Genomic DNA, 72,089 nt, shown 5'->3' with positions numbered 1-72,089 from the left:
TACTTCCAACCCTGCTTGTACCATAGGCCACTATAATTTTGAATTGATTGTAAAAACTTCGTATTGTTTCGCCAAAAATGAACTAAAGCGTTTGAACGCTCCCAGTCGCGCGGAACCAGCGAAGATGGCTCGAACAGTTCGCAAGCTTACGAGTGGTGGTTAACGCAAGACTGCGAATATTTGAATTTAGGTCACCACTTGATTGTGGTTACAGTTTGTACTTATAATAAGAGATGTACGTAGCCTATACGCCGCATATCTACGCCGTGGACTTGCGGCGTAGACTTTTTTTTTACGCTAACGCTTACGGCCACATTTTTTTTGAATAGGCTAGTTGTCGCTTGAGGCTACGCCGTAAAGATTTCGCGGTTTTTTAGCATGTAACGTCGTATAAGCAGGGTTGGAAGTAACGACTAGTTGTCACTATTCGATAGCGTTATTTGTTGCTTTCTGAATATCGAATGCTTATACCCATTCCTTTTAAAAATAAATATCGATTGCGCGTTATTCACTGCTTTTTTATGCAAGCAACGAAATCGTTATTCGTTTTTCGCTAATCGATATTTAGGAGAACTGCTGAATCATTTTTTGTTGTTCTCTTACTTCGTCGTCAAAACGAATTTACGAGATTTAGTTTTCGGATTAGCCTACTATCCGACCTAGTCCCCTTCCGATTTTCGTGCTTTAAAGGATTAAGGAAATTTTTGCGGCAACACAGTTCAGAAAAACCATGCCAGTGAGAGTCGTAAACAGTGTTGCCAACCTTGTTATCCCGCAAGTTTTGGCTTGTTTTTTCGAGTTTGCGTACCTTTTTTTCAGTTTGCGGGTTGCTTGTTTTTTGGCCAGTCAAACTTTTTTTAACTTGTTGTTGACACTGAAATTGCGAGGTTTTTATTGTAGTCAACATTGTATCCCTTCTTTTCAAGATAATTATTTCTTGGAATGGCGTAAACAAATGTCATTCTTGAAATAAACATGATTTATGGACTGCAAAGATTGTATTGAAAATTTTGAACTGCTAAACTGCGTGCTGTATGCTAATTGGTATTGGTTGTAAATTATTGGAATTGATTTACCTATTTTGGGCTTGTTTTTTAGATTCAATTGCTTGTTTTCAAAAAAACAACCTGGCATCACTGGTCTTTAAATATGCAAATGCAATATTTTTAGTAATTCAATCAATCAATCATTTTATTTTTCGTCATTAACGCGTCCGGGACGTTATAAGCACTTAATGATGTTGTCCACATTTTGGGGCCACAGAGCATGACACTCCTAACACAGCTTGAGTAAAATTGACCTCTAATTGCAGCAGGAAGTTGCTTAGGCTACTTGTAATGATAGGGAGGAGTTCTCGGAAATTTTTCCAGACTGACTTGCACCGCGTTATGGCTGCAAGTTTACACTCGCTCCAGTAGACATGGTATCTCCAAGGTAAAATACATCAGCTACCTCGTCAAGTCTGCCACCTTTAACCTTAACCTCGCTTACTGGCCTATTGTCTGTGGTCTTGCTGTGCCTTACATCGTGGGCATAGGTAATGTAGGTACGGTCTGAGAGGGCCTTTTTATTTTACAACTATTCTTGTGGACCCAGTGAGAGCAATGAGTGCAGAAGATAGAGTTTCTAGAGGCCCTTTGCTTCCATTCCCTTCTTCCAAGATGTGCTTCTGTCAACAAGTGTCTGTGTCTCTGATGGGTGGTCAATGATAGCAAGGTGGCCAGCGCACAACAGCTCCCAAGGGCAGCCAGTGTGCAGCTCAAGACATGGCTTCCTGGGCGATGATAAAGAACAGCAGGTTTAATACAGAACCGAACCTTGTAATAATACAGAACCCATTGATAAATCATTCATTTGTAGGCTACTGGAATATAAAATTTAGGCCTATAGCCTAGGCCTTCCAACAACGCATTAAAATAAAAACTTGACAGTTTTATCGTGATGTAGAAACAATCGATAAAGAATGTTTTGGCTTAAAGTATGCTGATGAATTGTCAAATTAATTGATATTGATTAAGCTGACAATTATAGGCCTACAGCAATAGAAGTAGGCTATGTGACAAAAGAACACTTGCAAATAAAAGATAAAATCACATAATTGTTTTCATTGATGACAAATTGGTCTACTCTTCAGAAAAGTGATAAGCTGACTATCCCATGGTTTTGGCAAGGCATGGGCATTTCATGGTATAGTCTACACACATAGTAGCGTTGACAAGAGTGTTCAAATGCTACTTTTGGGCCCGGGATCATTCAAGGGGGCTAAGAAAAATAAAAACACCGCGTATTTCGTGGAGTTTTATGTTTTTTTAAATTAGAGGCCTCTTGTTTGAAGGGGCCCGGTATTTTCATCTGTATCAGGCTCAATTTGTACTCCCAAAGACCCTGATGGGTGTGCAACACATGGTCGCTAGAGATCCAACATGTTTGTTTTCTCAGTGAAAAGAAACAGATGGACAACTTGGATGCATGAAACGTATCAGCACATTACCATTTTCTTGTTCTACTGTACTTTCAAACATGTTCCAGCACAGGGGCGGCTCGCTAGTAGGATATGTGCTGCGGTGCTGCAGCACTCCCGTGAAAGTTTTCACAAAAAAGTTTCTCAAATCTCTTAGCGTTTTTTCTGCCCAAAATGCAGTTTATGTTCTCTGTCCACAGAATTGCTGACAGTTATAAGTGTAAATTATACTTGAAAACTCTGCGTGTTGTGAAATATTTTGCGCATGGTAAGGTTACAACTAAAGGGACACTCGATTGTGACGTCGTAGAGCCGCGGGTTTTCTTGAATTGCCAATAAGTTACAAACGAATAGCAAAACGATGTGCTGTTTTAAAACAGCACACGAGCAAAAAGGCGAGTGGAAGAAAAATAGCAGTGTGAAAAGTCGATGAGTGTCGGGTGACGTTATAACGTCAAAAGCAGCTAACGGCTCAAGCCAGTGTGAATCCGCCTTTACGTTGTGAAATCACGCATTCTTAAATGTTACGCAATAAACCAATTCGTAGTTTACATTTTCGCTGATTAGTATTACGGTAGTCTTAGTTATGGAAGAACGCAAATAGGGAGGCACTAGAAAAACTGATACTTTTTAGGATAGGTCTAGGCCTACTTCCAATCCTTGGAAAAAAATGCTTGAATTTACAGTAATATGTTACGCAATAAGCAACGTATCTACATCCAAAATGTAAAATGACATAGCCCACGGGAGATTGTGGAGTAGGCAATGAAAAAAACTAGCGTTTTTTTCTTTTGTCATTTAGAACGTGTTATTCACATTATGTTTGTTGATCGTCCCCTTCAAAATATTACACATTTGCGAAACTCTTAAATAGCCTAAGGCAAGTTTTACTTAACGTTTTGTCACAATTTAGAGCTAAAATATGCTCAAAATGCACCAAATCAAATGTAATTTTTCTGAGGGAGACCCCTTCTATTGTAGCCTATTAGCCTTCGGCGGACACGAGGCCGGGCTTCGCCCGCCAGCAGCTCCATTTCTAGGACTCACCACCCACCACTGTTCCAACATACCTACCACTGCATAGCTGCACTGCTGATAATTTTTTTTGTTTGATTATCTGTTTCAAAAGCGTGAAAAACCTCTATGGTAAACTATTTTTGATGGTAATTAGCCTACTAATTGAACATTTCCCGACTAAGTAGGAATTCCATGCATTAGAAGTGCTGGTTAAACTCTTTTTTCAGAAAAGTTAGAATATATTTTTTGAGTGAATTGTTCTTCAGTCATATTTTCAAATTTAGAGATTTGTAAGCACCCTGAAAATATTGAAGTGGAAGAGCAGTCCATCATAAAAAGGTCTAGCTCAGGGATGTCCAACCTTTTATTATAGTGGACCGCATTGTCACAAGAAATAAATCAATAGGCCGAAAGACCTATTAAATTTCAAGAAAAATAGGTACAGTACATAAAGAAACAATTAAAAACCATTAATTTCATCTTTGAAAATAGGAACAAAAAACACACACATGAAAAGAAACAAAAATTTATTTCTACAATACAAAGGCAATGAGATTTTTGACATTGTTTTCCAGCTAAGAGGTTATCAACATTTGCATTAAAGGGCGTTGTCTTGATTCTTAGGATGTTTGCTAAGTGTTTGTCGGTCAGTCTGTTTCTTTCTGCAGTTTTGATGTTTTTCATGGATAAAAATAACTGCTCGCAACAATATGTGCTGCCCCACATAAACAATAATTTTTTGGACAAATTAACTAATTTAATAAATTCATTACATGAATGTAATTCTTTATAAAATAAAGGAAGAGTGTGTTCTCTGTGGAAAGTTTTCAAACTTTCTCGACTTCGCAGTTAAATCAGTTCAAGTTGAAATTTGGGTGGCACTTTATCACACTGAAATGAAATGGGTCACTGAATAATTTTAATTCAATTTCAATCTTTTTGAAGTCAGAATATCTGAATGTAAATTCTTCAAGCAAATCTTCACATAAATTAGCATACTTTTCATAGTTTACAAACCTGTCATGAGCTCTTTCATATAGACTACGAAAATGTAGCCTACAATTTCGCCAGCTTTTAATTGTGCAATGAAAAGTTTTAATTTCCTGGTAAAGCTACTTATTCACTCGAACATAGAAATACACAACTAACCTTTCTGTTGTAAATGCAAATTGAGCTCAGCTAGCACTTCTGTGAGGTCAACTAAGAAAGAAAAAAAATCATTCAACCATTCTTCATTTTCTATAAAGTTCACATTTTGTTTCTTTTTCTCCATGAAATTCAAAATACTACTTGGAGTGAAAATGACTAGCGGGCCGCACAAAAATCTCAGGTGGGCCGCAGGTTGGACATCCCTGGCTAGCTGATTTAAGCTATTACCGGTAGTGCATATGCATATCTCCTTTTCCAAAGTTAAAACCAAATTTTTGCGATCATATATTGCTTTGCAAATTGAAGAACTAACCTGTCGAAGGCATTTTTATGCTCTTTCCATGATATTCAAATTGGTCACAGCAATGGTTTTGCCTGAGCTCAAGTTTATCTATAAATAGTGTTGTTTGTGTTGGATACAGATTGAGGTCAAGTGTTTTTCGGAAGCCACTTTAACATGAAGAAATTCTGCCAGACCCCAATCCCAATGACACCGCCAACCAATCAGAACATGTTATAAGAGGCTACCGTCTAATTGTGACCCTTCAAGCACTCAGGTAGAGAGTTAATCTTTGTTTTAAGCTTTATTTGGTAGTTACAGAAGAAAAAAAGTAGCCTAATGGTACGGGTGGTAATCCAGTGTTGTACGTTGACGCCGCCAATTTGACGGCGTCATTTGACGCCGTCAACTTTTTGTTGACGCTGAGGCTAGCGCCGTGACTTTATTTTTTAGTTGACAGAAGTGATAGCGCCGTCAACTAGTTTGCCGATTTTAAGCGTCAAGCGCTATGCGTCATTTTTTGTTTTCATGGAAAATCTCGTTTCACAATGAGAATTTTACAATGTATTCTGGCCAGCGCAACTCATCCGAATTACCTGCTTTCGCGTTGGTTGGAATGGCTACCTGGAATACAAGCGGAAGAAGGTCGCCAAATGGTGATCACTCATATCGTGAGCAGTATCGAGAACGAGGGATCAGAAAGAGAAAAATTAATGAATGTCATCGCGGAGGTTGAAGATACTTTATTTCAAGAGCTCTATGCCCCTGAAAAGAGCGATGTTGGTGCAGTAGATTTCGTTAAAAAATTTATATATGCTAAGCCATCACAGCACACTTGGAACAGTGATCCCTTTCCGAGTAAACGTTTTTAAGGCTAGTTTTTGAAATACAACACACCAGTACCATTCAGCACTGCTGTGGAACGCATGTTTTCATTTGGAAAGGACATTATGCGTCCCAAAAGCAGCAGATTTTCATACAAACGTTTTCAAATGCATGTGTTTCTACAAGGAAATAACTAAGAAGCTAAGCAGCTAATTACAATACAGTCTCAAAACATAAAACCGGCTCTTTATTTATAGCCATTGTTAGCCTAAACTTGGTTGCAATACTTCTGTTTTGTGAGACCCTGGCTGAAATAGCGCTAGAAATTAGCGCTGACGCTGACGCCGTCAATTTCCATAGGAGCTGACGCAGTACTTTACGCCGTAAAGTTTTTAGGCAATTCGCGCTGACGCTGACGCCGTCACTTTATTTCATTGACGCGTACAACACTGTTACTTTCTAACCCTAATCCCCTAAACCAATCAGCTGACAGAGAATTCATTACTTGATTTTTGCTTTGTATCATCTTCTTTTCGCCCTTTTTCGCGTTACGGAAAACGTAGCTTATTATTGGTTGATTGGTTCGATGTTACAATGGCTGTGGCATGTGGGAAGTCAAATAGTCTTAGTTCCGTTATTTATCCTATAACGTATCAATAGATGTAAAATATTATGATTATATTAAAATAAGGACCTCCTGATGATCCCCATTTTAGGGTGAAACAGGCTGTAGAGGATTTTGGTGAATAATAACTAATACTTGATGTAATTTGCTATGCTTGGATTTTTGCTTGGCATTGAGCACTTTTTGTAGTACGATGTTAGTAGTATTTATTGTTTAGATGTAAAACATATCTTCACATTAGATAGATGGGCAGGCTTCATGCTTATTTTAGCTCAGTTGGAAACGTTCTCGTTATTTAGTTTCATCGCGAATGTTTTGTTTGTCTTAATTGGTTCGGTTTTATGTTTAATTATTTGAAAGTTTTATGTTATCGTATGTAGAAAGTACAGTGGTTCCGAAGTTAGTTGAGGATTGGGGGGGTGGGGGATAAATCAACATTTTATCAAATTTTAGACGATTTTGAACATTGGGGGATGCATATTTTTATACATAATTTTAGTGGTACCGGTATTAAGTTTATTAAACAATAACCGGACCTCGCAGTTTATTAAACAATCACCGATAAACGTAGGAGATTAATCCATTGCATACTAGAGACACAAGGTCTGCACAGGAGATTAATACAATGAGTTCCCTCATAAGCATTACTGCAGTGCCGTGGCCAGTGGCCTGGTCCAACTCGTCCTTAATACCTTCAATGATGAAGGTCCTTTGTGACGTTTGGGTTCGATCACCGCAAACCCACGCGAGAAACTAAATTAGTCTTGCGCTTGCCTTCAGATGATCTTGCATTTTTCGTAAGTTACACGTTTCATTTTTTGACTACGTTGAGCAAAATTCATTAGTTTTTAGTTTGGTTGAGGTAAAGAATGGTCGTTTGTTTGCTTGTCACTAAAGTTTAAAAAAGGAAGAAATAAAACAGAAGTTGCACAATTGTTTCTATTTATTGTCATAACGTCAAAACTTACAACAAAGAAAACAGAGAAAAACAAGCCGTTCGCGCACATTGGTGACCCTGACAGTTCAGTTTATAACAAGATTGCGATCAATTGCGATATACTGGCAGGAGTAAACAGCAACCCTGGCGGCGTCATACACATATTTCACTAGATCACGAGCAAAAATTTTAAAGTTACCGGGCAGTAAGCCTCTCAATATAACCGACCCCACGAGTATTCTCCCAGGTAGCCCCACAATGGGAAGCGAGATGGACAAGGAGCTGGCCGATGATATGCACTCATTTCACGCAGCAAGGACTACGCCGCACGTGCCTAGTAGGTTCAAGGACTTCAAGCAGGAGGATCAGATGTCCATCCACCCTTCCAACCACCGCCACCAGTTCGGTAACTTCAACTCATCAAAATCGACAACACCAGGTAACCTACCACTCGTACCAGATTACAATTCTTCGCATCCCCCTTTGAGTCAAAAGATTCCTTCAAATCAAACAATCCCGCTACTGATCCATTCACATTTGACCCATTTCAACCTGTAGCATATCAGCAACAAACTCCCTCTTTGAATTACCAACCAGGAAGAAAGATTTTCATAGATTTTAATAAACAACATCCTTCCATCTGGTTTGCCGCATTGGAACTCAGGCTAAAATTTTGGAACATTACAAACGAAAATATCCGCACAGATATATTAGCAACACATCTAACTGAGGAACCTTTATTAGTTATCCAGGATTTACTGTTTGAAGAGCCTACCTACGATTTCATTAAATCTCGTTTGTTAAACAGGTTTGAACCCTCAATGAGCAGCAGGGTGGCGGAATTATTCAATCCAACACACTTGAGTGACAGACGGCCTTCAGACTTATTAATACACTTAAAGGCAACTCTAGCGCAAAAAGATATCTCCCCTATAGCATGCTAAAAGAAATGTTCATTCTACGCATGCCCGAAAGCATTCGCCTTTTGTTGTGCACCATGACTGAATCTTCCATGGAACAGCTAGCGGAAGCCGCGGATAAAATGGTTGCAATCCCTCCATCACCCGGAATTCATAACATTTCCTCCGCTTCTACAGGAAATACGGCTTTGAGCGAATCCATAGCTAAAAATGAACGAAGAACCCTTCAAGCTAGTCTTAGTAACTTGGAGGAGAAAATGGAAACTCTTCTAAACCAACATTGACCTTCTAATAAGCCTACAATATCTGAATACCAATCACCTCATCATAGATATTCTGACTCGAAAATTTTCCCCCACCTAGATTTAACCAGCACAACCATCCTCAGTCACGAGGAAGGCAAAATCTTAATCAATTATGTTTTTATCATCAGAGATTCGGCAATAGAGCATTCCGATGCACAGCACCATGCGAATGGCGTCCAAGAGCATTTAACCAGGGAAACGGATGGAATCCACGTCAATAGTGGCGGATGTGGAGAACCAAGACAAAAGCCCACTTCCTCATGTTCGAGATCAACGTACCGGAACTCTACTTCTTATCGACACTGGTGCTGAAATTTCAGTGATGAAACCGGGTAAAACTGAGCGGAAGTATAAAATCACTGATCGTACTCTGGCGGCTGCCAATGGTTCTCCCATCGCAACCTACGGGTACCGTTCTATGACAATAGAGATCGGTACTACTAAACCATTTAAATGGATTTTTATGATTGCAGATGTGTCCCATAATATTATTGGTGTGGATTTTTTGGCTCACTTTTCCTTATCGCTAGATTTCGATCAAAAATGCTTGAGAGATCAAGAACAACAATGTTTCGGATATCTGGTGGAAAAGATGATATGCAACATTTAAGCTCTACGACCATTTGTTCCACAAAACGACTTTATGAAGATTTTGGCTAAGTACCCTGATTTAACCAGACCTCCAAACCGCAAACACCCACCAAAGCATAGAATTAAGGATAAAATAGTAATTAGTGGGTACTCCTGTTCTGCTCGACCACGCCCTCTAACTCCCGAGAAGTTTTGTCATGCTCAAAAGAAAATTGATGATCTGATGAAAGCAGGCATCATACGAAGGTCCGATTCACCTTTTGCTAGTCCTCTACATATGGTTTCTAAATCAAGCAAAAATGGATCTACCTACAGGATGTGTGGTGATTACAGACAGCTAAACAAAATGACAGTAGAAGACAAATATTCGGTCCCAAAAATCCAAACTTTGTTTCACAGGTTACAAGGCTCAACAATATTTTCAACGATCGACCTGGTTAAGGCATACCACCAGATTCCGCTGGATGAGGAATCTATTCCGATGACTGCAGTTACAACCCCGTTCGGCCTTTTCGAATACTTGTTCATGCCCTTTGGTCTTAAAAACTCGGGTGCTACATTTCAACGATTCATCGATCATGTTTTGCAAGGCTTAACCAATGTAATGGCTTACATAGACGATTTAATAATATTTTCCTCTTCTGCAGAAGATCACAAACGTCATCTCGAAGAACTTTTCCAACGCTTAGACCGATTTGGAGTAGCCATTAATCCATCAAAGTCGGAATTCGGTTTGCAACGTCTCAACTTTCTTGGACATATCGTAACACCGGATCGAATTCTTCCCTTAGAAGAGCGTGTAAAGGTCGTCAAAGATTATCCCCGTCCTCAAAAATGTAAGCAATTGCGTTAATATCTTGGATTTATCAACTACTATCACAGATTTGTGGAGAATTTGTCAAAATATTTAGCCCCGTTATACGACCTGCTGTAGAAGCCCAAAGACAGAAACCAGGACCTTGTTTTTTGGTCTGACGAAACTAAAGAATGTTTTGAAAACAGTAAGGAGTTGTTAGCAAATGCAGCACTACTAGTGTATCCTGACAATAATTTGCCAACAAGTATTCAGGTGGATGCAAGTGACGTTGCCATAGGTGGAGTTCTACAACAAAAACATGATGAAACCTGGAAACTAGATGACCAGGAAACTAGATGACTAGGATGACTTTTTTCTCCAGGAAACTAGATGACACACAAAAAAGTACTCTACTTTTGATAGGGAGCTTCTGGCTTCTTATTTATCCGTGCAGCACTTCTATCACTTGGTGGAAGGTAAGACGTTTACCTTATTCACTGACCACAAGCCACTGGTCGCTGCATTTTACTCCAGATCTGACCCATAATTGCAAGACGCGCACGACAAATGAGTTTCATTGTGGAGTTCACGAATGATGTCCAGCATATAAAAGGAGAAGCTAATTTTACTGCAGATGCTCTGTCACGAATTGAAATTAACGATGTTATATGTAGACAGGAAGGAATTGACTATGCTGCGATTGCAAAAGCTCAAACAAAAGACGCCTATATTCGTGAAGAGCTAAACAACCCACAAAAGTCCAACCTGAAGCTGAAGGAATTTCCACTTGAGAACTGCGATGTGGCCTTGATCTGCGATACATCTATGCCAAAAGTTAAACCGATTATTCCTCTCGATTTTCAAAGACTTGTTTTCGACAAGATTTATAACTTATCACATCCTGGTGTGAACGCAACTCGATCGTTAATTCAACAACGATTTGTTTCGAACCTCATGAAGAAAGAGATTGTTTTTTGGGTTAAAACATGCCCCACATGTCAAAAAGGAAAAATCATTAGACATAATAAAGCAAAGCTTCAACAATTTCCCTTACCGTCTCGTAGATTTTCTAATATCCATATCGATATCGATATTGTTGGTCCACTTTCACCCAGCAACGGTTACCGATACTTGCTTACGGTCATTGATCAATTCATTCGTTGGTACACAGCTACACCGATGAAAGACATTACAGCGGAATCAACCGTTGAAGCATTTCTACATGGCTAGATCCAATATTATGGGGTGCCGTCATCCATAAACTCTGATCGTGGTGGCCAGTTTATCAGTCAACTGTGGCATGGCACTATGAAATTCCTGGAAATAAAGCATATTACGTCAACAAGCTTCCTTCCACAAAGCAACGGAATTGTCGAAATTATCCATAGAAGGCTTAAAGATGTCCTTTGTATGCAAAAGAATCCAGACACTTGGCATCAAAATCTACCTCTCGTTCTACTGACAATACGTACCACTCTGAAGGAAGAATTAGAATGCTCACCTGCAGAACTTGTTTATGGTGAAACACTGAAGTTGCCTCAAGAATTTAGGGAATCTCCGAATCAGATTGTGGATACTCACCAATTCGTTCGCAAACTAAAAGAATACTTCGCCAGCATCCACCCTACACCTCCACGCGTTCACAGTGAAGTAACTTCATATGTAGACAAAAACCTCTGGACTTGCAAGTATGTTGTAGTTAGAAACGACCACCAACAGGTCCCACTACGTCCCCGATTCAGCGGACCATACGAAGTAATCAAACGAAATGAAAAATATTTTATATTTTCGATAAACAGCAAAGAAAATCCATTTTTGTTGACAGACTGAAAGTTTTTTTTGTAAACCAACCGACGAACCAGAACGAAGTGTCAGCAACGGCAGGATGGCAACAAGGCTCAGTGGCTCACCCAATCCCATGCTTTCGGGAAGAGGATACCTGGCAAGCTGTTGTGCAGACACGTGCTGATCGCGTGGTTGTGCCGCCGTCAAGGTACAAACCATAATTCATTTGTATATTATCCTGATTAATATTTTCTCTTCAGGAAAGTTGCATGGCCGTTCGTAGTTGGTGGATCGATTGGTCTGGCTAACTCCGATAACGAACGACACTCTGACCTGATAAATACCCGGCCGCTCGCTGACCGGCGACGCCATTACGGCGGCGCCGCCACGAAGGAACGATTGCCGGCGCTCTCGGAGGGACAGGCGCCGTTCAGCTGCACGAGAATGAGCAATAACAGGTCTGTGATGCCCTTAGATGTTCGGGAGCACACGCGTTCTACACTGGTCGGATCAGCCGGAGCCTCTTTCCTCGACATCCCTGCTCGATAGGACCGGGAAATCCAGCATCTCCGCACCGCCTAGGCACAAGTCGTGCACCCCTGGTTGAAAACCCTTGATCTAGACGTAGCACATCACTGCGTTTTGTCGAAATCGCCTCCTCTCCTGAAACTACTTGCGGGATCCACCCCTTCACGCTTTCTCATGGTAACGAAAAGGGTTATTAGGACTTTTGCTTTCAAAGTGACAAAGTGTAAATTTTTGTACTGATTTGAATAACCTTATTGAATCTTTGTCAACTCGTTCATTAAAACAAGGGTTGTCTTCGACAGTCTCTTCGATTTCGTTTTCTCTTTTGCAAGCGTGTATGTTGGATTTGATTTCGACTTCCGATGGCTGGCACCAGTTCTTGCGAATTCTCTTTAAGCTTTTTGATCAAACTTGTAATATTTTATCGTGATTTTTTTCTGTATATTATTTCGTTGTCTGGTTTTGCATACTCTGTTGATTTTTGCTTAATAGAAAAAAGAGTTGATTTTTTTCTTCAGCCATGGAGAATAAGAAGCTGTTTCTTCTCAATACAAGATCCAAGTTTAAACATCGTTTAGGTGATCCTCAATTATGTTTTTGTCGTTTATGTATTGCATTATTTTGTACATCATTCATTTTTTTGTCGATTCACCATTTTTGTTTGAATAATCACATGGTTCATCTTGGGGAGGGCTGGTGTGACGTTTGGCTTCGATCACCGCAAACTCACGCGAGAAACTATAAATTAGTCTCGCGCTTGCCTTCAGATGATCTTACATTTTTTGTAAGTTACACGTTTCATTTTTTGACTACTTTGAGCAAAATTCATTAGTTTTTAGTTTGGTTGAGTAAAGAATGGTCGTTTGTTTGCTTGTCACTAAAGTTTAAAAAAAGGAAGAAATAAAACAGAAATTGCACAATTGTTTCTATTTATTGTCATAGCGTCAAAACTTACAACAAGGAAAACAGAGAAGAACAAGTCGTTCGCGCACACTTTATCATTGTCTAACGTCAAATCCAAGACAATTTAGAGCTGTGATCAAACATCAATAAAAGAAAAACAACAGCAATTCGAGGTGTTTACAAACAACTAAATTGAAGTACAACTTCATAGCAAATAACTTTTTCTAAATTATTGAGGGGGATGCTGCCAAAATATTAGGGGATATAGGCTATCCCTCCATCCCCCTACTTCGGCACCACTGAGAAAGTAGGCTAACCTCTCACACATCGTGGTCTCCTGTCAACTCGAGACCCCTTGTCAACTTTTTCTATTTCTTTGGATCTCAATATTTGTATTGGTCATTTCGCTTAGAATTTTGTTGTTGTTGAAGTTTTGGTGCCTCCAATCTTATTTTTAGATTCGCTATATTGGATTAATATTAAAGTAAATCTTGCATACGTCTGCTGACCAATATCCTCTTTTAAGCAGCATACCGTACTAGGTAGCCTCATGCAGTGTTGACATTATATTTTCATTGGCAAATAATAGTGATGTAACTCTGATATGACTCACTCTCACATGATTAGACTATCCCACTCATTCTATCAGTTTTATTCTGATGCAACTCTGATACGGCTCACTCTCACATGATTGGACTATCCCACACATTCTATCTGTTTTATCCTACTGAAGTTTTTTAACTTTATCAGCAAACCTACGTAGTTCCTACATATTACTCAAGATATCAACCATTCAACGACATGTTATATTTGGTAGATTGCATTGGATGTTTAGAAACGAGCGTGTTTACCGCATTATCTTGTGCTAATAATTAAACCACATTTTTAGAACTAAGTTGAGTTAAAAGAGAAAATATGCTTAATAATGAGGGTATTAACAATTCGTTGGAGGCGCAATAGTTGGAGGCGCAAAGGTTACAATCAACAATCTTCGTTTTTAATTACAGAGAATATTGGTTTAGTTTAGGATCGGACCTAGATTACAGACTACTTTAAAATCTACAAAATGATGTTATATTTTCAGGGTACTGTATCATATAACTTACACTGTAGAAGAAAAAGTAGGCTAGGCCTATCATGATAAAAGCTTATAGGCTACAATATATTTTAATGAATCTCCTGCAGCAGGTGTGTCCGAACGTTTTTACAGAAGAGCCAGATTTGACAATGCTTAGCCTAAATCCCAGAGGGCCAACAATTTCTGATAATCTTATTTTGCTCAAAGAAATATACCTATATAGCTTTTTAAATCAAATATAGTTATTACTATCTGAATCTTTAACAGCCTGTTTCACCTATACGGATAATCAGAATGCTTTAAACAAAAATAAATTTTAAATATTTTTTTTTAGAATAAGATGCTTTGCTTTTTTGCTTAGCATTGAGCACTTTTTGTAGTATTAATAGTTTTCATTGTTATATAGCTTTTTATATGTCATCTTTATACAAAAAAGCAATATGCAGGTTTAAGTATTTTGTTGTACAGGTCCATATGATTATGATGCCAGGGGATATGACGACGAAACTGACTTCTTGATTTCAATATACAAGTCAACTCTGCTGGTTTGAGGTAGGCTAAGTGGTAGACCCCGATGGTAGACAAGCGTAAGTTACGCAGCTGCTGGTAAAAATGAAAGAGGGAAATATGTAGGCTAGTAAGGTTGGCTTAGGCATTCTGCGTCGCAGTGAAGCTTAATTATCTCCAGCTGCTAGAGACTGGAGTCTCATCAGGGTTCAAGCTTAAAGGAGAAATAATAACAATTAGTTTTTATCAATTGCGACAAATTTCCAAAAATAATAGCAGGATTGCTGAAACCTTTGTCTTAACCCACCCACAGTCAACAGTGACATTCCGCAAAGCTGGAAAATATATGGTGCAAGGCTCCGTTTGTGACAAAAGTCTCTACTGTCCTAATTTGTTTGTTTAACAATGTCAGTTGAATTGGTAGCCTACGATTTGTGTGTCTTCGGGCCAAAATATCACATTATGCAACAACAGGCGCTGCCATACAAAAATGTAAAGCCGGCCGAATTTGGTCCGTAAGCGGACTTTGCATACTTTTGACCTATAGCCAGTGATGTACGCGCATACAAAAAATATTGACGCCGTCAGCGCAAACGCAAACGTTCGAAAAACTATACGCCGCATGCGTCAACGCAACTTGTAAAAAAAGTTGGCGGCGTCAGCGTTAGCGCATACTCTAGCGCAAACTCATTTTGTTTGCTAGGTGCCAAACATTCACACGGTATAAACCACTCGCAACAACACACTTTTCAAGTCACTTCGCGATTTCTCGTTACAAGAAATTATCTTTTTGGCCGGAAGGCACATCTGGCATTGAAAATATAAGTTTTTGTCTTTCGAAGAAGAGAGCTTAAAATACTTTTCCATGTAGGGCCATGGATTTGTATTATCATGCTCCATTTCACTTGGAGATTAGTATTACCGTAATTTATTCCCTGAATACAATAGTGTAGTGTAAGAAACTGTACCATATGCCTATCAAGAAAATTCTAGTATTATACTAACTGTCGCTCCGAGTAACCTACTAACTGTCGCTCCCTAAAAATCCATTATAAAAAACACTATTTTTAAAATGATTCCGTTTGAATAAGACTAATGTTGCTTTTAATGCCATAATTCTCTCAGTAAGCTCTATGCTTTTTTTTGATAAGAGTTATCATCTTATCATCTTTAACATCATCGTTATCATCTTTAATTCAACCAAGATGATAACTTTTTATTTCTCAATCATTGTAAATGTTACTCTCGATGCTTCTCATCAAGAACAAATCATTTTCGTGTTAAGGTAGGCGATGTTAAACAGCTTCAAGACGTAAAATCTGAAGCTGAAATGATTTCTGTATCACTGAACGGTTTCGATTGTATTGATAGTGTCAACATGTACCTATGTTCCTGTTACTGACAAATAAAACATTGATTGATTGATTGAACTTGAAAACTGGTGCTGTTTTAGCTAAGCGGGAACTATTTTTGCTTGACAACTGAACCTTAACTTCAAAATCGTCGGCTGCATAGCCGAGTGGCCAGAGCCCTGGAACGGCAATCGAAAGTGCTGTGCCGGTTTGACACCGCTCAAGAGTATACAGCTGTGTCTTTGGCAGGACACTTAAAGACATGCCTGAAGGTGGAAACGAAGATTGGCTTCCTTGCCTTCCCGTCCACTTAATCTAAATCTTCAACCTTCAACCTGGTGTAAGCCTGGATACGACAAAAAAAAAAACTTCAAAATCTGCGTTGGCCAGACATAGGATGTTGTATCCAGCATAAGTTATCTGGGAAAGTTAAAGGTATTAGTCCAAGCACGATTAAAGAAAGTAAATCCTGTATATTTTTTGTTTATGGATCATTATCATCATCATCAGTCATCATCTCCGCCTGCAGCAGATTGCTCATCAACATGAGTTATTTGCTTCCAAGAGTGGCGATTTTGAGCCAGCTCGCCCAGTGTCGCCAAGTTGAGTCCGGTCCATGATTGGATGTTGTCTTGCCATCGTTTTGGTTGTCTGCCACGTTTTCTTTTCCTTCTACTTTTCCTTCTGTGCAAGCTTTGCTGATTCCGAATTGTGATCTTTTAGTGTGGCCGAACAGTTTTAAAACTTTTGAATTTAGCCTATTACTGCTGCAATTGGATGTAATTTTGTCATAGTTAAAAGATCTTCTGTTTTTGTGTGGTCAAGTAGCCTTTTGTTAGTCATGCTTCTCATGATGTGATTTTGGAAGGTAGTGAGTTTTTTCTTTGTTTGAGTTTTTTGTTTATGGATGTTGTTGCTTAAATCTAGTTGGAATTCATAATGTTGCCTACAGACAGCGTTGTTCAAATGATCATCATTTTTGGAGTAATTGATTATCTGTAAGCTAGTGGCATCTTTAAAGTTATAGCCCAGTCAGAGGAAAATTCTGAAAAATCTAAAGAAAGCTGTCCTATCATCTTGCAAAGAAAATTGACTTCGAGAGGGTAATCAAGGCGTGGTGCAGTCAAACACAATGCTTTACATTATCCTTTTGCAATGATTGAAAACCAATAAGAGCTAGATCGGAAGCTGAGTCAATGCTAAAGTAGCCTACAACTAGCAGTTTTAAATTTGTGACTGCTTTGCATTATGTGGATTACGGTCCTAAACAAGATTCACTGATGAATTTAATAAAATTAAAGGAAGATGTAATCTAAGTAAAAGAAAGCTAATAAGAGTATAGGCCACTAATCGCAAGCTCAAGTTGCAGTTGCAATTATAAATTTAAAAGAAAATGATTTTCTTTTCCTGAGGACAGAACGCTTTTATAACTCCACTTAACTAGCTGAATCATTCGAAGGAAATGTATTCTACCGTACATTGCAAAGGATTCGATAGTTGTTGGAATTGACAAATGTAGGCCTATCAACAAACTCAAACATATCGTCGATGAGTTTGAAGTTCCATGAAAATTTCATCGTAGGCTATGTCTGTTGTGCAGTTGCGGGCATGTGGGACAAATTTAAACCATTTGTAGGCTACAACAATGACATTTTTCAAGACATTTTGGATGAGTTGGTACTTTTGACAGAAAGCCACACAGCAAACATCAGCTGCAAACCAGAACGAACAACCCCATAATCTCCACACAAGGAATCATTGATTGCAACTTTCGAAAGGTTTTTCCAAATAGTTTTGTTATGATTATTTTTTGTGTTCCGGTAGCTACCTCCAAGGGTTGTGCTTTGAGAACGTGGTTTTAGCAATTACTGCAAAATTGTATCATTTGATGCTATGATCCGTAACTTTGCATTGCAAAAAGTCCAGAAAAGGTTGAATTAAATCAGGGATGTCCAAAGTCCGGCCCGCGGGCCAACTCCGGCCCACGAGACGTTTTTGTATAGCCCGCGCCTGTTGTACAATGTGTGTCTTTTGGCCTGCAGACCACAAAAATCATATAAATTCAACTTGCAGTTTTCAGACAAATTATTGTGGCTGTTGGCCCGCGAACACTTATTATCAAATCTGGCTCGCGTGGGAAAAAGTTTGGACACTCCTGAATTAAATGCTTGGTTGAACTATTTTCGTTACCTGTACGCCTATTGTGTGTTTACAAAGCTTTCTAGACAAAATAGTTAGCCTCAATGGCATTTTTGCTTCAAGTGTAATCCAGTGATTAATTATTGATGATTTTTACATTGAACGAAGTTCTTTTCATGCTGAGAAAAGTAGGCTAATTTCAGCTTAACAAGAACATGCAACGCAATATTTGCTAAAAAATATTATGGGGCCCATTTTTCGTATTGTTTCCCGACCAGTGCTGACTTCTCTCGGAGGCCCTGGTCAGAGGTGGGCATCCGCTACTTCAAATTAGCGCACTATAGCCGCTATCGCTACTCGAGGTAAAGTACCTCACGTTACCACTACTTTTGACTTAAATTAAACTGACACAAGAAGCACTTTGTGACGTCAAAATGACCTTGAAAACGAATGATATCCTTTGTTTACATTGCCATTTCAACGTCATTATGGAAAATACGTTCTGAAAATTATTGTGAATTTTATTGACAGGCTACGCATTTTTCAAAAACACGAGCTTTTCAAAATGCGAGTTGCTGAGTCCTGCCCGCTTTGGCCTCAACACGTCTTTTAAAAAGAATTAAAATATTTCTACTGCAGCACTAGAAGGAATGTTATGTTGTATTTAAGAAAGATACTTTGTAAATGGGTGCTGGGAAGTAAGAAAGCTCAAGAACTTGCCTTTGTCTAAAAAAAGGCCTCCACAATTGATGTTTCTTTCGTACGGACGTTTCATGCGATGACACCAACACACCAAAAAATTCATCCTCGTAGTCGTGACTGGTGTTGGTGTCACTCTTCAACGTGGCTTGAGGTTTCCAGCAATAATCGACTGGTTTCTACTTTTACTGTTTCACGCGTTGTTTCCATAAAAAATCTCCAAAAACGAGTCATTTTTTCACTTTAAATTGGAAAGTTGCAGGTAGCGGGGGGAGTGCGACTGAAAGAAGCACCTCTTCGCCACCGCCACCAAAAACGTAACGGCGCTACACTTTTGTAGCGCGCTACTGCCCACCTCTACAACTGCATATAAGTGGGCTACATTTTGTTGGTGAGTTATGTAGCCTAGGCCTTTCTGTAGCAAGATCTTATAATAGTGAGGTATTAATGGATATTTTGCAATACTGTGTTTGTTCAGGAATTTTGTTCCTCAACAAAAGCTTCATAATTAACGGTTTCTGTAGTTAAGTAGCCTTTCTGTAGTTAAGTTCATAACGTCGTTCGTTAAGATAACAACGCCTGCCTTGGTGAAAGTTTTGTTTTGTCACACAGTAGGCTACTGCTTGGTACAGGAGACTTTTACAGCAAAAAAATCATGACCAGAAGGTTGGAAAATTCTACAGGAGCCTTCAATCCATTTCGAGCCATATCAGATAATAGCGTCCTCTCTGGCGTCGGTGTTTCGCACACAATAAAGTTGACTCTGATATTTTTTTTCCTGTCAGCAAGCTTCCATGCTTTTGTTGAATGTTTAGGTAAGCTGATTTTTCATTACCCGTTTATAACTTTATAATACAATTTTGGTAAAGAGATGACTTTCTTCAACCATAAACAGATAAAACCAAGCAGCCACACGGCATTTAACATAATATATTAAACTGAACCATAGGCGTAGCCAGGGGGGGGGGCGAACGGGGCCATGGCCCCCCCAAATTTTCAAAGTTTGGATTCCGAAGTTGAACCCTTTGTTGAAAATATAATATAATTTGTATAAATTTATATTGTTTTCCAAGACATCTGGCTATTAACACCCCCCAGGACTTGTTTTAGACACACAAAAAGACACCAATAAATTTTGCAAATTGTAAATCGCGCAAAGTTTACGCGATTTACGCTTCTTTTAACTAATCTGTGGAAGCAATTTCAGAATCGCTTACTCTGTAGGGTTTTTGTGTTCCCTAATTTTAGCCGCAGTTTTTGCCCGTTTGTGTGTAGATAAGAGCTACCTTTAATAAGTTAATAGCTGTTTATCTGCTAATAAGTTTCATACAAATATTACCCTGAAAGTGTTTCCAGAAAGCGTTATAATCCATTATTTAAGTAATTTTGCAAAAATTTTTCGGAGGAGCATGCCCCCGGACCCCCCTAGAATACGCGTGCCTTCGGCACGCTCTAACCCCCACCAGCTTTATTGTTTCCCTTGCTTAACCCACCAGGATGCGCCACTGCACATCAGGTGGCGATGTCTTAAATCAAACATTTTGTCGTTCTCTTCAATTCATCAAATATTTGGCCCCCCCCAAAATTTTTTTCTGGCTACGCCACTGAACTGAACATAAACTATAAACTACGAACGTTTTCGGTCATACACATGTTAGCCCTTTTCAAGTAACGAAAAAATAACTGATTTTACATCTACATTGAAATAAATCACTGATCTACATAATGAATTGAAAACAAAATGCATAAGAATGAAACGGCAAAGCAGAGGAGAAAAACACATCACATGGCGGTTAATTCCGCGAGGCAAACACGCATCATATGAATATGATGAATTAAGAAAAGAAGTTAAGCAAATAAGAAGCACCTGCGGCAAACAACTGCGTATTGAGGCGAGAATTGCATGATTTTATCAGCAAAGCCTCGTGGATTTTAATGTCAAATTCGGTGAAACATTTGAGTATTGAGGCGTACTGAGGCGAGGATTGCATGATTTTATTAGCAAAGCCTCGTGGATTTTAATGTCAAATTCGGTGAAACATTTACGCAAAATCTAAAAGATTTCAAGAATGGTTTGTTGTTTAAACATGATTGGCAATCGAATAGCCTATATGGTCTTTAACGGCACTTCTTCTGTTCAAATTAGTTAAATCTAAGTGCTCCCTCACTCTCGTGGCCAAATGCCGCGTGGACATAGCCTACCGATGTATGTACAGTTCGCGTCGTGCGAGCAAGTGAACTTGTACACGACATTTGAACACAAGCAGGAAGGAGTTCAAGATTGAAGCTGAAAATAATTACCCACTTTAAACGTTTCTTCTTCGTTTGAACCTTCTTCGTTTGAACCTTCTTTGCCACTCCAGGGGTCGAGGAGCTCTGCCTTTTACCACCCTTGGGCAGTGGCGGCGACGCGATCTAGATGTTTGGGCAGGTGTCGAGCAGCCATTGAATTGATTCGTCATCCAATTCGCGCAGACCACGCACACCATTTGGCGCATGGTAGATGGCGCAGTTACAGATGATGTAGTCTACGGTTTGTTCCTCCATGCCACACTCACAGATCGCGGATGGAGCCATCCCCCATTTGTGCATGGTGAAGCGGAATAGTCCGACGCCAGTACGCAGGCGGTTGAGCCGCACCGTGCGCGGACATTTTGCCGAAAGACATTTTGCCGAAACCCATTTTGCCGAAAGACATTTTGCCGAAAGGACATTATGACGAAAGACATTTTGCCGAATGGACAAATTGCCGAAAGGACTAATTGCCGAACGGACTAATTGCCGAAAGGACTAATTGCCGAATGGACAAATTGCCGAAACAATTTGGAAAAAAATTACTTTGAAGTGACACAAAGTCTCGTTACTATGCAAGCAGTGCTTTTGAAATAAAATTATTTTGCTACTGTTGTTTGCTTAAAAATTACTTTGAAGCAACATCAAGTCTCGTTACTATGCAAGCAGTGCCTTTGAGCTGGTAATTATTTTGAAGTGACACCAAGTTGCAAGTCTCATTGCTATGCAAGCAGTGCCTTTGAACTGGTAATTATTTTGAAGTGACACCAAGTCTCGTTACCATGCAAGCAGTGGCTTTGAAGTAGTAATTACTTTGCTACTGTTGTTTGCCTAAACTAGGGTGGGTTTGAAGCTTTGAAGTAGTAATTACTTTGCTACTGCTGTTTGCCTAAAAATTGCTTTATATACAGTCCCCACAGTTTTGGAAATCAGTATTAGTTTAAGTGACACCAAGTCCCATCTATAAGTATATATGCAGTCTCCACAGGTTTTAGACTAGGGTGGGCCAAAATTGAGCGTTTTTTAAATTTATCTTTCAATCGCTTCAATAAATTGGTAAAAGTTGCCATTTTCTATATGGTTAACGATAGCAAAAATTTTTTTTTGAATGAAGAAGTTTTTAGGGTCCCGCAAACGCCCCAAAGTGCTCCAATTTTGTTAAATTTCGCAAAAAAAACGATTTAAAACGCCAATTATACCATCTAAATTATCGCCAATCGTTCTTATACTTGACGGATACATGGAGCAACTTGATACACAACATGTAAAAAAAAATTGATTAACATGGCTAAAATACTTAGTGAGATATTCATGTTTAAAGTTTTAAAAATTTCAACCACCTGGTGGCGCTATAATTTTATATTTCCTTTAATAACTGGTGACACACTGAAGCTACCGACATATACAAGGTATCAATGAAAAGGTAATTAGCACGGCTAAGCGATTGTGCATTGAACTTGGTCATGATAATGTTTGATGACGTCATTATGACGTAATATATTGGAAATTGAGTTTATATGAACGATTCATTTGCCTTTTACAGTATATCGAATTCTTAAAGTTCAACTTTTAATTAGTGATATTTTTTTCCCAGTTTAAAGTAACATTTTCTTTTGGATGCAGGTAATCGGAAGTACATGGTTTGTAATTATACACTTATACAGACAGTAATTGATACTAATGCACAACACTATAAATCAAGAAATCAGCCAAAGTTTTTTTGGTTACTCGTTCAGACGCAGTAGCTGCAGATCGTTGGAATTTTCTAACTGCATCAATCACTTTATATGTTGCTTGTAGCTGCTTTTCATTTTTTGGCTTTGTAGGACCACGAAGAGATGTTGCTATGCCAAGTGCTCTTTCGGCACAATCATTTACCACTGACAGATTCTTGACAACAGATACGATATATTGATAGTCTGGTGATTCAGGCCTTTTAAACGCTGACAGTTTTAGCAACTCTTCAAGGAAATGTAGAAGATCAAAAAGTCTATATGTGTCGGCCCCAACAAAATCTTTCAATTGCTTATTGGAAAATGAAGAGCACTGTGGCATCTCTTGACTTTTTTGAAGAGGTTTTCCTTTGTATTTTAACGAAGCTGAGCGCATTGCTTCTTTGGTTGAGTTATCCACTGATGTATCGAAAAGAGCAAGACCTACCAGCCGTTCACTCAAGTACCCAGTGTGATCTTGAATCTTATCTAGAGCCGGTTGGACAATCTTTAAAAACTCATAGGGCAATATTCCTTTAGCACTGCAGATTTCCTCTAGTGCTTTGATGAAAACCAAGTCATTTGAGGGAGCTTTGGAAGCAAACATGCATGTTAGCCACGCTTTGGCATAGTAAACGCTGTAAAATGTTGTCAAACTCCGGAGTCTATGTCATGGGCAAAATATGGCTTAAGCATTGCTAACTTCATAACGTAGAGAACTTTAGACATCCATCTTGCATGATGGTTGGCAGACGGTGTCCGCAGCTTAAATGACGTATATTTTCGTGGAAGAATACCACCAAGATACACGTAGCAAAGTTGGGCGATTTCTAAATAATGATGCCTTAACACTGTGTCATTTTCCAACCAACTTTTCAAAATTTGTTTAGCTTCTTCAATGTGGCGGAATAAAGTGCGTGAAAGTTTCTTCTTATCAAAGAGTTCGAGATTTTGTGTATCTGTATTAATATCATTCCAAACAGAACACAGCTTCTTAAAAAGTGGTTCATAAGGTGCTGTGGTCTTCTTCTTATCTCCAGTTGTAGACAGTTTTCCGAGGACGGATTCACTTGCTGCACCACAAAGCAATTCGTAAACATGTTGCCGGCAGGCTAATTCCAACAGTGCATGGGATAAGGAAGTTTCCAAGCGTTTCACAATGCCAAATTTTACACCAGTATTAACTGCGGTAGTGTCAAATACGCATGCGATTATTTTGTTTAGTTTTATGCCCTTTTCTATTAACAGATTAAGAATTCGGGAGTGCTCTTCAGCTGCAGATCCATTTTTCGCAGGTATTCTTCCGAGTAATATCTCGTCTCCCTCAGAAGTGGTTGGTAGCACGGCCACTCGCTCCTCCTTGTCAGCACAGTGAGTGAGAGCTTTGAATATTTTCCCGTCCCAGTGAAGTGTGAAAAAATCAGTAGCTGCAGCAAATTCATTAGCTAAGAGATTTCTTTCTGCTTCAGTAGAAAATTTCATCTGCTTTTGGCGTACAGTATTTACAGAGAGGATTTTGTTATTAAGACTATTTTTTGCCGTCGCGGCACTTACCATTTCAAACACTTGCCTGTTCGACAAAGAATATTTGCCTGCCAGGCTGCAAACTTGGGGTGTAAGAACTTGCTTTTTCTTGGTTTCCGTTGTCTTGCTTGTTTTTGCCGAAAAATCCCCCACATAAATTTGATCCAGATCTTCTCCACTTTTTTCTGAAGAAGTACTGGATTGCAACAAATCTTGCAGAAGTGGTGTATCTAAAGCATCTTTAAGTTTACGTTTTATACTTTGATCTTGTCTCGTTTTCTTTCTTTTCATTTTTATTTGGTCTTGAATATTTAAAGAACCCAAAGTGGCTTTTCGATTTTTACCCCGGATCGCTTCAAGATCATGCCAGTCCTCCATTTTCTTAGGGTTGGTAGACGTTCTCAAATCGTCTTCTACGTTTTTCTTAACAACCCATAGCGTATCTTGCAGATCATCTAAAAATTTCTTTCTGTTTCTCTTTCTTTTCCTTCTCTGGGTTTGCATTTTTTCAAATTTTCATAACGGTCTGTCAACTTCTTGACCATGTAAGTTATAGCATTTGTGGTTTTAAGACCGATTCCTGTTTTCTTCCACCATTGTTTAATATCTTCGACAACTAGAATTATTACTTCTCGTTTCGGGGAAGTACCTTTAGATAACCATGGAACTGAAGCAAGACTTCTTTCCCACATGGAGGATAGGCTACTTTCCAATAAATCCAAGTCTATGGACACCAGCGTTGAGATTTAGCAAAGGTGATTCGTCAATTAGCCATAGTTTTTTTGAATACATTTTATTTGATTAATTGCAGAAAGACAATTTTAAATAGTATGACGTCATAGTGACGTCATCAAATATTAGTTTGGCCAAGCTTAATACATGATCGCTTAGCCTTGCTAATTACCTTTCCATTGATACCTTGAATGTGTCGCTAGCTTCAGTGTGTCGCCAGTTACTAAAGTAAGTATAAAACTACAGCGCCACCATGTGGTTGAAATTTTCAATATTCCAACATCTTCTCCACATGAATATCTCACAAGGTATTTGAGCCATGTTCATCAAATTTTTTTAATATGCTGCGCATTCAGTTGCTTCATACGCGTATCAAATATGAGGAAGATTGGTGGTAATTTAGAAGGTCTTATTGGCGTTTTATGTCGTTTTTTTTGCGAAATTTGACAAAACTGGGGCACTTTGAGGCGTTTGCTGGACCCTTAAAAGTTTTTCAATCAAAAATTTTTTATTACCATCGCTAATCATATAGAAAATGGCAACTTTTTCCAATTTATTGAAACGAAATTCCAAAGTCGGTTTTTTTGGCCCACCCTACGGGGCATTGTTGGATACCATATCCAACAGTGCCCCTATCAAAGTAATTGGTGTCTTTAGTTGCAATGTTGAGCCACTCTTTTTGCAATGATTACTCTAGGTATGAAACTTGTGTTAGTACCGGTATTGTTTTACATGATAGATGTCACTGAGCTGGTCAGGTCAAGACAAAACCTTTTAAAAGTGGTATATATGCTACACAATTATCACAGACACAAAATATAACAGCAAAAATTATCATAACATGTAGGACACGCTATCTGCCCGTCGTGGTGACTGTGCTTAAACGAAATAATGCAAATAGGTTCCAAGAAACCATGCGAACACACTGAGCTGTAGTTTATAGAACAGCCCAAGTTGCTGTATTTACTTTTTTAAAAGCTTTGGTGTTATGACCTAACCCTAACTACCAATTGCCAGAGGTGGGCAAAGTTACTTTCAAAAGTAACTGAGTTACAGTTACAGTTACTTGGCCAAAATAGTAACTGAGTTACCGTTACAGTTACCGATTTCAAAAATGTAACTAGTTACAGTTACTAGTTACAGTTACTAGTTACAGTTACTAGTTACAGTTACTAGTTACAGTTACTAGTTACAGTTACTAGTTACAGTTACTAGTAACAGTTACTAGTTACAGTTACTAGTTACTTTCAGTTAGGCTACTCATAAATCTCAACATAAACGCTGTAATCCAAATTTAAACAAACAATTATTTGCGGGAGGCGCATCCATTCTCCTCAGCATTTATTAGATGTATCACGCACCCTGTGGTGCAAATTCTTTTCTAGTTACGCAGTTGCCTTTTCCTAATGTAGTTTGTTTTCCGTTTGTCTGTTTTCCACACTATTGCTTATAATCGTTGCGTGTTTCTTGATGTTTCAGTTAGTTATATAGTTACTTTCAAAAAGTTTAAATTTATTACAATTTATCCATATTTTCAGATTCCTGATGAGAGCTTAAGTTAAGCCGAAAACGTTTGACTGTTAAACTACTTGTAAATATGTAAACTATATTGTTGTAATGCTCAACCATGTGGTATTGTTGTGTTTTGCCTGTCTTTGGTACAAAAAAGAAAACTCTCTTCCGAAACTATATTCTCTTTAAATTCTCGAAACAAAGGAAATAATTTGTTTTTCCTGCTATGACTCGAAGTTACTTAGACATCGACTTCCAATTTTGAATCGAGAAAACAATGATGTAATAAGGTTGCGAACAGTGAACGTAACACCGAGACTCCGGGTCCTAAATACTCCAAAAATACGACTCCTGTACACCTCTGGCAGCTATACGACAAGCATGAACTGAGCTATCAAGTGTTGCCAAACACTTTTGCTAAACATTGCATAGAAAGTCACATATTGATCAATCACCAAAAGCAATTAATTTAACCAAATCAGTTCTCAAAAAGCGCTAAAAAAGAGCCAAATCGCCAAACCATAAATATGAAGCCAAACGTCTTAAAAAATCGCTAGATTTCTGGATTTTGGCGATGAATTTGCCAATATGGCAATTCTGCTCCATAAGATCACAAAACAAGAGCGCCGCGCATGGGCAGTGCTGCTCCGATACAGCTGAGAGAAGAATGCATTATTGAGCAACGCGTAGCAAACACGCATAAAGCATGACACAAACATGTGCAGAGTAATGGACGGCAATTAGAAACATAAATTTCAATACAAAAGTAACTTGTAACTGTAACTGTTGAAAAAGTGCTAAAATAGGAACTAGTTACCGCGTTTCGTTACTTTTGGAAAATAGTAACGAAGTTACCGTTACAGTTACTCAAAAAGTAACTAGTTACAGTAACTAGTTACTTTTGTAACTAGTTACTGCCCACCTCTGCCAATTGCAATAAGGAAGGTGTTTATTCAACAGTCAATCAGTGAAAGAACATGCATTAATAGCCCCGATAGCTCAATTGGTTAGCGCGTCACTTCTGGAACGAAGAAGCTTCAAGATCAAGCGGCGCTGGTTCGACTCTCGGGGTGTGCGCTTGAGCAACGCACGTTAAGGACTGCTCTCCATTCAGCGGCATCTAATGGATGGAATAGTTCCCCGGCAACAAGACTTCAACAATCGGAAACTTCACTCTGTCAATCTCGGTGACCGGGCCTGCGTCAGGGATTCAAAGCCTCTACAAGTATGCAAAACTGCCAGGATTAAGCTCTGCAAGAAGCTTTCCCAGTCCGAGGATAAAAATTCAATCAATCAATCAATCAATGCAGGAGATTAAAGACATCATTGATTTGGCAACATGGAAGGTATGATTAACACAAGAGACAGACACAACACACTTTGGTAGGCCTATATTGGCATGTGGTTCACAAGAAATGGCTTGGTTTATGGAGCAAAATAACCAAATTTGACAGACAAAATGACTAAACAATAGGCCTACATATAGTTCAGGCACGAAACTTAGAAACACAGGCTACCAAAAACTCCCCAACACCTATAATATTGTTGATATAACATAAAATGTTGATAATCATTTTGGCACTGCATATTGATTAATAAAATCTCATGGCTTCCAACAGTGCTCCACCGGGGCACTGTAGGAGACCTCAGGGTGGGGCACTGTTGGAACCACGGGCCTACAAGATAAGATGGCGTCAGTTTTTTTTTTACCGAGGCCTACGATCTGAAACGTTATTACTGAAACCTAGTCTAGTGACTGACCACGCATGAAAAACTTGTGAAGCGTCCCTGAAGCCACCGTAAAAACTGCAACAAAAAAGTTATAAAGTTCTGAAAATTTACTTTTTACCCCCTAAAACAAACTTTCATTTCTGCCAACAACAAGCAATGACTTATTTCTGCCTAACTTAGTTTCAGCAGCTTCTACGGACCACGTGACCATGGTAATGTACAGTTGAGTGAATAATTTGTCACGGATTGCAAAAAACGATGGGAGGGGCACTATAGGCACCCGGGGCACTGTTGGGCACTCTCCCCTATATGTTCAAAGCTCCAAGTGTGTTTAGCACGTATGATGGCGAAATCATTTATACCATTCAAATTGCCTTGTTCAAGCAGCAGTTATCAGAAAATCCAGCTTTTACAAAAGATTTTGGCCTTGGGAATATATTCACTGGCTGCTTTTTTCGTGCGCGGACATTTTGCCGAAAGACATTTTGCCGAAACCCATTTTGCCGAAAGACATTTTGCCGAAAGGACATTATGCCGAAAGACATTTTGCCGAATGGACAAATTGCCGAAAGGACTAATTGCCGAACGGACTAATTGCCGAAAGGACTAATTGCCGAATGGACAAATTGCCGAAACAATTTGGAAAAAAATTACTTTAAAGTGACACAAAGTCTCGTTACTATGCAAGCAGTGCTTTTGAAATAGAATTATTTTGCTACTGTTGTTTGCTTAAAAATTACTTTGAAGCAACACCAAGTCTCGTTACTATGCAAGCAGTGCCTTTGAACTGGTAATTATTTTGAAGTGACACCAAGTCTCGTTACCATGCAAGCAGTGGCTTTGAAGTAGTAATTACTTTGCTACTGTTGTTTGCCTAAAAATTGCTTTATATACAGTAGGGTGGGCCGTTTTTGACTTTTTTTCGAAATTCAAAAACGGCTAGTCATAAAAAGTGGTACATGCATGAAAAAATTACGTGTGCAAAATTTCATCAGTTTGGGGGTGCATCTTCTGCCCCCGCAGGGGGGTTAAACTTTCAATTTTTTGAAAAAAAAGGGAAATTTCACTTTCCGTTTTAACATAATTTTTTTTATAATTTTTTTCTACTGGCTAGTTATAAATTGTAAGTGGGATGTACCCAGAACTTTCCTATGTAAAGGCATGTTCGAAGCTTAAGGTTTACTGCCCCCGCATTGACGACCAAAATGCTGAATTTTCACCAATTTGAGATGCTATTTTGTCATTGCTCAATAATCAAACTTGTCGCAAAAGAGCGAGATGGTGTTAACGCTGTACGCTCATTTATGATCTGTCCATTAACTTTGCAGGATGATACGAACTGACAAACTAATGTAGCAATGTAATGCAATGTCAATGTAATGTAAGCAAGACGTAGTCTTGCTTAAACTAAAAGCAATAGTAGCCTACGTTTGATCAGCTGCAGCTATAAAACGCAACCTATAATTTAGCCTACTTCAGAATAGCGTAAAAGCAACATGATCTGCAGGTTCTGTAAATGGATTGTACTGTACAGTTCCACGTGAATTGTTATCATGATTTTGTTTACACAAATTTGTCATTTACAAACATTTACAAATGTTTTCAGGATGGGAATAAAACGCATTCCTCTATATTACTTTGTTGAGGATATTGGGGGTTTATTCGATAGCTTCTGAGCAGAGTGTAGAATTTTAAAGAAATGTTTTTTGCCATTAGTGAAACTACTTTCCTTTATAATGGCAAACCATACTGAAATATAAACATTCATAATATAGTCCACACGTTCCACCAATACAGCTGACGCCTTAGATGCAACATATAAACGTAGAATTCTATTGGCTGTGTTCAACCATCTTGAGTGGTGCATCATACCTGGACTCCAAGATGCAAAATAAATTGATATATTTCCAATTTTCATTGCTTTGTGCATGTGTAGAAGATATTTTTAGTCAGTGCTGAGGTCATTTTCATCAATTTCAATCTCTGGTGCAGGAACTGCTTTATATTTTACAACATCTAGTTGTGTGACAGTGGCTAGCTGCTTTATAATGGGCCCAGTGAAGCTATCGGGTCTGCTAGTATTGCCATATCTTTTATAAGATGCCTAAGAGGCAATTCATTACTATGGAGTAGGCATATTAACCATTGAAGTGGTTTTTGAAAATGATCTTCCAGGAGCTTTGTCACGACGCCTTTTTGACCTGTGTTTATTGCGGTTCCATCGCATCCAATTGCAATTACATTATCGTAGTAGCTAATTTTATTGGATCCAAGATATTCAAGAATCCCGGTAGCTATTGACACATTAGATCAGTTGGCTGCAGTAAAATGACCAATGAAATGATAACTTGGCTCCTCAAGTAAAGTAATGTGCTCTTCAACTGCGAAATGTTTTCGAAGTTGCCCAGCAATATCATTTTGTTTGATGGTTTAATCTTTTCGGCCATCAAAATATATGCTTTGCAAATTTATGCACATGATAGGCCTACTTTTCATTTGAGTTGTAAACCTCATTTTTTTTCTCGCTCTTCTCACTTTGTATTTATCTATGACTGATTGAGATTTGCTATTCGTTACAACTCCCGCATCTTGTAGAAATGATGAAGCAATAAGTGCTGCAGACCTGTCTGATATACCAGTACGATCGCATGATTTAGCAAATACTACTAAACTGGAAGTAACCTTGCTTTTTCTGGGGTTTTCCGAGGCAAAACTGGGTTGATAATCAAAATTTTCGCAACGTTCTTCATTGGATGACAAAGTTTTTGAGCTTGAATAAGAAGTTAAAGGTGTTTTAACCGAAGCGCTACTTGTGCCTGCTCTTGGGCCTTCACGTAAAGAACGGAATTGTTCTGATCTTGCGACTCTCCTCGGAAAACCTTTAAAGTTAGATTTTGTGGCCGATTTATCATGTTTATCAATCACCATTATGCGAGTTGTTCTTTGATCAAGAATGAACTGTTGTTCTGTAACAGGAACACGATTTTCCTGCGGACAAGTACATTGCAGAAAATTGGAACACTTAGGCTACAACGACCGATTTCAAATATTTTTACTTTGTAGATTCTTTCATTTGGTCCAAATTTTACTGAAATTTAGGCCCACCTCTAGAATTTGACTTCAAAAGGTTATTCATTTTTTTTGTAACTCTTTATCATAAATATGTACTCATGTTCGTACCTCATTCGTATCATCCTGCAAAGTTAATGGACAAAACATAAATGAGCGTACAGCGTTAACACCATCTCGCTCTTTTGCGACAAGTTTGTTTATTGAGCAATGACAAAATAGCATCTCAAATTGGTGAAAATTCAGCATTTTGTTCGTCGATGCGGGGGCAGTAAACCTTAAGCTTCGAACATGCCTTTACATAGGAAAGTTCTGGGTACATCCCACTTACAATTTATAACTAGCCAGTAGAAAAATTATAAAAAAAATTATGTTAAAACGGAAAGTGAAATTTCCCTTTTTTTTCCCAAAAAATTGAAAGTTTGACCCCCCTGCGGGGGCAGAAGATGCACCCCCAAACTGATGAAATTTTGCACACGTAATTTTTTCATGCATGTGCCACTTTTTATGACTAGCCGTTTTTGAATTTCGAAAAAAAGTCAAAAACGGCCCACCCTAATATACAGTCCCCACAGTTTTGGAAATCAGTATTAGTTTAAGTGACACCAAGTCCCATCTATAAGTATATATGCAGTCTCCACAGGTTTTGGAGATCAGTATTAGACGTTTGCTTATATAACACTTCTGTCGGATACTTACGCGCTGTCGCACATAATTTGTGAGTGAAATCTGTTTGTGAATGACATTTATGTGTTATTAGGTTATGATAATACATTATAATGCATTTGTATAATTTCGGCAATTTGTCCATTCGGCATTTAGTCCTTTCGGCAACTAGTCCTTTCGGCAAAATGAGTTTCGGCAAAATGTCCATTCGGCGAAATGTCTTTTGGCAAAATGGGTTTCGGCAAAATGTCTTTTGGCAAAATGTCCGGGTATTGCTTTTTTAACACTTTTTTATGTTAAATATTGGTTTACATCCCCAAATTTGACAAATGCTGCAGCGTATGACTTTGAAATGTGGAACACTCTCAAAAATGCTATAGCTCACCTCTAAAAGAAGCAACTTGGGCTACCTTGACCTTTTCCTTGAAATGGCTGTTACTGCACGAACAAAACTCATCCTGCACCTGTGGTAGGCTACCTCATTGAGCGCCACGTTGTGTTTGCTTTTGCAAGTGATGACGTGAGCATATCCACCAAGGTCCAAATGTGGCAAAAGATGCAAAAATTTCGATCAAGTTCCGAGAGAGCCGTTATTGGTAAGGACTTAGTTCAAATGCATTTCTAAACTTCACTCGCTTGCCGGACTTGATCGGACCAGACTCTTTTGAACTCATTAGAATTTTTCCCAAGTTTGAATGTCTGACTCATGAAAGTCCCAGATCTTGGTACCATATGGAGGAGTTTTCATCGTTCAAAGCTCTGCTACAGAACATGCCTGCTACAAATGATGTTGTGGAGAGAGTTTTGGTCATGGTCAATTGGTCATTGGTCACTGATGTTGAGGAAAGGGCTTCTGCTCCAAGTAGTGAGAAAGAGTTGGACAAAGCAATGAAAGTCACTCATGCTTACCATTCCAAAGTTCGAGATATGGCCAAGAAGTCATTGTCTACCAAAAGCTGGACACAACCACAAAATCATTTTTAAGAAATGTTAAGTGGTAAACTAATACAAAAAAATGAAAAAAACTGTCTTGAGTTATTTAATGGGTAATTACAGTGGTCAGTGGTTGAAAGTTAAGTGGTAAACCAAAGTGCAAAAGCAATAAAGCTTGTCTATGATTAAACAAAAGTTGCTTGTATTTTAAATTTTGTGTTATTAGTCAATTAGTGTTGTATACTAAACTAAAAGTTGAACATTACACGTTTATGGGGGCCACATTTGGTCAAAAATGTGTTTTTTGCATTTTTTTCATAAACTAAATGGTTTAGACCCCAAAACCCCCTGGAAGTTAGATAGGAAACCATGCATTCTGCTTCTTCAAAGCCAAGTTTGAGCATTCTAGGCCTATCGGTTGCTGAGATACAACCAGATTGGCCGATTTTAACTCGGCGGGGGGTAGGGGAAGCTCGGGTTAGTTGAGCCACTGGGTTAGTTGATCCACCCCTTTCAATTCTTAAATGTGGACAGGTAACCACATTTTATCATCACGTGATCTTAAAGTTTCTCATCGCGTGGTCTCCCGTCTGGTTTGAGTTGACGATTGATATTATATGTGGTGCTGAAGTTAAAAAGTTGAGTTTGACCTTCGAAAGTAGATTTTGAAAATAGAGGTATGTCCAATAATATTTTTTTTACTTGGTTACTGAGACAGTTTCATTTAATTTGTTTGGTAGCTTACCAAACAAGCTACGTTCTGAATAAAAAGCGGCATGGTGTACCGTGAAGTTTTGCTGTAGTTTTAACATTTTCATGGCGGTATAGTTAAGGTGTTAGTTGAGCCACTGCCTTCGGTGTTAGTTGAGCCAGTGTATTAAGGGCGTTATAATGCTTACGATACCTCCACACACCTTACATAGATTGCAGCCGTTGGATAAGTTTGTTTACGGTCCAATAAATCTCTTTGAACTATATAAAACTCAACAAAAGGTCATAAACGTGGTCAAGCTATAATGAAATGGTGTTATTTGGATGCCGTAGCAATACCTTCATTATTTTATCTGCACATTGAGTTACGAGCAACTCTTGGAACAATTGTTAACCTGTTTTCATACATTAATATTATTACTTTAAATATAAACTAAGGCTTGGAAAAGAAATGTGGTTAAATTTGTGTTTTCAAAAATAATAAATGATGGCTCAACTAACCCTTGCCGTGGTGTTAGTTGAGCCATTTGACTACTAGTTTTTAAACACCTGTGGATCCGGTTGTCGTTGTTCGATAAGGCTTGTACTTCTTACAAATATTGTTTAATATACGCAGAAGGTAGACCACTGTGAATGAAGAAATAAAACCAACTCATATAAAAAAATATTGCAAAAGTGCAAAAAGTGGCTCAACTAACCCGACCTTACCCTACCGGCCCACTGCTAGGGCGTCAAATGTGGACCAATCTCAACAAAACTTGGCAAGGTGTCATTTTGGACCATAATGCAGAGGTCTAAACAAGAAAAAGTTTAAAAATCAAAATTTAGTTTTTTTAGATTACCCTAATGTGTATGGCCGAAAACGTTCGTAATTTATAGTTTATGTTCTATGTTAAATGCCGTGTGGTTGCTTGGTTTTATCTGATTATAGTTTATAACTTGTTTTTGGAATAGTATTCTTCCAGCATTGCTAAAAAGGTCTGTAGACTAGAGCTAATTTGTACTTTAGAGTTCATCCAAAGTTTAGCTCTAGGGTTGTCAACAAATAATTTTTGTTAAAAACACAAATTACTATTTTCTTATAATGTTTTAATTGTCTTGCTAAATAAAAAAAAAAATAGTTATAAAGAAAGTTTAATTGTGTACAAACAATTAGCCTAAGCTTAAATTAAAACAGAAAAAATGGTTGTAGGCTATATTGTAAGAATGAAATAGTGCATTGTATTAAGAAGAATACTACTGCTACTCATGCGTACTTCTACAGATATTTAGGGGAAGGCGGGGCAAGTTGTGCAAGTCCCCGTTTGAAAGAAAATAAAGAACGGAATGAATCTTTAACGCCCATATTATATTTTACCTATAGGCTAATGCTTTTGAAGCACGTGAATCGAAGTTATCAGTTTTTTGGGCAGGTTAGGCTTGATCAACGATATAAGGGGTTTATGTCTTAAGATCTAAATTCGGATGCAAACGAAATTTTGATTTTTTGGATGCACAGTAGAACTAGTCAAACTTTAGCAGTAGGGGTCAGTAGACATATGATGTAGTTGTATTTTCGCAGGTAAATTTTTTTCGTACATTTGTAGTTTTCTTGAAATTTTTTGTTCTTTAAAAAAAGTGTAAATGGGGCAAGTTGTGCAATTGATGACGGGGCAAGTTGTGCAACTGTTCCTGTAAACCGCCTTTGTTAATTTACAAACGTTTGTAGCCTATTAGCTATTTTTACATAGTTTCAAAGTCTGGAGATAGTGAATGAATGTAAAAATAGCTGATTTGTTAAATTGTCTGTACTTTTGCTGGCTGTAATATGTTGCTCAACTAGCCCCTAGTGTTGCTCAACTTACCCCATGATACTACACAGCTTGCCCCTTGGTGCTGCACAACTTGCCCCGGAAAAATAATCCGGGGCAAGTTGTGCAATCGTTACTTAAACTTTAATACTGTGCAAAAAAGTAAATAAAACCAATCAGTTTTTGTCTTAAAACTTGTATTGGCTTTTTAGCGTGTTTTTGAAATGCAATAGCCTACTTGAGTCTTCGAAAAAGTTAATGAAATAAAAAAATTAGATTTAAAAAAAAAGTGCTCAACTTGCCCCGCCTTCCCCTACCAGGACCAGGAACGAAGTTTTTTTCTAAAATAGCTTACAAGCTTTGCTTTGTCAGTTGACAGTGTTGTTTTAACTAGATCAACAAATCGTAGTTGGAATATATTGTGAAATTTCTAATGATACGTCAGTCATGGCACGAGTATCTTGCAACCATTCCGACAAAGTGATCCACGTGATTGAAGCAAACTTTGGAAGATCGGATACAACAACGTAAGATTTTAATGCTCAATTATTGTTAAATATATTTGCATAAATAGCTTATTTTATAATCGAATACATTTTATAATAGATGATCGGATACATCGACAAAAGATATGCAATACTTTGTTTTAAAAGGGTGTCATTTCGATTTCAAACGGTGATTCATTCATAATAGCCTACAGTAGCAGGAAAAAAGATGAATACTGAATAGGCTACAAAAAAATGTTATGATAAACACAACTAACAATTTACTAAAATGAATGCATGCAGTAACTCAAAAAATACAGGACAATGGTGCAGTAGAGGATCCATGGGAATCCAAGGGGTGGCTAGGGAGGTTGTCCATCCTAAAATACAGAAGAGTAAGCTACTTTTATGCATACTGTATTTGCAAGGTCGGATTAATGAAGACCTGAGAACTACGGAGTCAGGTTTTCTAGACTCCTGCTTCACTTTGACTTCAAAGTTGTGTCTCTAAACCCATTCTTGCTCCAAAATTTTGGTGATATTGACTCCAAACTCCACTTCGACACCAAAATCAAACCATAATCCAGATTTCTTTACCATGCACAACTTTACTGTACCTTCCTTATCCCCAATCAAGATAAGAAAGGCATATTTTGAAATGTAAAAACAACTGCCTGGATAACTTAAACATAAAACATAAAAGTACACAAAATCACAACTGCACTAATTACAGCGTAAATATTTGTAAGCTATAAGTATCAACTGGCAAAAAATCATCCTCCGTCTTGAATCTGGCTCCTATGTGTTTTTCTGAGAATTTCAGACTCCGACTTCATTCAGATTCTTGTCGGAAACCGAAACTCTGGCTCCTGAACAATTCAAAACTCCGACTCCTGTACACATCTGATATAGACCTACGCATCATTGTGTGTTGTTGAAAGTGTCTCCTCTAAGTCTACTTGCTAGATCCGGCCCTGCTGTGAAGTAGGAAAAAAATTTCAACTCTGACACCTGCATTGTTTGACGGTCCATCTCAGACTCAGCTTCAGTGTTACCAGATTTTTTCAGGGATGCCATTTTTATTTATTTTTTTACGATTACTAATCGCTATTTTATCTATTTTTGAAAAAATTTCAAAAAAACAATAGGTTCTATATCCACGGTCAAGGTCAAAGCCTTGTGACCAGAGGGGTACACAGGATTTTCTAAGGGGGGAAGAGGAAGGCATTAGAAATGCTTTTATTTGCTAATCTCCTTCTTTGTCGTGTGAGCTTCTGGGGACAAGGGTCTTCTTTTACCACCCCAGATTTACCTGTTCCTGGACTAGCCTACACTGGAAGATTACTATAGAGAGCAGCCAGTCTTTAGTTAATCACTGGTAAGTTATATTGTATAAGATTAGCCTATATCGTACTCACTTTGGATGATGCTATTTTTTTAGCTTCCAACAGCTAGGTTACTTATTTGGATAAATTTTGCAAACAAACAAACAAACAAACAAATTTTGAAAACAAAAAATATGATATAGGTTAACATTCTAGACGTCGCATATAATGTTTCACGTAGACGACGTCGTTGACTTGCCTACCCCAATTAACCACGCGTATTGTGGGTACGTTCAGTGAAGTAAGCCGGATTTTGTTACTGGGAGAAGAGGCATTCGATATAATTGTACAGTTTTTGATCATCATGTTTTATATCATTTTTTTCTCGTTAAGAATACTCCAATGCTACTTTATAATCTGATCAAGGTTTAACCGTTTTTCCTGTGGGGGGTGTCTGTGGGGGCTTGGTAGCCTACTTTTCAAAGCAATATCATTAAAGAACTAGAACTAGATGATCTCAACATTCCTAAAAATTATTCCAGTATTTGTTCTGCTTTAAATGACGTTGCTATGGTCTATAGCAGTGGTTCCCAACCTGGGGGTAAATTACCCCCGGGGGGTAATTTGCCTGTTTTCTGGGGGTAACGAGACCCGATTTAAAAACAGCGAAGCAAGTAAAGGTTGTGAATTGTGATCTTTATAAAAGTGAAGGAATTGAACAACTGTCTTTTCAAGAAACTGTGCAAGAAGATGGGAGAAAGATACGAAGCATTACTGTACCACACAGAAGTACGATGGCTGTCTCGTGGCAAAGTGATAACCCGCCTGGTCGAACTTCGTGAGGCTGTCCATGTTTTGCTGATAGAAAAGAAGTCCGACTTTGCTGAATACTTCTCTAACCAACAGTGGATTTCCCCGTGACCCGACAGTTTATCGAAAGACAATTTATCGAACGACAGTTCATCGAACGACAGTTTATCGAAAGACAGTTTATCGAACGACAATTCATCGAAACGACAGTTTTTCGAAACGACAGTTCATCGAAACGACAGTTCATCGAACGACAGTTTATCGAAACGACAGTTCATCGAACGACAATTCATCAAAGGGGCTAGAGGCTAGAGTTAGGGGCTAGGGGCTAGAGGTTAAGAGTTAAGGTTAGAATTAGGGGTTAGTGGTTGGGAGTTGGAGTTTAAGGGTTAGGGGTAGGGGTTAAGGGTAGGGTTAGGGGTTGGGGGTTAAGGGGTAGGGTTAAGGTTAGGGGTTAGTGGGTAGGAGTTAGGAGTTAGTGGTTAGGAGTTAGGGGTTGGGGGTTAAGGGTTAGGGGTAGGGTTACGGTTAGGGGTTAGGGGTTAGTGGTTAGTGGTTAGGGGTTGGGGGTTAGGGGTTGGGGGTTGGGGGTTAGGGTTAGGTTTTAGGGGTTAGGTTTTCGATTAACTGTTGTTCCAGGCCCCTAGCCAGCAGGGAGCCAGAGAGGCCTCGCCCCCCTTAAAAACAAATCCGCCCCCCCTGGCAAAATCCAAACATTCATGAGCAACAGCTACATTTATAATGATTTTGCCCATTTACTTTTTTTCGGCCCTCCTTAAAAAAAGTTGGCCCCCCTTGCTCTGCGGTCTGGTTACGGCCTTGTGTCGTTCGATAAATTGTCGTTCGATAAACTGTCGTTCGATAAACTGTCGTTTCGATAAACTGTCGTTTCGATAAACTGTCGTTCGATGAATTATCGTTCGATAAACTGTCGTTTCGATAAACTGTCGTTCGATAAACTGTCGTTCGATGAACTGTCGTTCGATAAACTGTCGTAGTACCGGATTTCCCAGCTGTGCTATCTGGCTGATATCTTTGATGAATTGAACAAAGGCAATCTTTTACTTCAAGGCAAGAATGTAACTGTGATCGACACCAAAATAGTTGTAGCAGCATTTATCGCAAAGGTTAAATTGTGGAACAAGCGAGTTGGAAGAGGCACAGTGGCGCAGTTTCATACGCTTGACATGTACTTCGAAGGCAATGGACATGAGTTGACACGGCGTTGAAGGAGGACATAGCTAACCACTTAGGCCAGCCAGCCAAGAAGATGGACAACTACTTTCCGAATTTGGACACGGCTAGTCTCCAATGGAAAACTAAGCCCTTCACATGTGATGACAGCTAGGTGGATGATGACGACTTTCCGACCAAAGAAGAATTTATCACTCTCCGAATGAACGAAGTGTTGAAACTTGATTTCAAGGGGAAAGGTAGGAACCCTTCTGGATTTGCAGACTCCAGGACGCACCAACATTAATTAGCAACACGTGCATTAAATATCCTGACATCTTTTTCAACCACGCATTGCTGTGAACAAGGATTTTCAACTGTCTTAGGAATAAAGACAAAGAAGCGCAATCGCCTGGATGTTAAAAGCGACGCAAGAATCGCCCTCAGTACCACAAAGCCCAGAATCACAAAGCTGGCGGCTGAAGTCCAGACCCAACCTTCGCATTGAATGTTTACCACGCATTTTTATCTTGTATTCAGTATTGTATCGCATTTTGATTGTCATAGTTAGCCCTTTGAAATACATAGCAACTAAGCAATAAATACTTTTGTTTTTGAAAATTGATCGTGGGGGTAATTCGCTCACTTCAGTGTGGAGATTAGGGTAACAGCCATAAAAAGGTTGGGAACCACTGGTCTATAGTTTTAGAGACACGACACGACTTTCTTTTAAGTACTCTGATATTTCAGCTTGCTACTAGCTAGTTCATATGTTTTCAAATTACACGGATTAATCGAATTACTGAACGCCGCCGTGTATAGAACTGCGACGCAGATATTTCATGATGAGTTGACGTTGTTGTAAAGCATTCAACCGTAATGATTCCGCCTTTTGTTTGCAAACTCGAGTTTTGAGTTGCTTTGATTAATCGTTTAATTACGGTACATCTTAGTTTCTTTGAAATTATCAGAGAGCATACGATAAGCAATGCAGAAAAATATGTCATTTTACATTGTTTTCTATGGCCAGCACATTTTGTTTCTAACTTATAGGCAGGGTTGCCATACCGTCCTTATTTCTAAGATTTGTCTTTATTTTGAAGGGCCAGGTCTTAGAAAACTTAAATGTCCTTATTTCTAAGAAATGTCCCTGTTTTCGACTTGCGTCCTTATTTTGTCTTATTTTCAACGATTACAGAACTTCGATCGGTTTCCTCTGGTATCCGGTGTTGCATATTCTAAAATTATGCTTTTGCGCCGAGATTTTATGACATTATAAATGAAATGTAATCCGGTTCTCTTGCTCTTCAATAAACCCCTGTTACTCCTGCAAAAGTCAATTTCATTGTTTCCAGAACTGGCAGAGATAATTGAATCTTTCAAGATCAAAATATTGCAACTCCAGTGTTAAGGATTTTTCGGAGCAACAACAGACGAACTACTAAGGACAGTCGATGAAGAGCATGCTCAGGTTCTCAAAGAGAGCTTCCAGGAGTTCTACACCATTACTTTAGAATATAACAACAAGTGGTATTGATTTTAGAAGCATCCAACGCACATCAACTGGACCCTGCTAAATGATCAAGCAATCGAGTACGAAGAAATCAAAGGGTTGGCGAAGCAAGTTGATCCACTAATGGCAGTGAAAGATGAGCTGTTCGATGAGGTCTCGGTTGTTAACGCTCTGCTCAAGAAGATTCCAGATGATGTGTTCGGCAAGGATGAACCTGAGGCCAAGTGGATGAAGATATTTAACGGAAACAACTCTTTTCCGCTGCTCTACAAACTGGTTAGCATCATTTTCTGCCTTCCGGTCAGCAATGCGTTTGTGGAAAGAGTGTTCTCTCTTGTTTTGGCACAGTGGGCCAAGGAAAGAAAGAGACTTAGTGAAATGACAGTCAAATCCCAGCTACCAGTAAAGGTAACCCTAAACTTGAGCTGCCGTGAGATCCATGAAGCAATTTCTAATAACAAGGAGTTGCTGGAGCAGATTGTTTCTGGCAAAAAGTATGGAATGTAATATGACAGGCTCGTATAACTACAAAGTATGTCCAAAAACGTTTTTTAAATGTTAATCTAATTTTTCGGTTGTCGTTATTTTTGGGTCCATGTCGATGGCAACCCTGCATAGGCCTAACAAGGAGCAGTAGGAATTTCTTGACAAACCTCAGTTTATCTCATAAAACAGACAGACTGATGTGGTAAGTTTTTTGTTGATTTCTTGTCGGAAAGCAACAAGGAGTGAGATCTTGACCCGCCAATAAACTTCTGCATGTTGGCTACCGGCGCACTTATACTGACATAAATATTTATGGATGTTGTTAAAATGTTTTATAAGAACGAGAGATTGAAGGATACTGAAAAGAACTTGAAAAGAACTTGCAGCTCAATTATTGTGGTTTGACAAACATTGCACATATTGTATCGGCACTGAATCTTCACCTAAATGGTAATTTTGCAGTTGCTTGATGGATTACAAATTATTTTTTCTTTACGAGAATTCAAAAGTTTTGATCTTTCTCAGCAGAAACACTATTAGAACCAACTTAATAAAGTCAAAATTTTTATTCAAATGTTGGTCTTCAAAGGCTTATGTTTACAAAAGCTGTAGGCCAATTATATTTTTTATCAGATGGAAGCAGGCTGTTGAAAATATTTTTTATTAAAAAACTATATATTTTATTCAAGAATATAATACTTTGCAATTATACGTCATATTTGTGTTTTTACTTCGACTTTTCACAAGCGAGACTTTGCACAATAGAACTTCAGTGTGAGCCTACCCAATAGGCCTAGCATCGAATAGTTACTAGCAACGTGAGTCGATTGACTAAAGTAACTTAAGTGGACCAGGAAGCTGTGGCCGAAACTTGATTACTTTTCATCAAAATGTTTACACATTGGGAACAGCAATCACTTTGTTCCAAATCAGCAAATCACTTTTTGTGATTGGTTCAACGTCTGCAGACGTCTGAACCAATATAAAACAAATTGGTTTATCTGGGTCTTTGATTCAGAAAAACATTTTTATGATGTATTGTGATATAGTCTAATCAGCAGTGGTCTGTGCGCCTTTTGTTTTTGGGTGTATATCAATTACAAAAGATGGCCTTATGCAGTAACGCCGTCAACCACAATCTGTATCTAAAATGCTATTTCAAAATTGGAAGAGAAAGAAATCTTCTAATGCGTAAGCACGAGCTTGCCACAAAATGTAACGAAAAAAGGCCTACTTTACAAATACAAAGCCATTTCGCTTCCAAGAAATCCACCAGTGGACCCTTATTTTTTTAGTGGCAGTACTTAAAATATTTTTCAATCTTTTGGTTGTAAATTGGGATCAAAAACATCAGATTAACTCCACAATATTTTAATAGGACTCCATCCTTTGCCTACACTGTAAATGAAAAAGGTTCGTTTAGGGTTCTTTTAGGGTTCTTTTTTCGAGAAAAACCCTAGGCTTAGGGTTCTTTTAACAAAAAAGGTTCTTTATTGCAAAAAGAACCCTTTGCTTGCCAAAAGAACCCTAAGCCCAGGGTTCTTTTTCGGAACTTGTTTCGAAAAAGGTTCGTTTAAGGTTCTTTTTTCGAGAAAAACCCTAGGCTTAGGGTTCTTTTAACAACAAAGGTTCTTTATTGCAAAAAGAACTCTTTGCTTGCCAAAAGAACCCTAAGCCTAGGGTTCTTTTTCGGAACTTGTTTCGAAAAAGGTTCGTTTAGGGTTCTTTTTTCGAGAAAAACCCTAAGCTTAGGGTTCTTTTAACAACAAAGGTTCTTTATTGCCAAAAGAACCCATTGCTTGCCAAAAGAACCCTAAGCCTAGGGTTCTTTTTCGGAACTTGTTTCGAAAAAGGTTCGTTTAGGGTTCTTTTTTCGAGAAAAACCCTAGGCTTAGGGTTCTTTTAACAACAAAGGTTCTTTATTGCAAAAAGAACCCTTTGCTTGCCAAAAGAACCCTAAGCCCAGGGTTCTTTTTCGGAACTTGTTTCGAAAAGAACCCTGCAGAAAGGTTCTTTTCGAAACGTTTTTTTTTTAACCTTTTTTTGAGATTCTTTAGCAACAACACTGTAAAGGAAGAAGGCTCGAAAAAGAACCTATTAGGGAGCTACTGGGAATGGGAGTTCTTTTTAAGAAAAAAAAACCTTTGGGGGTTCTTGAAAGAACCAATACAGGGTTCTTTCAATAAATTTTTGAGGTACTATTATGAACATTCGATAAAATACCTTTCAGGTTTTTTCTTATTTAATACCTTTTTGAGGTACTATTATAAACCTTCTGAACGTTCGATAAAATACCTTTCAGGATTTTTTTCTATTTAATACCTTTTTGAGGTACTATTCTGAACCTTCTGAACGTTCGATAAAATACCTTTCAGGGTTTTTTTGTGTTTAGTACGTTTTTGAGGTACCAACCTTAGAAAACGAAAAACGATGAAGCATCTTTATTCTTTACATAGGACGATAAAAAAATACAGACCACAACAACTACAAAAATTACATAGGATGATCGATAGCGTTTAAAGAGCACAGAAAACATGCTTGTAACAACGAGATACCGGTACACGTTTTCTGATCTCCTAAAAATCTTCCGAGCATCCTGTATAATCACTGCCCATTACAATTTATTCACAAAACGCAATACCTTGCTTGTTACCTCCACATCTAAATGTAAAATGTGGGTAGAGAAAAAAGACAAGGTATGCTTAATGGATTTGGGGTACTGGATGTTAAACACCCAGTAAGTACTCAACAGCACGGCCACAGCATCCACTAAATTATCCATGCCAATTACTTGACACCCGTTGACCATGACAGTGAAGCCATCTTCTTCTCCAAACCGTATAACCGGATATGTTGATTCTGATATTGGTGCATTACATTTTGGTAAAGGCAAGACTGTACAGTTTGTGCATGGGCAATCCGATATTGATGCAGTAAGGTTTGATAAACGCAAAACTGTACAGCTGTGAAGAGAGAAGGCATATTGCGTGACCGACAATTCCAATCGACTGAACGAATGATGATGATGATTAAAACATAGTCTACAACATTTGTAAAATGAGATGAAACGACACACGATTTTTGATTTGGTTTTTGTTTGTGCTTTTAATATGCTTGATGTGCATTAATTTAGGCTACTTTATTGTGCGTGTTAGACAATTTCACTTGCGCTGTAACTTTTGAGCTTTCGATTTGTGACTGTCTTTGAAATTATGAAATATTGAAATAAGCAATTTTAGAACGAATGCAATACAAACCGATTTGCCAATTACGAATCCTGTTTTCTTTTGGCGATCAGTGCAAGAGAGTGCAAAACAATAAAGAACGCATGACGAAATAAAGGAACACAAGTAGGCGAAACAACAAACTAACGTAAAATTATCAAAACAACCTTGTGTTTTTATCGTTTTGTGTCGCTGTTCAGTCAAGCTTGAAGTCGTCGTTTAGAAAACTTTTTTTTCGTCTTCGTAAGCTGAAGGAAGCATTTGTGCGTCTCTTGACGTAATTTCTACTAGTTATCGTACGTTTACGGGTCAGACCAGTTTACCGGTCAAGCCAGTGTATGTGGTGACTACAACGCATTTCACAGTTTAGATAGTTAGATTAGTGTATAGACATAGAGTCAAGACATCTGCTGCTGCATATATAAGATAGTATCAGTAATTATGCCAACTATCGAAGTGCAGAAATCAACTCGTGAAGATCTGTATGCTACAATTAGTTGGTAAGATACTGTTCTTTGTATTATTAATTATGTCGTACTTTGGCGATATACTGGTTAAAAGTTTGTATTCTAAGGATCCTCTCACGTCAGATTAATGTTCTCGTCTGTTGTTTTGTGATTACGCAACGTGGTCTTCTTTATACAATAACAACAACTTTGTACTTTGTAAAACAACAGTTAATTCTCTGTTTCTAATTACAATTTATAATATTGTCTTCAGAAACCGTCGCATCTGGATACCCGTCAACTGTCAATGTCTACTCTACTATAAACCTTATTACTGCAAACCTTGTATCTATGGTTGTGTGCGTGCTAATTGTTGTGTTTTACAGTTAGTTGGCGAGGTAGAAGATGCTTTCAACATTGAGCGTCATTTGAAACAATTGAGAGGGGAGATGGCGAAGGGGGAGAGCTGTCGCAACAACGGCTTGATTCGCGACCGAATGTTGCGCACTCGATCCACGTGTTTGCACAATGGGAACGAAATGTCGGTTGCCGATCTGCAAGCGAAATATCTGTCGTTGGGAACCGCTGTTTGGGTATGTTGAACATTACGTTCATTTTTATATATATACGGCACTATTTAAAGACTAAAGCCAGTGTGACGTACTGGTTAGTAAGGTGACTGGGATCTAGCTGACATCAGATATATCAGGCGACAACTATCAGGCGATCGCTGCTGGAACTTGTTAGCTCAGTGCAGTAAACTCACAGTATAAACACAGAAGCCTGATTAATTGACATATATATTTCGCCTTTAAGGATTATTATCCAACTAACCCTGTGTTTATACTATGAGTTTTAATATATCCTATATAGTGACAGAAATTGTGCATGTATGTGAGGGTTAATTTGAGGCTCTTGGTTGTGTGTCTCCCACCCATTGTAGGCTATTTGTTTGGTGAAGTGAATGTTGCTCAATGCCCGCACTTGTGCTGGCCATCGAGTTGATATATAATATGCTCATTGATTGTTATAGAATCCAGAATCAACATATCCGGTTATACAGTTTGAAGAAGAAGATGGCTTCACTGTCATGGTTGACGGGTGTCAAGTAATTGGCATGGATAATTTAGTGGATGCTGTGGCCGTGCTGATGAGTACTTACTGGGTGTTTAACATCCAGTACCTCAAATCCATTAAGCATACCTTGTCTTTTTTCTCTACCCACATTTTACATTTAGATGTGGAGGTAACAAGCAAGGTATTGCGTTTTGTGAATAAATTGTAATGGGCAGTGATTATACAGGATGCTCGGAAGGTATTTAGGAGATCAGAAAACGAGTACCGGTATCTCGTTGTTGCAAGTACGTTTTCTGCGCTCTTTAAAAGCTATCGATCATCCTATATAATTTTTGTAGTTGTTGTGGTCTGTATTTTTTTATCGTCCTATATGTAAAGAATAAAGATGCTTCATCGTTTTTCGTTTTCTTTACACTTGTTCATTTCTACAAAACACGATTTCTTGATAATCGTGTTTTGTGAAGGTATTTGCTTTGTAACCGTCTTTTTCAATAAAACCTTAAGCATCAGTTATAGCACTGTAAGTTTATCTAAAGGTGTCTATTGGAACCATAGGAAGGTTGGTACCTCAAAAAAGTATTAATACGAAAAAAACCGTGAAAGGTATTTTATCGAACCTTCAGAAGGTTCATAATAATACCTCAAAAAGGTACTAAATAAGAAAAAACCTAAAAGGTATTTTATCGAGAGTTCATAATAGTAGCCTACCTCAAAAAGGTACTAAATAAGAAAAAAACCCTGAAAGATATTTTATTGAACGTTCAGAAGGTTCAGAATAGTACCTCAAAAAGGTACTAAATAAGAAAAAGACTCTGAAAGGTATTTTATCGAACGTTCAGAAGGTTCAGAATAGTAGCCTACCTCAAAAAGGTACTAAATAAGAAAAAAACCTGAAAGGTATTTTATCAAAGGTTCATAATAGTACCTCAAAAAGGTACTAAATAAGAAAAAAACCTGAAAGGTATTTTATCAAAGGTTCATAATAGTACCTCAAAAAGGTACTAAATAAGAAAAAAACCTGAAAGGTATTTTACCAAACGTTCAGAAGGTTCATAATAGTACCTCAAAAAGGTTCTTTTTAAGGAAAAACCCCGTTGGGGGTTATTGAAAGAACCCTGTATTGGTTCTTTCAAGAACCCCCTAAAGGGTTCTTTTCTTAAAAAGAACCCCATTCGCAGTAGCTCCCTTATAGGTTCTTTCAAGAACCCCCTAAAGGGTTCTTTTCTTAAAAAGAACCCCATTTGCAGTAGCTCCCTTATAGGTTCTTTCAAGAACCCCCTAAAAGGTTCTTTTCTTAAAAAGAACCCCATTCGCAGTAGCTCCCTTATAGGTTCTTTCAAGAACCCCTTAAAGGGTTCTTTTCTTAAAAAGAACCCCATTCGCAGTAGCTCCCTTATAGGTTCTTTTTCGAGCCCTTTTCGTTTACAGTGTACATGAAAATGAAAAGAGCTTTAGTATTTTAGGAAAAATGAAACAAAAAGACCTTTCAATACCGTTTTCAGAGGCTGATTTGCGCCTGTTGTCAACAAAAAAGACCATCTCAAAAGCTTGCAATTGCATCGTTCTTGAAATGCAAAAACTAAAAACAGGGAAAAGAGGAATAACGCAGTGTTTGTTTAAAAAAAGTAAGACGCTAGGTTGAACACAAAATACTTCAATATAACAATGAGGTAACGTCATAACAATGAGGTAGCTGAAAATAAAAATTGGTGTTGTGGAGTTTCCTTCCGAATGCAAGCTCCCTTAGAAAGTTTTTAAAGTAATAAAGTTACCTCGGATGCCAAAGTATTCCCTGAATAATCCTTGTCAACATCGTTTTTGACTGCCAATATCAAACATCTTTGCCGTTTTACGAGTATTTAATGTTGGACAAGTCATGCTATCAACCGTTGAAAGGGGAAAGAACAGTCACTTTCACGCGGTCTCTCCTGTACTGCAAGTAGCATGAAAATGCGAAACGAAGACTATCGAAACCGAACCTCGACTTGGAACGTTCAGAAGACTCCACGAAAACCGCTCTTTTTTCAGAGCTCGGCAGTTCGCGCCGAGGGCATCAGATCCAACAAGATCGATGTGATCGAGCAGCTCGCTCATGTGAACCAAGTTCTTGTCATTCTACTCCAGGAGATCTACTACACTTCTGCAGAAACTGGTATTTCTACACTACTCACTAACTGGGTCTGCTCAAAGCAGGAAGTATTTCTACGTTTGTCCATGAGAGCTTGAACTGGACGTTTGTGAATTCCTCCGCCAGTGAGGAAATATAATCGGGTTTGGGTCTGCATTGAACATTACAACATCATCAATGCATACCAGCCGCCATCCTCACGCTTGAACCCATCATCTATCCCGGCATTCCCCTCACCCAGTATCTATACGCTGGCGACTTCAACTGCCAGCACACTAACTGGGGTAGCAATTATACCAGCAGCAACAGAAAGTGCCTGGCTGCTTGGGCTGCGAATAATAACTTCGCTCTTTTTTACAACCCAAAATATCGAGCCAGATTCTGGTCCGGACGCTAGGGAACGAGTACAAACACAGACAGCTCTCCCTGACAGACGTGTTCTCAACACCAACCTTTGCTTGTCACTGCCCCTAAGCTTGTCTTTTCCATTTCAAGTGCCCTAGTGAAGCGATGGAACTTCATAAAGGCTAATTGGAGTTGCTACAGCCTCATATTCAACCAAACCGCGGCAGAGCTACCATCACCTTCTAGCGCCAACGTGGATGAAGCCTATAAAAATTTCTGCAATGCCATCAAATCCACAGCAAAACAAGCTATCCCTCGCGGCTGCCGAAAGAACTACACGCCGTTCTGGGATTCAGAGTGCAAAACTTTATACCTCTCCCATCTTCGCGCCTCACCAGCAGGTGATGCCTCTAACTCAGCCTCAACAAGAGTGCTCGATTGGCTGGATTCAAGAAGCTAGAGCGATGGAAAGACACTGTCAGTATTATTGACTTCACACACGACCTCACACACAGCACCTCCGAATATGCTGTATAAAGGGATGACCACCTCCTCAACCAGATGGTCCTAAAATCGCACCTCCAAAAGCCCCAGCGTTTGAAATCTCGACGCCCTTTTTCTCGCCATGCTGCAGCTATCTGCAACTCCAACTTCCACATTGCCGAAGTTTGAAATAGTGAATGGAAAAAAGTCGCGAGACCAGTTCAATTAACGGTCCTTCCCAGTATCAATGCTCCTCCAGGAACAAAAATAAGTCGGAAGGAATGGGTGAAGCTGAATTGCTTGCGAACTGGAGTTGGGCCGTTTTAACAGCAATATGCTCCAATGGGGCCTTGCCGACTCACCATCTTGTGCATGTGACTCAAATTTTCAGACTGCATACCACATTCTCTACCATTGTCTTGTATCCCCGCCCAAAGGTAACATATAGTAGCCTAGTAGACCTAACAACGCTGGGTGAACACACAATCCATTGGCTGCTGCGCCTGGATAGAACAACGTGACCAGCGGCGGCCCAAAACGCAAGAAGAAGAACAACCTTAGCCTACAGGCCGTTTAGCACGCTACTTCCGCCAATGCCTATAGTTACTGCCAATAGCATAGCATCACACATAGTAAAAAAAACGGGACCTATAAAACAGGCGACGGAAAGTTATCCAAACTTGAGAAGAGGGAAACGTCTGATCTCTTCAAAATTCCAACACCAGACGAGGAAAGCATCTCCGGTGAATTCACATCGAATGATTTCACTTCTGCCCTCCACTCAACCAAGACCCGTAAAGCCTCTGGCCCCGAAAACATCTGACCAGAACTTGTACTCCATGCTGGCACGACCATACAGTCTTGGCTTCGCAAATTTTTGTCGTCCTGCTTATGCCAACTTAAAATCCCAAAGATCTGGAGACGAGCCAAAGTACTCGCGATCCCTAAGCCTCATAAGCCACAAAAACGTTTTATCTACACTCCATTCGAACCAATTGTAGATCCACTCTTGCCCCGGAGCAAACTGGTTTCCGATGTGGAAGATTTACTGTGGACCAAATCACTTTCATAACTCAAGACATCGAAGCCTTATTGAGGCAAAGAATCAGGCCGATGTTGTATTTTTTGACCTCACACCCGCCACGACACCGTATGGCACCAAAGCCTCACCTGCAAACTGCTTCGCCTGCTCCCGGACGCGAAATTGTTTTCCCACGAACTTTTCGTCTCATTTGCATATTTCTGTAAGTGTAGCCATTACTTGTTACCTCGCGGCGCGCGTAACTGTTTCTACCGATTCATTTTTGTCCGGCGGTTTTCAAAGTCAGCAGTCAAATTTGAACTTGAAAAATAACGTAGTCTGGAAATACACGTTTAGTCAACTTTAAAAAAGTTGAGAAAAGAAATTGATTGATTCTGGTCACTACTCTAAAAGTAAGATTTTCCGAATTGATTAAGAATTAACCCTAACCCTACTTTTTTTGAAAAGCTTTTGTGCACCGCAAAAATTAATTTAAAGAAAAAAAATTAACTTCAATGGGCTTCGAACCGTTGTTCTCACGAACATAAAGCAAAAGATGAAACCACTGAACCAAATACGCCAACGAAAAATGTTTGCATTCACAGGGTATTAATAGAAACTCTATGCGAAGTAACAAAAGTTCGTAGGAAAAAATTTGCCTCCCGGACAGACACATGGTTCACATGATCATAAAGCTCATTTACAACAGAAGCTTTACCCTTACTACTGGAAGTGACAAACTAAGCAGAGTACGGCGCCTTAAAAATGGCGCCTCTCATGGATCTGTCCAAGCTCCCCTTCTGTTTAACATCTACACTCACGACCTGCCAAACACGGTATCCGCAAAGTAGCCTACGCCCATGTTGATGACTTGGCCCATCTTGTTCCAGACGGTTGTTCGCCTGGTCAAACGTCATGTAGAAACCGTTCGGGTCTACTGAATATTACGTCATGGAAATTCCTAAAACATGTGCCAAAATTGCATCAGCGTTCATAAGAATTGTGTCAAACCTGTTTGGGCCTGTTTGGGCCTGTTTAAACAGGAAATATTACATCAGCTTTAAACACCTGTTGGAATGACTTCATAATTGTCTTTCATTATTGCGTCACAGTACTGCATACGTGAATTTGAGATATTGCTATCTATTCTGGTCATTCGTAAAATGATTGTTTGAAAGTTGGCCGCACATTTAACTGTTGGCTTAGTGCTTGCTAGCTGGACAAAGGTTCCGTCTTTTATCCAAGTAATCTGTATCGTAGTGACAGTTTTTTAGAGGTGTAAGGCATTGCATCTCGATTTCGATAGCCGCGGGCTAATTTTACAGGAATACACTTTAAGAATAGACGTTTCAAGAAGTGTTTCTTTCTCGGTCGATACATACAGACAAACGGATTCGGGAATCTTATGTTACAATTTTCCCACGAAGAGATTATGGTTTACCGCTGTGACCACATCTACACCTGTCGAATGATTGGGAAACATTTGATGGGATTCTAAACCAGGACATTTTAGGCATATCTCCAGAGATGGAGATTGAAGCTCAGCGAAATCAAAACAGTAATGATAGCTTTTCACTTAAACAACCGGGAAACGTAGCGTGAGCTCAAGATCAATACCGATGGAAAAACTTAGCGACATTATGGGACGCGCAACTCCGTTGTTCCGCCAACATTAGAAGGGTCAGTTGCCAATTTGAAATTTGTTACGCTTTGCTGCTGGCTTGCTTTTAACTAAAAACCTTAAATCACTTTAAAACCAACTCCACTCTTCTTATTTAATCTATAAAAAGTACATTATTCCGTAAATCAAAAAAAAACAAAAAACGAAAAAAACGTAACCCTTCTAATGTGGCGGATAAGCCAAAAGCGGAGGTAGTTTCTCATCCCTATGATCTACAATCCCCAGCAAAAACATGTCTTTTTGCCCAAACCTCAAATATCTGAGGGTAGTCTTGAACGAGTCGCTTACTCACCGTCAACATTTGGAGTCACTACGCAAAAAGACCTCGACACGCACAGCTTTGTTAAAGCGTCTAGTCGGCTCAGGCTGGGAAGCCGGAGTGAAGCCACCGAGATAACAAGGCCAATTGCACTATTGTGACGTATATGTTTACGTCACAACTAGTGGATACGCTGTGGTTTATCAGCAACCAGCAGGTATCTTGTTTTTTTTAACTCTAATAGAGACCAGTTATGTAATGTCCTGTTATTTGAAAACACAAACTTTTATGCAATTTGTTTTATTTTTAGTACACACAACAAGCACGACTAGATAAGAATCAAAGCATGCAGTGAGAGTAGCAAAAACAACATTTATTTATCACATTGTCCATGAAAGTCGAATATACAATTTAAGCAACACAAAACTATGAGACGATAGTTCCACATTGGTTGAGCGTTTGACCATGTTGAATCAATGTAAAATTAAAACTCAGTCATCGTTCCTTCATCATGAAATAAAGGTAGTAAAACCAACCACCTTACAGTACTAACGATTTTATTATTATGACCTGTGTGCAAAAATATAGAAGCTTAATTACATCAAATATAGTTATTACTATAAACCCTTGACAGCTTGTTTCACTTAAAAGGAGGATCATCACAAGGTCTTTAATAAGGACTTCCTTAATTTTGAGTCCTGAATCTCAATATTGCCAATGGTGTTTACATTTTTTCACCCGAATTTATTTTCATCTTACATCTTTTTAATCGTTTATTTTTTCGTTTGTACCCTGAATTACAGTTTATTAGTTATCGCCATAAACTCCTTTGTTTGGTGTCTGCTTTTTGACAACCAGCTGGTTTGAGAGCACGACAAATTGGCACACAATTGTCCACTGCTAGGTTTTTTGTTTTTATACAATACTATACTTCTTTAGTTGTTTCTCCGACAGAAGTGGCGTATTCTTCCGCATTCTCTATTGAAATAATTTGACATTTATGTCAATTTATGCAGCGACGGTTATGTCATAAAATAACCTTGCAGACGTTTTATGTTTTAAGTTTCTGTTTTAAACAGTTTTGATCTTTTTACATACCTGCACTGATAGGCTCTTTAATGCTTTGATGATGCGGATAGGACTTTGGTTATCTTCTCTAAACTTCAAGCTACTCGCAATGACGTTGACAGTTTTTCTTGAACATGAAAACGTAAAACGTCATGAATGTTAGGTCGTCTTTGTTGTCCAACCCAACACCGCAACACATGCGTTTCAGTTTTCTTTCTATGGCTTGAAGCAAGCCGGCATCACATTTATGGGGCACTGGGTCAAGTTTGCCCAAAAATCATGTAATTTTTCTCAAGTTTACAAACAACTGTCATCCGGTCATGAAATCAGTTATTCCAGTTAAGTGCCTTGCTAAGACACAGTCGCGTGGTCTCGAGTAGTGACATCCATTCTATCATTGCAGTCTTCAAGCGTGTTTACTACTCGATCGCGTAGCCGACAAACGTGCAATCGTGCATACTGTACAATCATAGGCTACCTCAACAATGCGCACCTGCACAATACATCAGTAGCCTATGGATACCTCGGAATATATCGAAGGAATTATTTATTTATATATATTTTGAAGCAATCTTCACTCGGTTATTTTGCAGATGCAAAGGAGACTCCAGCACAGCCAACTGCAGCAATTCTAACTCTTCCGCTATGATAAATGAAAGTTGTCATCTCAAACCAAACTGCAATATTTCATTGCACTACAGTATATTAGGAGATGCTTGTCCTAGGAGTCGTAAATATCTTAATATCACGTACAGATGCGTGTTGCAAAGTGGTGAGTCTTTGATTTATTAGGTATTTGCAAGGCAAAACAATCCTTGTTAACATTAAATTTAAAGCTAACAGGTCTTGCATCAAAATTTTTTACATTGATTTATAAACTATAGCAACTTTATTGTAATTCAATTATAAGCAAAATAATTTTTTTCTGTGATCCTTCGGCAGTAAAAGAACAATGAGTTAAACAGTAAGTTATAGGCCTACTGTAAGTTAATCAGTTGCAGGCAAAAAAATAGTATAAAACCTTGGGTTATACTTTTAAGTCGCCTACAAATATATATAGTAGCTTCGTGTTGAAGGTCAGGTATTGTTTTACAAATAACTCTCTTACACTAGAAAATGTATTCATAACGATTTTTGGTCAGGTTTCAACAACACCGTATTATGCGTAAGTTCGCTTAACAGAAGGGTGTGGGGTGTACTTTCTTGATTTTTCTTGATAAAAATATATTTTGGTTACTTACATTTAGACCGATTGAATGATAACTTAGTGGCATTAAATTGTTCGATACTCAGTAGACGTACTGTATATAAACAAAGCAACAAGATTACACATCAATCAATATTACATTGGCATTCGGAAAAAAAAACACGACCCACAAGCACAACAATTGAAAGTGGAGGCAATTTGCTTTCAAAGCATTTGTTCATTTAATTAACATTTTAAAAATATAACTTCTACATCAACATCAACTTCAAAGGAAAGATAAAGTAATACCAAAGCAAGTCGATCGTTGCATCATGCAGTTGGGAACAATTGGAGATTGTAAACAGCGGAAAAGCAACGCGATGTTCCATTGGCGAAATCTGCTGTTCTAGCTCACAGGCGCTTAAAAAAAACTTCATGGCTGTGTGTTTATATACTTTTACCAATGTCTATATTTTATTTCGTCTGATGAGTGATGACACAAAGACATTGTAATTATGTTTGTCTGCTTTTCCAGTATACCGTATATTTCCGGTATATTTTTTGACCTCAGTTGTATCAGAAGTATTACTAGGCTAGTATTAACAAGAGTATTCTTGTTGGGTTTCTAACTGTAGGATACGTGGGCTACAGTGGATAAACGTGTATTGCCTTGTTAATAAGTCTATTGGCTACAGAAGCAGTAGGCTATATAGGAGAGCAGAATGTAAGCCAGAAAGGCAGTTATTGCCAAAATGTATTCATTGGACACATTTTTGAATGCAAGCCTCTTCTTGACATGTGTTACAATAGTAAAATAGACTTCGCTTTGACATTACTTTGTCACGAGGTAGTCATACCACTCTTCTTCTCCTAAACACATAGCCGAATGGGACAAAAAATAATTTATCTTGGCAAAGCAAAAATTGTCCAGATGTGGAAAGTATATTGAAATTGCTTAATGCTCACATCCATATCGTACTGGCTATTGACTGAGCTTAAACGAATAACAAAATTTCAATTTTGTAAAATACAACCGGGATCAGTAACATCAACTCTACAGTAGCTTACTGTGCATGTAAATTACATTTTTTTGTTACAAATCCCATGTAGCAGGGCAGAACTTTGAGGTTTTCACTCAGCCATGTCAACATTTGAGAGTGCGTAAATGCCTTGTGACAACTATGTTAGCAAGATTGCCAGAAAACAACTCTTACTTTCAAAAATGCACGTTTATTATCAGTTAAATCGTGTCACTTTCAAAAGTAGCGTATTTTTGGCTACAAAGCTTATGTTACTAACTTAGTACTCAAACTCATACGCTGTAGCCCACTCACCAGTTTTACTACCAAACTGATTATTAAGCAAACTATAGCTATTAATTAGAAGCAATTGAAGATTATTTTTTTTTATTTCCTACAAACCTTGCGATTGACTTGAAGCAATTCATACTCGGAGCACTGCGGTATTATTCAAGCAAAAATCTAAACAACAGTTTTGAGTCATATCTTCTATGTCTATTTAAGATTTTTTTTCAATTGTTTTTGCACTTCAAAAATTCATTCTAAAACATTACCTATGAACGACGGACGCATCTGTGTATAACAAAATAAACCCAGGTTTTAGCACTTGTCTCAGTGTATGGCTTTCTCGTTAGCCACAAATTGAAAGTAAATAAGTTTATTAAAACCAAAAAATGCTTTGATGTAGGCTAAATGGCCAAATATATTCGCATTTTTTTCTTCAAAACATGCGTAGTTACTTTCTTTAGTGTAGGCCTATTGATGGTTCGACACAGTACGGTAGCCTACGTTGATATCATAAAAATTTGTAATATAGAAAATAACAACAGGAGAAATAATCACGAAATACCGTGATGCAATTTCGAAAAGATAATCAACATTTAGGCTACCAGCAGCATATTTCATTCACACCTTTTAACTTGTAGTTGGCGACTGAAACTCAGCGAAACCAAAACTGTGGCGGCAGCTTTCCACCTACACAATCGGGAAGCTGATCGTGAGCTACATGTCCACAACAACGGAAAACCTCTGTCCTTCTGCCCCGAGCCAAGGTACCTTGGGGTGACACTAGACAGATCGCTCACATACCGCCACCATTTGGTGTCACTGCACAAGAAACTGACATCCCGCGCTGCATTACTGAAGCGCCTGGCAGGCTCTAGCTGGGGGGCGAGGGCTGACACTTTGCGAATAGCAGCCTTAGCCCTTGTCTACTCTTCAGCAGAGTACTGTGCACCTGTCTGGTGCCGCAGTGCTCACTGCCACAACATCGACACTGCCATAAACAGCGCCCTGCGCACAGTGACCGGATGCCTGCGTCCCACACCATTGGACAATCTCCCCATTCTCGCTGGCATCCAACCTGCTGAGCTTCGTCGCGAAGAAGCCACTCTGTCCCTCGGTCGACGGGCACTGGAGCCTAATCATCTTCTCCACCACAAGATCTCTGCCTTCCCGAACGGGCACCCCCGCCGACTGAAATCAAGACACCCATTCGTGCCAGCCGCTCAACTTCTGATCAACGAAGCTGATGAACAAGACATCTCTGCGGCTACTTGGGCGGACCATAAATGGAATTCTGAATGGAGGTCAAGCACCACCAGACTCCATTCATTCATCCCCGACGCCGACACACGCCCAATCGGCCTGACACTACAGAGACAGGCATGGGTGCGCCTCAACCGTCTCCGTACGGGCGTCGGCCTTTTCTGCTCAACCATGCACCAATGGGGAATGGCTTCTTCCTCCTCCTGTGAATGTGGTGCCGAGGAACAGACCGCAGACCACATCATCAATGACTGTACCATCTTCAAGCCATCTAACGGAGTGGAAGGTCTGCGCGTCATGGATGATGAAACTAAAGACTGGCTGCTCTCTAGCAGCCTTCCAGTGTAGTCCGGGAACATCGTGAATCTGGGGTGGTAAAAGGATAGACCCTTGGCCCCAGAAGCTCAGACGACGACGACGACTTGTAGTTGTTTTCATCAAGTTTTTATTGCCACAAAATACTTTATGATAAGTTTGCTGATCTTGGCAATGCCTTTTATGCAGTGTTTCTTACCGTTTTACCTCAAGGCGCACTTGTAGACTCATGAAAGTATGATGTCGCACCTACGAGCGAGTGCAATTATTTTTTGCTTTACTGGTAGTCCCTTTTCCTACAGATACAGAATTGTTATCGCACAAATCATACTTTAACAGTTTGAAAACAGTTTATTTTACTTTCAGGCTACACTACATCAGCAACATCCCAAGCAACCACCACAGTGATGTCAAACCCGCAAACATATCTACCGATTGCCATAGGATCAGCGATTGGCCTGCTCATTGTGATAACGGTCGGCATTGTTATCTACATGAAAAAAAAGAAATCGAAGAAGAGTTTTGGTTGTCAGTCCGTCCATCGTCAACAACACAATGATACTTTTACTGAAGCTGAAATTGTTAACAACGTCATTTACAATCTTGATGATGTGTCAACTTTTACTGCCAGGCCAGTGGAATCATCAAATCGAAAACATGATTTTGCCACAACAAATACAAATGAATTAAACGTTGAGAACTTATACAGCATTGCTGAAGAGTCTACACCGCCTGATGCTGCTGCTTCTTCAACAGATGAAACTTCAAATGAACCACAAGAAGCTGTTTATGCAAAGATTGACAAAAGTGTCAAAAAAGCGGCTCAAAAGACAATAATAGATTCCAACCAGCTAGAGAAGATAGAAGAAACTGCAGAAGTTGTTGACAACGTTTTATGTAAAAGTTTTGATTTGGACAGTGATTAAACTACGTAAAATGTTTTATTTTAATATGGAAGCACAAATCAATTGTCAAAGATTTTATCTTGCTACCTACCATCGAAGAAGCTTGTGCAAGAAGTAGGCCTATTGTAGCGATCCATTATTTCGTCATATAAGTTTCCCTTTCTTTTACTAAAGTGAACTACTTTAACTTAAATTTATTTCCTAGTGTTTCTGTAATTTTCCATGTAAACTGCTCCCGAAGTAAATAGAAAAAAGGGAACAGAAAATAAAATGATTTGTTTGCATTCGTGCACGTGCAGGCACAGCTCTGCAAAGCGTTATGGTTTCGCTTCCAAGCAACCATCCGTGAGTTTGTGCGTCTTTTTACTCCGACAAAGAGAATCTCCAAATAGGAGAAATCATTGTGAAGACTTTGCTTCACAACTTTGCCACCCTTATGTTTTTAGCTGAAGCAATCAGTTGGTATAACTCTGTGGCGCAAAGACAGGGGAAATCATGCGAAGCCGCCAATGTTGTTGTTTTCGTTTGCCCCAATTTTTTTTAATATACTACTAGGAGCTAACATGATTTAAGAAACTTTGTTTAACCATTTTGGCCGCTGTTTTTTGTTTGCAATTGCACTACTGTGTATGCACAATTTTTTTTACCCTGATAAGCTAATGAAACTTTTTGTGTAAGCTTGCTTGGCATTTGGCCATATCTTTTGTCTCTTGAGAAGGCAGAATTTCTGTCAGGTGCTGTGAAACTGACATCGACAAAACAGCACTATCTATCACACTTAACCTTTTATCCAGCAAAACAATCCATTGATGATGTTAGTTTCCCTCAACCCAAATGACACTATATAATTTCTTCTATTTCTATCAAAATATGTTTGATCAACGTTTGATAACCGTCTTGTAGCATATCGCATCTTCCCAACAACCCATGTGGTTGACTGCAAATCTTAGTGTTCACGTTGCGTGAACAGTTTTCGATGTTTTAGTTATGTTGCTGTATAACGTTTTTTCTCAACAGCGCTATTATCACCACAAGAGATGTGATACATGCTGTGAAAAGCAGTAACATGAACTCTCCGACCCAGAAATTGAAACTGATCAACAACACTATCAATCAATGACATCACCCACCCAACAGTCGACGGGCAGCTCATGTGATTAAAGCTGCAAATCTTTGCATTTACATTACGTTATCTTAATATTGTACTCATGTAACTTTTTACTGTAGTGTTTGTGTATTTTTTAACATCGCCAAGCTGTTGTTTTACGACGCATCGCTTTAAGGATTGTCCACTTGACCAGTCTACCCAGTGTGCAGTCAGAGAGGGGCGTGATCTTGATCTTGATCTTCAAGATCACTTTTTTTTTGTTGATCTTAATCTTGATCTAAGATCACTTTTTTTTGTGTGATCTTGATCTTGAAGAACAATAAGATCAAGATCACTTTAAAATTAAAGTTTACTTCCTAGATAGAGGCATTATTTTAAAACTCGTACTGTACAAAGTAGTTAGTGGCGACTACTAACATTAAGCCACTGCTAATAGTAATATGGTATGTGTCGAACAAAAGACGATTTAAAATCTCCATCTAATTTGGTCAGTGTTGCCATTTCAAAATTGAAAAAGTTTTCGGTGTTGGTCATACTAAAGAAGTCAACTTCCGTGTACTTTATGTTGACGTATAATAAAAATTGTTTTAACTTTGTTCACAATTTCCATGTGTGAGTTTTAAAGAAATGTTTGCTTTCTTTGACCCAATTTTAGATGTTTCAAAAGTCTAGAATGGCGGTGTTAAAAAATCTGGACTCTAGACGACTTTGGTCATGTAAAGTGGTTTATTGCAGCAAAACCAGACCAAGACTTGTTTAGGGTCTGAGTATGGAGCGTTTGTTTGACCACAAACCTCTGGAACTTTTTTGATAGCAGACAACAGTATCAAGGTTGCCAGATGGGTAAATGGTGCAATAAACATTGACATAATACAGTAAAAGTTAAAACAACTTAGGAACACGAATAAAAACTCCCACATAAACCAGACAAAAATTTGGTAAAAAATGATGCAGTTCAAACTTTATTATTATTAATTTACAGTAGAATTCGCCTATAACGGCACCTCTAGGGGATTGCAAAAACTGACGTTATAGCCGAATTGCCGTTATAAACGAACTACCGCAAACTATTCCAAAACTGTATTTTTGTTAAAGAAAGAGGTGTATAATCCAGTAAGGTTTACTGTGTACCACCAAACTGACAAAAGTCACGCAGAAAATACAGTAAACAAAGAAATTGTTTAAAAAAAATAACCTACAGCGAAAGGTACAGGAAATTTGTGCAATACGGCTCGTTACATACAGTAGTAGAAAAAAGGCATTGATCTTCAGCTGTTTCGGTTTTGACATGGATTTCTCTACCATATAGCGTTCAGCTTTTGCTAAATAATGTAGGACTTGCTCGCTATCGTCGTGACTTTGGAAGTACTGCACGTACAACTGTTGCTTTGAGTTGTTTCAAGGTCAGCTGTAGAGCTGCCTTTTACACGTGATAGTTTTTCACCGGGAAAAAAGTTAATTCAGTTAATTAAAGTCCCTGCTGCGAACGATCGACGTAGCAAAATAAAGGGAAGACATTTTGCAAGCAGCAGCGCTAACTAGATTAAAAGACTGACCGTTCGTGGTGAAGGTGATGGCTTAAACCTTAAAGTGACGTTATAAACGAACGAAAGACGTCTGGGGACCAATGAAGAGTGCTGTTACATGCAAATTGACGTTATAGGCGATGCTGTTGTAGCCGAACTACAATGTACGTAAAAGATAGGAATTCTGCCGGAACCGAGCGAAATGTGACGTAATAGGCGAATTGACGTTATAAACGAAGCCGTTATAGGCGAATTCTACTGTATTATAAATAAAACGCATAAAACTAATTGCTTTTTCAGTAGGCTACTCCTGTAATTAACCTCGGCCTTGGGTGTGACGTTGCGATTCTACGCAAACTACGTCAACAATTGATAGGCCTAATAGCAACAGTCACTAACTCATTACAATTCTTAGGCCAGCGATCGAGTAGTTAAAAGTAAAATTTAGCAATACCAACTATACACCTTTACCCAGGTTGCTTATACAGTAGTAACTATTTTTTGCAACATCATTGATCAAAACTTCATTTTTTTTCAACAAAAAGTGATCTTGAAAGTGATCTTGATCTTCAAGATCACTTAGTTTGGTGATATTGATCTTGATCTTCAAGATCACCTATTCTTGGTGATCTTGATCTTGATCTTCAAGATCACCAATACTGGTGATCTTGCCCATTTCTGTCTGCAGTACTCGCAGCAATTTAGGTTGTTTTTGTTTGTTCTTGTAGCCTACATGTGTTTAATCATCCATGTAGTTTTTTAAAGGAAAGTACAGCGTCTTCCCGTATAGCCATCTCAAGTAGGCCTACTTCGGAATGAGATGCATCTCAGCCAATTGGCAATTCTTTTTCAAGTCGCTTGTAGGCTACAAGCTGGGCAATCTGCTTTTCAAAAGTTTTCGCCTACACTGTAGGTTATATAACTTCATCGCAGGAAAAATGAAAATATCGCATTAATGCGAATTCGTTGTCTTTTTCTGCAATTGTCTGCATTCCTTCCAATGCAAAACCAGTGGTTGTCTATTTCAACCATTCTCTATGTATAAGTTGTCTGCTCAACGTTTTTGTTTTATTGTGTATGGTTGAAGTGACTGCAACTGAGAGTGTGGCATGCAAATGCGCGTATCTAACGGTTGGCATGGCATGTTACTAACCTATTCAACCTATATTGGGCAAGCATGCATATGTCCACGAAACATTACTTTCCATACTGCATGAAACAACAGCATGATTTTGAATCATGTATCTTTTTATTGCTGTATTTTATTTGCAGTTGCTGAACGACTGTTCAGACTTATGAACATTTACGATTTTGTGAATGAAATTTAGACCTATCGAAGCGTATGTTCCTTTGTTTTAATTAGCTTTGTTTGCCTTTCAAATCGTATCTTTACATTTGTACAGGTCGACTTAAAAATCAAGTCTCTAAATATTTCAAAGTTGAACTCGTAATTAAATTTGCTTTGCTATTTTCAGAAATCTTGCATCATGAACAAAAACAGAGGCACGTGTGTTACGTGTACTGCCGCCTGAAACGAAAAATTGCTCCAGAGCCACCTGCACTCGACTTTCTAGCGCCTCTCAACGAATGCAAAAAGCCGAATGCCAACAATTAAATGCTATGACGACGTCAATGATCTCCAGCTGCGATGATGGTGGTGATCTCCAGCAAACAAAAAGCAAGACAAGGCTACAATTGCATCAAGTCAATCGGCATGGTCTGCTTTTCAACAGAAAAAGACAGACAATGAATGCCTGCTACGGCTTGCAAGGGCGCTCACACACAAACCAACGAATTTTTCTATGCGGTGGACTCTTCTTATAGGGCACAAACTCAGACATTCCATTTCGGAAGGCGGTAGAACAACGCAGAATCACGTCGCGACACGATACCACAATCACAACAACACAAACACTCAACATACTTGATTTGTACCATATCTGTTACGATTTTAATCATTGGTACCCTTGGTTCCAATTTAGCCCAAATTTGTGGGGTCCTCTGCAGCAATCCATTATTTCGTCATATAAGTTTTCCTTTCTTTTACTAAAGTGAACTACTTTAACTTAAATTTATTTCCTAGTGTTTCTGTAATTTTCCATGTAAACTGCTCCCGAAGTAAATAGACAAATGGGAACAGAAAATAAAATGATTTGTTCGCATTTGGCGAGAGTTCAGTTAGACCAGTTCAGCTCTCAGAAAACCTTAAATTAATTGTTTCGTTAAAATGTAATAATTCGTAATAATGTTTCCCTGTTTTACAATTTCACTATTCTGTAATGTTAGTCAATTCGTGTTATAGACCTACAATATTATATGAACACCTTCTGATAACTAAAAATTATAATTCGAATAACAATTGTGTGGAAATTAGTTCATGGAGTCAGTAAGCTAAATTAGATAAGTTAGATAGAATATGTATCAGGTAGTCAGACAGCCTTAATATTAATTCACATATAAACAAACATTAGTGTCACGATTTCTTTCTATCTCTTACCAGGAAAAAGACTTGGAAAGATTCAATGACGTAGTTTAATGGGTCAACCGAAAAGAAGTCAATTAAATGTCGAATAATTCTACTAGCGAAATGATAATCTGACTTCTTGAAGAACTTTAACGAACGGCTTCTCAAATAACTCTAATTTCTGCATCAACTATACCAATTCACAACTCATAGCACAACTCTCATAATCAACTCGTAACAAACACCATAATAATCATCATCATAATCTCAGAATCTCAGAATCTCAGAATAAACATTACACAAACTACACCACTATTTATAGTTGGCTGTTCAGTCCAATAACTTCGAGAAGATTACATCATAAAGAACCATCGTTCGGTCACGTAGCATTTAAATGTCAACAAGCAGAAGCTTATAGAAGGTCACGTTCGCAAGAAGATTCTTACATAATAACGATTTCGTAATCAGAGGTCCATTCGTAAACAACCTTGTGACATCATGACAAACGATATTGGCAATTGTGAAAACAACAGAACGTTCCAGATACAGAATAATCTAGAATTACGTTGCAGAACAACGACTTCACAATTGGAGGTTACTACTGGTCATTGACCGATAATAACATACCGCTCAAGAATTCCATAATGAAAACAACACGCTTGTTGAAGTAACAAAGCAAGCCATCGCGAGGCATTTGCACCTTGATTGTGACAATTAGACATTAAATAAAATAGACCTAAAATAGATGTTACTACACTATGCTAATGCTTTTTCGGCAGCCAAAAAATTTTTGTTGGTTAGATAGTATTAATGGCTAACATCAAGGCTACACTGCTGTCATGGTTAGCAAAGTACAATATGCCGTATGATGATCATATAATGACCCTGACGTATGATGTTACACTCATATCTGAGCTGGGATAATTCCTTGTGTTCGATTGCATAAAATTTATGAGCAAAAATAAGGATTCGCTCAAACATAAAAAATAAAATTTTTTAACAAAGCTATTGCAAATATTTTCATGGTTTCAAACGAGTTTAACGGGAGTTTCATATACAACAACAATTGTTGTATATTATGTTGTTGTTGTTGTAAAATTGTTGTTGTAAAATATAATTATTATATTTTCAACATGAGTTTCAACAGCAATTCCGCCTGATGCTGATTTGTGTAGCAATCCATTATCATGATGTTGCATATATTTCTGCAACACTAATCATAAACAGCCAAGAGGCATGCATAGTCACTGTTTGTATAAAAAGATACAAACGACTACCTACAGAAAAATAATTGCTATCAATCAAGAGCACAACAGCCAGTGACTTGTCGTTTTGATGCATTAAATCGGCCCAAGTTATGTCAGACTGCTACATGACAACTCGGTATGGTAGGCTCAAATTAAAATAAGATGAGGCCTACTTACAAATCTTTAAAGAAAGATTTATTTTTTGCTGATTCATTTCTACAAAATATTTTTCAAAAAGACAAATAGGTCAACGAAAATTTGTAATGGGTCAGTTTGCCAGGCGCCGTTCAGTGACTCGCCATCTCTGCCGTATGCTATAAAATCCAAAATTATAGCTTGTTCTCCTTAATAAATAAAATAAAAAATACGTGGGCTATGCTATCCGAACACCACCAAAGCTAATTTTGAAGAATCATTCTCAAGTCCGAGACTTGACATCCTTAGTAGGCTATATGTGTAATTAAAAAGCTGATGATGCGATTCATAAAATGTGTTTTATGTCAGGTAATGCTTTTCGTAATCTTCCGTGATAAACAATCGGGTTCGATTAATCGTTTTTTCACGTCTTAGAGTTGTTCCAAACAAAAATATTTCGGTATTTTTGTTCCAACACAACTTTATTTGTTAAAATAATTTCTCTCAGTAATTCTTTTATAAATACCCGACTACAAATAGTTCACATTGTACTCGAATAATGTATTTACTAACAAAAGTATTTACTAAAATTTATGCATTTACTAACACATTATGTACTATTATATTATGTATTTGCGAATTATGTAAGTTGCTAACAATTTAACAACAATAGAAAAAAACAGTGCACAGACTATTTTCTTAGAATTTATTAATCGATTAATTATTTTAATTATATGCAATACAACCAATAGGCCTAAATGTATACGCTCTCTTTGTTGGAGCCACACTTTGCAAGTCCGGACTCAATGAACACTGAACAGTTAATTGTTATTCCGAATCTGCTTCTTTTCTATCAAATGAAGGCTAATTGTTTAAATTATTGTTATAGGGTGTGCTGTTATTGTACGTTTTGCTTCCTATTTTATTACAGCATGTTTTGTTTCAATGCAATACAGCATTTAGATGCTTGACAAAAGCTAAGTGGATAGCTGAAAACGTTTGAACTATTTAGCATTTTAGCATCATCACAGTTATGCTGCTTGGCTACACTTTCTTGTGGTTTAACAAAGCAACCGACTTTGTAATTTCTATAAAAATTTACACATCAATCGATATTATTGCATTTACCGTTATGTTGGTAATTGATAGTATTATTATTTTACCATTTAATATTTTATATATGGCTCCCAATGCAGCGGAAGCAGAAAGGCGCTACATTTGTTTTAGTTGTACTTTTGCTGCCAGCTAGCCTACTTTTCCATACAAAGCGAAAAAAAATGAAGAGTTGTTGGAGAAAAGACTTTGATTAGATTTTTGATAAAAATACTAGGGAATAAGTGTAAAATTTTACAAACTTGTTTTCCATATCGAAGTTGAAATGGCAGTGTAAACGAATGTGGCACTAACGGTTAATATCATTCGTTTTTACGGTCATTTTGACTTCACAAGGTTCTTGAATAGAGCTTTTCTGTGTCAGTTTATGACAAAAGTAATGTCGGAGAAAAGTAGAAGTAGCGATATCGCGCGCTACATTTGGTTCGAAAAGCGGTTGCACGTTTCTTTTCATCAACTGGGTAGCAAGTAGCAGTAGCAGCTACATTCAAAGTGGAGGATGCTCACCTCTGCGGATGTGAATGTAAGAAACATTTTCGTCGTGTGATTGAATCAGTTAGTGCTGAAAAGAAAGACCTTTCTCATACGACCTTTGCACCGCGAAGTTTAGCAAAAGTAAAGTTACTGCAATAACATAAAATAAAAATAATGCAAGTGTCATCTCATTTCGCACACACGCATCAAGTTTTTGCTCAAAAAGGCTGTGTGATCCTAGCCATAACGCGGCGCAGCAGCGACAAACATTTGGCAAGTATCTTATTTCCGATCCAAAATGGGTACAGATTTGGAATTGGTTCTGAGAAATCCGTTATTCTGAAATAAGCATTTCGATTATTGTGCGTGTCTAAACCGCTCCAGGTTCCACAATCAGATGCAAAATCTGGTTGTAATATCAGTATGGGAACGAGGGGTCAGATAATTTTGAAGCGTTTTCACGAATCTCCAAAAAGTTTTTAAATTTGCACCATCATTCATAATTTACAGCATTTAAAATTTGTTTGTAGTTTATTGGTGTAATGGGTTCGAACATTTACCTAATTACCTGTTAAAATGTGACAATGTAGAACATAGGCCTATTTATCAAAGAGAGAGTCATTACAACATTCCAAAATGTTATTGCGAAGGTCGTCAATGAAGTTTTATATTGTTATACCAAAACGATATTAGCCTGTCACCGTCTTAGCAGTAATCACCGTCAAGCTACAATATTGCATCTTGTGAAATAAATAATTGTAAGCCTACTGGAATGCAGCTAGGTGCTGTGATTGCAAAAGCAAAGTTACAACTTCTCTTCTACTGCATATAAAAGAACTGTTGTCGTTAGGAGACGCAATAAACTAAAAACTCAGATAGCAAACATTTTTGAGGGGTCCGTGACCACTTTGAGGGTTTCAAAAAGAGTCCTCAAACCAAGACAAAAAGGTTGAGAACCACTTTATGTCTTTTATCTCAGCTTGCACTTGTCCACCATCATAACAACAGCGCGCAATCCAGTTAACAATGATGAAAATCCTTAGTGGTGGGTTTTTAGCTGCTTCAGTAAAATATTTTTGCAGCCTATCCACTAAAAATAGTCACGACTCGCCATTGCATTGTGGGTATCATGTATGCGCCCAACTCATCTATCGAATTCTCACAGAAGCGAGTGGGAATATTTCGTCCAGGCATATGACACAAGAACGCTCTTCGTGCATAGTCACACCAACGTTGTAAAATGTCTTTTTTTTGGTCTAACAAAATTGTTCCATCATTTGCCTTAATGCAGCCTGCTTGTGTGCAATACGTTTTCTTTCCTGTTACCAGTTTGACTTTCTTGTAGCCTATACATATATTTACTATCTTTGGTTTTGACATTTTTGATTCTTCACATTGAATATTTATCTAAGTTTCTGTAGCTTCAACACACATTTTTTAATTTTCTTGTTCAAAATGTTGTATCGTTGTTGATTATTCTTTGCTTTTCTTCTTTCTTACATGAGGTCAAAAATTTGGATGTCATTCATTGCTTTTGTTTCCGAGTTTTGACTAGAGGTATGAAATCTTCCAAAGAAACTGACAGACTATTTTTATATTTTTCCGTTTTGCTGTTAGCCTTTCAAGCGACTCGTATTTATTTTTAACTGAGACGGAAAGTTTTGTTTTTAGTTCAAGATTTCTACTTATAAGTAGGTCAATTTCATCCTTTGGGTTTGGCTTAGTTGCATCTCTTTAGTTTGACCCTAAGGGAGCAGACAACTGGAACATGGTCATTATCGCAGTTTGCACCAGGCATTTATTTAGCTGATAAAATGGCATTACAAAGCCGCTAAGAATATAATCGATTTTATTTTTCGATCTATCACCAGGCCTTTGCCAAGTGCATTTTCTTCGTCGGTGATTTTCCGACCAGGCATTAGTTATTGCATATTCATTGCCTCTGCACCATTCTACGAGTCGTTCTTCCCTGTCGTTGATTTCACCAAGACCATGTGGGGCCCAGTATATCTTCAATTTGTTTGTTTCCTACTTTTGCATTAAATTTCCACATAGTAATCTTGATGTCTTGTGATTTTACTTGTTTGATGCCACGCTCAACGTTATCATAAAATGTTTCTATGTCATACCAATTGTGACATGATGTTGGGAGTATGTTTGAACTACACCAATTTCAAAAGGTTTAGCATTTAGTTTAAGGACTGTTACCCTGTCTGAGACTGGCCAAAAGCTTTGGAAAGTCATAAATGTAGCAGGGTTAAGTATACATGTAACGCCAATACTTCTGTGATGTTGATCACCTTCCGAATATAAGATTTTGCAGCCATCCGTTGTAGTTGTACCTGTAGCCTACCAGTCCAACGAACTTCTGCTAAGCCAAAAATATTTACGTTCATTCTTTTCATTTCTTGCATGCAGAGTACGCACATTCCACGTTCCTATGCGTTTTAGTTTGACTTTGCTGACAGTCACATTATGACGATCAGATGTCACCTGTCGCACATGGCAATCCCTTCCGAGTGAAGCGCTTACCTTGTATAGTGTATACCCCATTAACGCTGTTTATCTGACTTTTGATTAGGCTGACCATAGTTATCCGTTATCGGACGAGTGTCCTAGCCATTGTACCTTATTCCGTATGCTCTGCTTAGCACTGTGAAGAAGAAAACCAGTTCTAAACTATATCAGTTGCTTTTAATTCTCACCCGTCACCAGCTTACCATGACGTTTGTGTCCCTGATCGGGGAATAAAGGGTTGCTCATACATGCCTAAGGTACGACCCCGGGCTACGGAAAGGAGCGCCTTACACCATCTACTATAGGTACCGTAACCCGTAAGATGGTGTATCTATGCCGCTACCGTGGAATGCCATCTACAAAAAAAAGACTCTTAATAGGCAAAAATGAAGACATATGTAAAATTCAGTCAGAGTTTCTTAAGTTTGGCAAACAGATTTGTAAGATAAATTATAGTGAAATTAGGCTACAGTTCTTCCAGTGCAGTAGACTTACGAGAATGTAGTAGGCTACTGAGCATTCCACTCGCCAGTTAGCTTATGCATGCCATAAACATATTTTTAAAGCAGTGGCTCGTTCTAAACAAAATTTCAATGGTGATCAGAGGTTATAAATAACTCACATGAAACAGACTCATAGTAATTGGTAGCAACATTTTACTTCGTGACAGAAACCAGTGTTGTACGCGTCATTGAAATAAATTGACGGCGTCAGCGTCAGCGCGAATTGCCTAAAAACTTTACGGCGTAAAGTACTGCGTAAGCTCTTAAAGAAATTGACGGCGTCAGCGCTAATTTCTAGCGCTATTTTTTGCCAGCGTCTCATAAAACAGAAATATTTCAACCAAGTTTAGGCTAACAATAGCTAAAAATAAAGAGCAGATATTATGTTTTGAGACTGTATTAGCTGCTTAGCCTATTAGTTATTTCCTTACAGAAAAAGCAAGCATTTCAAAACGTTTGTCTGACAATTTGCTGCGTTTGGGACGCATAGCCTAAGCTATTGTCCTTTCCAAGTGAAAACATGCGTTCCACAGCAGCGCTGGTTGGTATTGGTATGTTGTATTTCAAAAATAAATTGAAAACGTTTACTCGGAAAGGTATCACTGTTCCTAACGTGCTGTGATAGTTTAGCATGTATAAATCTTTTAACCAGGTTCACTGCACCAACATCGCTCTTTTCAGAGGCACAAAGCTCTTGAAATAAAGTATCTTCAACGTTCCGCGAAGCCGATCATGGATTTTTCGCTTTCTGTCTCTGATCTCTCGTTCTCAATACATGGGTGATCACTAGGGCCCGCAAAAGTCAATAAAGTCAAAAATTTTTAAGGACCTCGTCTATCCACGAATCCAAGAATCAAGTTATTTTTAGCACCTAGGGGACTGTTTCTAAGAAGTTTATAGGTCAAAATAAAGTAAAAATTGACAATAAAGTCAAAATTTTCAATAAAGTCAAAATTTGTCAAATTATGGCTTTTGACAAACTTTTTGTATTTCTTGAAAGTAATTTTTGTCAAAATCCTCGTGGAAGCATTGTAAATCAGGAACTGCGACGCAATTAAACCATATTAACCTATAAAAGCAGGAAATATGTCACAATGCTGACGGATCAGCAGTACCTTTTATCGGAAATTGCCCATTGTTTATTCATTGTTACGTATTTAAATATTTTTTATAAAAAGCTCCATCTTCACAAACGTAGTCTTTTCGAAAATCAACAGTTTGGATTGTAGGAATAGCCAAGCTAAATCGTCTTCAGCAAAAGTTAGACAGATTTGTGGAGATTTTCCTATCGGCGAAAAACACGACGCACTTTTTATAATCCATAAAAACCTTGACTTTTCGACAAAATATTACGTTTGGGTCTGAAATCGACAAAATATTATGTTTGGATAACTAGTATCAATTCAAGGAAGAAATGTGACCTTTACAAATAAGCAATTTCGTTAGGTCAAAATAAAGTCAAAATTTGATAAAAATAAAGTCAAAAAAATTTTTTTTTAGGTCAAAATAAAAATGGCCCTAGACTGATCATCATTTGGCGAACTTCTTCCGCGTGTATTCCAGGGAGCCATTCCAACCAACGCAAAAGCCGGTAATTCGGATGAGTCGCGCTGGTCAGAATACATTGTGAAACCATAGGTGAAACTCTAATTGTGAAACGAGATTTTTCATTTTTTTTCCATGAAAATAAAAAATGACGCATAGCGCTTGACGCTTAAAATCGGCAAAATAGTTGACGGCGCTATCACTTCCGTCAACTGAAAATAAATTGACGGCGCTAGCCTCAGCGTCAACAAAAAGTTGACGCCGTCAACGTACAACACTGACAGAAACAAATCTGAGCTTTTCATCATCGTCATCATCCATTCGGGCGTAGCCTATACTTGGACACCTGCCTACCTCAACCTACAAGGATATCAAAACATTTTTTTTCATCAGTTACTGCCACTGTTACTTTTACTAAATCTTCAATTACAAACCAAGAACCTTCTTTCCCTCACAGCAACTTTCAAACGTTTTCATTTTCTTTACATAAAGTATTGGGACTCCTCGAATCCACATCCATTCTGTAGCACGGAAACATACATCACTATCAACACTGTACCCAGTACTTTCTCAATGCAAAAAACTACAGTGAGTCAGATGTATCTAAATGCAGCAATTGTCTCAATACAATTAGAAAACACCAAAAGTTTGCCAACTGTTCAACTTGTTCACAAACCGTCCATGTCAAATGCAGTAAACACAGTAATTTACAAACATGGACATATGAAGTATGCAATAAATGGAGCTCCCCTTTCAGCAACTTAACAAACACTGGAAATGACTGCACTTGTTATGAATCACAACATAACAAATTATTTTTCTTATTATATTAACTATCTGAATGATTTCTTTGAAGAAGTTCCAAACACAAAAACAATGACATTGATGAGTTCATCATCGGCGTATGAGCAGATTTTCCAGGCTAGATTGGAGGGCAGGAAATCATCAGCCACTCAACATCCTCGTCGTCCAGGACCCTCAGACCATGCGCACCGTGTGGAGGCTGGTGGGTTAGGCAGTGGTGGATGACATGGTCTGCGGTATGTTCATTGGCACCATACTCGCATTCTGATCTCAAGCCAGGCCCCACTTGGGCATGTACGAACGAAAGCGGCCGACGCCAGTTCGCAGGTGGTCAAGCCTAACCCACGCAAGTCTTGCGAGGAACATCACCGGTGGGCGGGATCGGCGTCAGGTATGAAGTCACGGAGCGTGGAGGTGTGGTTTTGCCACTCTGTGTTCCACATGCGGTTCATCTAGTGTCCCGCACTTAAACCAAGTTCTTCTGCGTTCTTAAGTAAGTTAGTTGTTGTGCCGCAGGCACAAAATGGTGTCTTGATTTCAGCCGCTGCTAGGTGGTGGTCGCTTGAATGTTTGCATAGAGGAGATGG

General features: G+C 38.5%; 2 protein-coding genes across 2 annotated transcripts; both read left to right on the top strand.

Moving 5' to 3' along the window:
• The first annotated feature begins 35,966 nt into the window (after positions 1–35,966).
• Positions 35,967–59,812, top strand: LOC145765418 (uncharacterized). Its single transcript, XM_082577241.1, has 3 exons — positions 35,967–36,096; positions 53,687–53,865; positions 57,528–59,812. The coding sequence occupies exons 1-3, from the start codon at positions 36,017–36,019 to the stop codon at positions 58,085–58,087; spliced, it is 819 nt and encodes a 272-aa protein (XP_082433367.1). The 5' UTR covers positions 35,967–36,016; the 3' UTR covers positions 58,088–59,812.
• Positions 45,462–46,427, top strand: LOC145787585 (uncharacterized). The gene is made up of 2 exons (XM_082599359.1): positions 45,462–45,624; positions 46,065–46,427. Exons 1-2 carry the CDS (start codon positions 45,481–45,483, stop codon positions 46,314–46,316), a joined length of 396 nt encoding a protein of 131 aa, XP_082455485.1. The 5' UTR covers positions 45,462–45,480; the 3' UTR covers positions 46,317–46,427.
• Positions 59,813–72,089: the final 12,277 nt, after the last annotated feature.

The sequence above is a fragment of the Aplidium turbinatum genome, chromosome 2, assembly GCF_918807975.1.
Source record: "Aplidium turbinatum chromosome 2, kaAplTurb1.1, whole genome shotgun sequence".
Classification (NCBI taxonomy): Eukaryota; Metazoa; Chordata; class Ascidiacea; order Aplousobranchia; family Polyclinidae; genus Aplidium; species Aplidium turbinatum.
This window is presented reverse-complemented; position numbering and strand designations above follow the sequence as displayed.

Bases quoted from the DNA above. Each gene is read 5' to 3' on its own strand.
- LOC145765418 (XM_082577241.1), top strand. From the start codon at position 36,017: ATGGCACGAGTATCTTGCAACCATTCCGACAAAGTGATCCACGTGATT. The intron at 36,097-53,686 runs GTAAGATTTTAA...GTTATTTTGCAG, and splicing joins GGAAGATCGGATACAACAAC to ATGCAAAGGAGACTCCAGCA. The intron at 53,866-57,527 runs GTGAGTCTTTGA...TTTTACTTTCAG, and splicing joins CAGATGCGTGTTGCAAAGTG to GCTACACTACATCAGCAACA.
- LOC145787585 (XM_082599359.1), top strand. From the start codon at position 45,481: ATGGCGAAGGGGGAGAGCTGTCGCAACAACGGCTTGATTCGCGACCGA. The intron at 45,625-46,064 runs GTATGTTGAACA...TGATTGTTATAG, and splicing joins CGTTGGGAACCGCTGTTTGG to AATCCAGAATCAACATATCC.